Source organism: Sinohyriopsis cumingii, chromosome 9 (genome assembly GCF_028554795.1).
Source record: "Sinohyriopsis cumingii isolate HCF-2022 chromosome 9, ASM2855479v2, whole genome shotgun sequence".
NCBI classification, from domain to species: domain Eukaryota; kingdom Metazoa; phylum Mollusca; class Bivalvia; order Unionida; family Unionidae; genus Sinohyriopsis; species Sinohyriopsis cumingii.
The window spans coordinates 111,529,125-111,601,213 of record NC_142969.1 but is presented as its reverse complement, the minus strand read 5'-3'; the positions used below and the strand labels follow the sequence as shown (position 1 = coordinate 111,601,213).

Here is a 72,089-nt window from a genome sequence, read left to right as displayed (position 1 = left end):
ACAAATGCATTTACAAGCAGAAGAAAAGAGAAAGAAAGACAAATGCAATTACAAAAAGAACAAATGCAAAAGGAAAAAAGAGAGGAAGAGAGAGATGCAATTGCAAAGAGAGAAGGAAGAGATGGAATGAAAGAAATGGAACTGGCATGTGGAAAACATATCCACACATCAAATCCAAATTTCAGTTTTGATCTCGCAAAGAATATTAGATTAGTGCCCCCTTTCAAAGAAAAAGAAGTAGACAAATCATTTCCTTATTTTGAAAAAGTTGCTGAAAATTTGAAATGGCGAAGGTAGCTTTGGACTCATTTATTACAGTGTGTACTCACTGGTAAATCTAGTAATATTTACCGTTCACTGTCAGTTCAACAAAGTGGTGACTATGATACGGTTAAAGAATGCATCTTAAGGGGTTATGAGTTAGTCCCTGAAGCTTATCGCAAAAATTCAGAAACTATAGAAACGAAGCTGTACAAGCTCATGTCGAAATTGCTAGAGAAAAAGAGCAGTTATTTGATAGATGGTGCTAAGCCAAGAAAGTTGAACAAGATTATGAAAGTCTTAAACAACTTATATTACTGGAAGAGTTCAACAGCGGTGTCCATAGTGTCATTAAGTCTTATCTTGACGAGCATTAGACTGAAACCTTTGAAAAGGCTGCTCGTGCTGCTGATGAGTATTCTTTAACTCATAAAGTTTATTTTGTATATGAGACTTCTACTCAACAGTCTTTTGGCAGAAAAGTATTTCAGCCTAATACAAGCCCTTCTAAAACTCAAAATGGCAAAACTTCTAAATATCAAACTTCGGAGAAGCTTGATTCAAGATCCTTGTCTCTTCCTACGTGTACCTATTGCAAGAAAATGGACACGTTATTTTTTATTGCTACAAGATGAAAAATAGGCATCAAAATCAAGACAGACCTATTCCAAATGCTCTTATTTCTACGAGGTCAAGGTCACGGTCATGTATTGAAAGCAATACATTTGTTGGGTCTAACAAACGCCAGTCTGATTTGATTATGGAGAATTATGAACCATTCATGTCAAAGGGTTCTATATCACTCTTGGGTGATTCGGCAAATCCTATCCCTATTAAAATTTTAAGGGATACAGGAGCTTCTCAGTGTCTTTTATTGTCAGGTACTTTGCCTTTTTCTGAGAAGTCTTCTAATGAGAGTGTTCATATTCAGGGAGAAAAGTCCGGCTTTGCGAATGTTCCTCTCGATTGTGTAAATTTGTCATCAGACTTAGTCTCATGACCCGTGACAATCGGAACAGTCTCTGTTTTACCTGTTGAGGGCATTCGTTTATTACTAGATAACGACCTAGCTTGATACAAGGTTATGATTAATCCACTTGTAACTGCCAAGCCTTGCTTGGATTAGAAAGTCGATCCAATTGAAAAAGAATTCCCTGATGTTTCTCCAGCTTGTGCAGTTACCAGAGCTATGGCAAAGAAATCTCTTGAAAATGATGTTGATAAGGAAGTTATTCCTTTAGCTGACACATGTGTTGTTCAGGCTTTTGATGAGGTCATTTTCATTCTTTGTTTGGATCAATCAGAAACTGAAGCTACTGAAGTTCCTGTTTATTATTTCATTAAAAATGGAATTCTTATGAGAAAAAGGAGACATCCTGAGGTACCTGCCGATAACGAATGGTCAGTGAACTATCAGATTGTAGTTCCAAAACCTTGCAGACAGGAAATACTTAGTATGGCCCATGAAACTCCATTGGCTGGTCATTTTGGGATCAATAAAACTGATCACAAGAGCTTGACTAACTTTTATTGGCCAAAAATGAAAAGTGATGTTGGTAAATACTGTTGATCTCTTCATACCTGCCAAATGATAGGAAAACCAAGTCAGAAAATACATAGGTGTCATCTACAAGATAGTCATGCCTTTGTCGAACCATTTAGTACAATTATGATAGATTGTGTTGGTCTCTTACCTAAGACTGAGTCAGGTAACCAATACATGTTGACCATTATGTGTGCGTCAACAAGGATTTTAGAGCAAATTCCTTTGAGGAATATAAAATCTAAACTAATAGTAAATGCTTTGATAAAGTTTTGTACCCAATTTGGCCTTTCTAACTATTCAATCGGGTCAAGGGTCAAATTTTAGGTCTGGAACTTCCCAGCCTATATTGCTTGAACTTGGCATTCAGCAATTCAAATTTTTTTTAATACTCAATTTGGCCTTACCAAGTCTGTCCAGTCTGATGAAGCCTCAGATGTTATGTCTGGAAGATTTCCAGCAAGTTATGTACGAATTAGGCATCCAGCAATTCAAATCTTCTGCCTATCACCCTGTGAGAAAAGAGACATCAGAAAGATTCCATCAGACTTTGAAAAATGTGAATCGATCATATTGTTTTGATACGGGTAAAGATTGGGATGAAGGCGTTCATTTACTATTGTTTACTGTTTGGGAATCAGTTCAAGAATCTTTAGGTTTCAGTCCCTTTGAACTGGGTTTAGGACACACTGTGAGTGGTTCATTGAAGTTATTAAAAGAGAAACTTCTTTCTAATAAAGATTCTGAAATTAATCTTGTTTCTAATTTTAAGTATACGTTGTGAGGTGGCAATAGCAATACTGCACTCTAGTCAATCCACAATGAAGTCAAGATATGATACAAACTTGAAGGAAAGGAGCTTTCAGCCAGGTGACGGAGTCCTGACTCTCTTGCCCATACCAAAAAATCCTCTTCAGGTTAAGTATTATGGTCCCTACACAGTTGAGAGGAACATATCTAATTTAAATTACAACATAAATACTTCTATGAGGCGTAAACAAAAACAAATTTGTCATATTAACATGCTAAAAGAGTATATTGAAAGAGAAAGCCAGGTTAAACACGCAGTTGATTTGGTTGTACATGTCCCACTCAGTGAAGATTTAAGTGAAGGAATATCATCGGATTCTACTGATATTGGAGTGACAAATCTTTGGAATTCAGAAATTATGAAAGATCTGGACCAGAAATTTTCATAGTTGCAAGAACAAGAAAGAAATGAACTTAAACAGCTATTATTTGAATATGAGCACTTATTTCCAGATGTTCCTACAAGAACCAAAAATTGTTTTCATGACGCTCATATTCTAAATTACAAACCTGTGAAACAACATCAGTGCATGATGAAGCCACTCAAATAGGAATATTTGAGAAAAGAAATTCAGTATTTGATGTCATCATCTACAACGACACATGGAAAGAATATTTAGCAGCAATTCGGAAATTATCTGAGAGACTAACTGATGCATATTTGACAATTAATTTATCTAAAACTGAGTTCTGCCGTGCTAATGTAACGTTTCTAGGACATACCGTGGGACATGGATTAGTTAAACCTATAGATGCCAAGGTCACGGCTATCTCTGATTTCATTGTGTCTGTAAATATAAAGCAACTTATGCGATTTTTGGGTATGGCCGGATAACATAGAATAATTTGTTCCAATTGTTCTATAATTGCTGAACCCCTGACAAATTTACTGAATAAGTAAAACAAGTTCCTTTGGACTGAAAATTGTCAGGAGGCTATTGACAAGTTAAAAGCCATACTTAAAAGCGCGTCTTCTGATACAAGTAATGTTGGGGTTGGAGCAGTTTTGATACAAGAAGATGAAAATGGTATTGATCATCCAGTGTGCTATTTTTCTAAGAAATTTAATTAACACCAAAGGAATTATTCAACAATCGAGAAAGAATGTTTGGCTTTGATATTGACATTACAACATTGTTTTGAAGTTTACCTTAATTGATCTTCTTCGATTATTGCGTTTAGTGACCCAATGTCCTTATTCTCATCGGCACGATGAAAAATAAAAATCAAAGACTGTTAAGGTAGAGTTTTGTATTACAGGATTATAATTTTGACATTAGGCACATCAAGATAAAAGATAATTTAATAGCAGACGCACTTTCCTGTGTATAACAATTTATTATTTCATGTACACTGTGTGTAATTTATCTGAGTTTTTTTTTAAACCTCATGTATAATTAGAGTAGTTAAGTGGGATACTATAGGGACAATGGGACTTAGCATTAAAAAGACCCCTGGGACAATATAGGGACAATGGAAATTTAACATGGAGAAAAATCGTGGGTCACTTTAGGGACAATGGGAATTTAACATAGAGTTTGGGACTGTCTAGGGACAATGGGAATTTAACATGGGAATAGAGTTTGGGTTTGTCTAGGGACAAGGGGAATTAAATATGGGATTTTTTTTATTTTTTTTTTTAAAAGTTTTTTTTAAATTTAAATTTAAATTTAAATTTAGAAAAGTGGTAGGCAATGGAAAGGCTATCTCTTTTCGAGAAATATGGTTGGCCCTGAAAAGGGCCTTTGGGTTTTTTCTTCTTTTAACTTCTTAACTTTTTCCACCATCCTCTTATTTTGTCCATCATTCCTTTCTTCTTTTTCTTTTCTGTTTCTGGTATCCAGTCCGGGTGACCCATGACTCGGAACTTGGCCTGTATTTTCATCCAGTTGTTATTCAGTTGGTCGAATTCTAATTTCTTCTTCTTATTCTGTTCTTCCTTTCTTTCTTTAGTCCACCTTTCCTTTATGTTTTCTACTTCTTGGGTCATCACTTGTTTCATTATTTCTTCTCCTTTTTTCAACCTGTTCAGTCCCCTCTTCATATATGACAACTCCGTCCAATACACTATATGTTCTAGGAAGCACCGGACTTGGATGACATAATCCAGTCCTTCCTTCAAACTCCCCACTCTTACATAAGGTGGGTCAATAAATCCTCTTGATTTGTTGACTTCATCTTCTATCATTCCTTCTATTATATGTCTGGCGGCCTTTATACGTTCGACTTGACTGGTTACCAAGTGTTCTTTATCTTCATACTCCCATTCCTTTTGTATCCTTTCTATAGCATATTCTGTTTCTATTATCCAGAAATAGATATGCCTCAATTGATTAAATAAATCAGTCACTTGCGTCATCTTGTCTAGATTATTCTTTGTAGAATGGTTTGAACGACGAATACTGTGGGTTCTTATACGAAAAGCGCGGACGTGAAGGAAAACATCCCCCACTTTTTCATTTCATATAATAAAACCCAAACTATACTCTCCACATACGCTAAGAAACAATAAACAAATCCATAATCTACTATCCACACAATCGTACGTGAGCGGGTACAAACACAAACACATACGCTAAGAAACAATAAACAAATCCATAATCTACTATCCACACAATCGTACGTGAGCGGGTACAAACACAAACACACAAACACATACCCTCACACTATCTTAAAAAAGAGTTAGTGTTTATATTCACACTACTCTACCTACACATTGGCAAATTGATGGTTATTTCTTTTCTAGAGTATTGGGTAGCCTTGAAAAGGGCTGTTTTTTTGGAACTTCATGGACACCTGGTTAATGGTGGCACCTTCCAGGCCTGGCGCCACATACACATCTTATCCCCCAGTTACTTTTTACTTTTTTGGGGGAGAGAGCAGAGGCAGGATATGTCGCTTCAGAATCCCAATTTTCGCTCTCTGGGATTCTGAAATTTATTCTTCTTCTCTTCTTTTCCTTCTCCTCCTCCTCTTCTTTGTTTCTTCTCTCCTCCTCTTTGTATCTTCTTTCCTCTTCTTCTTTATATCTTCTCTCCTCCTCTTCTTTTTTTCTTCTTTCCTCCTCCTCTCTTATCCTTCCCTCCTCCACAATGGCTTCCGCGGCCAGTTCATTCAACAGGCGCCTGGCATATTCCAGATGCACATGAAGTTCCAACAGTTTCTCCAGTCTCGTGTTCATTTTTGGTGTTGATCAATCAACAAGGGTAGCTAGACTGCCCAGCGAGTTTCAATTTATAGTGAAAGCGCGGACGTGAAGGAAAACATCCCCTAAAAAAACATAAAATTGATGTTACCTACATCATGACCAAAAACAACAACGCGCGGACCTAAAAGAAACACTCACTCACTTTTTTATGCTACCTATCACTATTTTAAAATTTTTTATAAATCACTTCATTAGACTATCCACATACGCAAAGCAATCCAATCTAACTCCAAATATACAACTCAAACACCAAAAAAACATGATTTTAATCTACTATTCATACCAACTTACTTAAGCACTTACTAACACACAAACACATACCCTCACATTTTTTAAAAAAGAGTTAGTGTTTATTTTCACACTACTCTACCTACACACATTGGCAAATCGATCGTTATTTCTTTTCTAGAGTATTGGGGTAGCCCTGAAAAGGGCTGTTTTTTTGTTTGCTATGGCATTCTTTTTTAGTTTCTAAGAATGCGATGTCCTCTGAGGATAGACTTTCTGGCGATAGGTCTGCTTCTTCGGAAAGAAAAGAAGAACTCTTTGGTGTCGATACGGCAATCGACAAAGCCTCTGTCAGGTTCAGGTTGCTGCTGCTGCTGCTCTTGTTGTTGTTGTTGCTGCTGTCTCTGAAGTCTGTACTTCTCTGTCCATTCTTCTTTTTCCCTGTTCATTTCTTCTCTGAAGAGCTCTTCTATCAGGTCTTCAGTGATTTTTAACATTCTCACATTCTCTATTTCTTCTGGCTTCGGTATCAGACTGTGTCTGACCCTATGCAAATTCACGTAGGCTTCGTTGAGTTTAGCTAGTTTGGAGCACATCTTCTTAGGAGGATGAGTCGACAATGGATGGTTAGACTGGAAACAACCCGGTTCTTAAAGTTAAAGCGCGGACGTGAAGGAAAACATCCCCCACACGGTTTTTGAGTCGCAACGTTTAGTGAGTGTCATGAGAGGGATAGTAAGAAATGAAAGAGCATCAATTCAACATTCTTATAGCTAAACAAAAGACAAAGGCATTTTTTTTCAAAACACAACATTTTTTATTCAAAAATCACTTAACACTAAACAACAACTCTAACATTTTTAACAATAATCCAACAATATAACATCAAACAATTTTTTTCAAAACACAACATTTTTTTATTCAAAAATCACTTAACACTAAACAACAAGAACTCTAACATTTTTTAACAATAATCCAGCACTAAAAGTTTCTCCACTACGTAAAGAGGGATAACAGTCTTCCATGGTTTCTAGTAATCTAGGATGACTTCTCTCAAACTGTTGATTTCTATGGTATTATCGAATTCTGCATACAGGATGACGTTCACCGTTTCATCAGGGTCTCGGTCTTTAAACTGAATTTCCACACGAATCTGGCCGGATTTTATAGGGTAGAAATGTCCCTCGTCGCTGCCTTGGTCTGGAGTGAAATTGAAAGCCCACAAAGCGTAGCCTCCTGCATAATCCTCGTACGTAATACCGTGACTGGTATTGGTTCCTAACTGTCCGGTGGCTTCGTACAGGGACAAGTACGATCTCAAGTAATTCTTCTTGGTAAAGTCAGGTTCGAAAGGTCGGGTACACAAGGTCTTGCCATCGCGACTGACTTCGATTTTGGACACGCCAAAGTGTTGAAAGTAGAAATGATTTTTTTCGGCAGCTCCGTTGAAGTCTGTATTCTCGACGATACCAACGATCAAACGTTTGGGTAACTGTCCTTGGAACAGATGATCTTCGATCATGGATCGCTGTCCCTTGGGAATGGTGAAGGTTTTCACTTCCACGCGTCGTATGGGATACTTGGCGGTCGTTCTACTCAACGTCTGACTGATGTCGTTTCCCACTTTAGGTAACACTTCCTGGCTTCTAGGATTTTGGTTTTGTAACCGTCACTATCAGCCATCAAATGGAAAGCGGCACTGCTACGATTCAGTCTCAGGCGGACATCCACCCCGTTCAGCAAATACTTTTCTTGCAACCACATGTCCAAATGCAAACGATCCATCAGTTCTAAACTTGTGTCGGCTCCCGTGATTCTCTTTCTTCGTTCTAGACATCCATCATTGTTGTCTTTCTTATCATCAGTTTCCAATATTTCAAACTTGGTAGGTTCGTCAGCTTCCCATACCACACAGGCATTGAGATGAGTGTTCTTGGCATCTATTCCGTACGTCAAGAGATTTTCCAGGTAGGCACGATAAGGGTAAGTATCCATGCTGCTACTGACCAGTTTGTTATTCAAGTACAAGTCCACTCCACTGAACAAGGAATGCATGAAATTGTTGACGGGAGCTACTGCTTCATCGTCTATAGCACCTCCAGTCTTATCTAGAATTTTGACTTTCAGGTACAAGTAACTGCTATTCAGATCGATGTAATCTTCGGGCTGTCCTTTGATTTCAAACTCGATGGGAGCGGAATCGGTCAGTGAGGAGACGGGGTGAAATTCCACCCACTGGGATTCTTGCATGGTCATCATGGTAGGGGGCATGGCAAACAGATCCAGTTCCGTCTTGGAACAAGCGCAAGATTCTCGGTGCATCATTCTTTTTTTGTCTCTTGTCTCAATAATCGAAAACGTCTAAGTCTCGAACGGTTCTTCTTTTCTTGGCCTTTCTCGCTTGAAGTCTGGTGAAAGGATATTTTCTTCGTCGTCTCTTTCTGCCTTGTCCTTGCTGAATGCCTGACTCGTTAGCGTGCAGGGCATTTATAGGTGTTTCTCGTTGGCCTAAAATGTCTTTGCCCGTTTGCAGCAAGACATTTTTGCCTGCCCTCATGAAGGCTTCTTTAGGGTTTTGTTTGTCGATGATGACATTTTGGAGAAATTCTTTGCCTTTCGTCAGTGCCGCATCTTTCAAGGCGTGCAATCCGCGTGTCACCATCGGTTTCAACACCGGCGCCACCGAACGAAAGGCCGATTTTAACATGTCTCCTAAACCGTGTCCTCGCTGTCGAGCAACCCCTCGGTACACTGGATACATGACTTACTTACGAGTCGTGAGAGAACCGTTTTCGAAAATGGAGTTTCACCGTGACTTTTCCTTTGGTGAATGGAATATTTTGTCCCAGATCTCCTTTTATAGCAATGTTGACCGTGTCCAAATACGACTTACTGACAGGCAAATAGTGAGGATGGACAAATTCGCGGTGGACGTGGTAAGTGTTTCCACCTTCCTCGTCAGCGTTCGTGGCAGAATCCACTTTGAAAGGAATGACACGCAGTAACGGTACGGAGGTGTGTCCCACCACGTTGTACTCCACCATATCGGAATACACGAACATCAAATTCAGTCCTTGGTTCAGTTCTATCGGGGCACGAAATAACTTGCTAAAAGACTCGTTGTCGTAAACGATGGGTAATTCGTTTTTCTTGAGCATGGCCTTTCTCATGTCCATGTCTCCGCCCAACATGTCAAACAATTCAGGACAAAATAAAATGGACACGATTTTACTTCGTTCAAATTTCATCAAGAAGCGACGAGCTGCTTTGTGGTACTCCATGGTGACACTTTTGTTGACATGCTCCAAAGCTTTCAGAAACACGACATTAAACCTGGAGGCTATGGTGCTGACCAAATGTTGACCACTAAAATAATAGCCTGGGGGAATGAACAAGTGATAGGTGGTGTACTTTTGTGTACGGGTTTTCTTGTCATATTTGACATTGCTATCCATCCACTGTTGCATTTGCTCGTCATGAACTTCCACATCAAAAAAATTTTGATTGGGAAGGACATTGAGGACTTGGGTCGGGTGAATCATTTCTACTAAAACCACTTCCCAATGGGCTTCGTGATCTAACTGGATAGCCTGAGGTAATTTGGCCGTGTAACAGCACAACGTGTTCTTGGGAAACACCTCCATGGAACTGTCACTGGGTAAAGTTAAGTAAAATTGGCTTTGCTGACTCATAATTCCAGAGTTCTGTGGCTGTCCGAGGGGTTACTGGACGTCAGAGGCGTGTCTCCGTCTAAAATGGGGTTCTGGTTGTGGTTGAAGTGGTGACTGGCACTGGCACTGGACACAAGGTTCCCGGGGTTCCCGTTCGAGGTGAATTTCAGGGAGGGATTAGGAAGCAGGTAACCGATGCAACTGCTCAATAAAATGGTCCACAATTGTTTGTCTCCTTGTTGCAAACTCAAATTGGCGATGGCTGCCCCGATGACACAATACACCACGAAGATTTGGCAGAAAAAGACGATTTGCGTTTTAGGCACACGTTCTCCACACCACACCCACAAGGGTTGTTTTTGTAAATCTTGCACAGAAGAACTAGGGGAAGGAGGAGTGGTCGACGTAGCTGCGTCTGCTGTGTGAAAAGGCATGATGGTCACTTCTTTTTATAGTCGATGACTTGCGAAGCGTCGATCCAAGAATCAAAACTGGGCGGATATCCTTTCCAACGTACTTTGACTTCTTTGACACGTCGTTTGCCCACTTTACGGGTTCTGCGTTCGAGAATGCTTTCGATGTCGTACACGTCGTCTTCTTTTTTGGTCACACGTTGTAACTCGGGCAAATAAAACGTTCCTTTGAGCACTTCTCCGTTCATGTCTTCTAATTTATAGACGGCAGGATGACGGCCATGCACTCGTCCAGTGACGCGAAACAATTCGGTCGTCCAGTTAGGTAGGTAACCTTTGTCGAAAGTGCGTTTGGTTTTGCCAATGCGCACCCAATCTCCTACGGCCAACTCTCCACTTTTCTTGGGGACAGCCCTCGTCGGGGACGTACCAAACAGGCGCTCAAACACCAACACTTCGTTGTCGGGAGTCACGTCTTGCGGGGCACGTCCGATGCTTCGATGGTAAGATTGGTTGTACGCTTGCACCAGGTGCGGTAAGATGTCGATGTACTTCAGAGTGTGGTGATGCGTAAAATATTTCCACATGCGTTCTTTCAAAGTGCGTTGAAAACGTTCCACGATGCTGGCTTTGGTTTCGGGATTCTCGGTGGTAAAAAAAATGAATGTCACGTTTCTTTAATTCTTTTTGGAAAGCTTGGTTCAGAAATTCGGTACCTTTGTCCGTTTGCTATCGAAGAGGGTGACGTCCGCTTTGTTTCAACACCCGTTGCAGGGCTCGCACTAACTCGCTGCTCGATTTGGAAGTCAAGGGCACGACCCAGGCAAATTTGGAAAAGACGTCGATGACACAAAACAAATATTTGTAGCCACGATTGTAGCTGGCCAAATGAGAGACATCGGCTAAATCGGCTTGCCATTGATGATCGATGCCTTCCACTCGGGTGCGACTTCTGGCAAACTTGCGTCGAATGGGTTTGTGTAAAGTGTAGGTAGCTTGTTCTTGTAACCATCGTTGCACTTGAGGTAAACGGAGACTTTTCAGTCGAGTTTTGGCAGCACGATACAATTTTTGAACTCCTGCGTAACCTGCAGGATGCGAGGGATCGTAGTAAATGCTGGCTAAGACTTTTTCCATTTTTTTTTTGTGTTGGTTGGTGTGTTAATAAGACACCCACTCTTGGAGGATGCTGCTCTTTTTCTCTTGGGGTATTTTCTTGGATTGCAATGCTTTGCGTGTGCGGCCAGCAATAGGCGTCGAAGAGGAGAAGGATGTCTGAGCGGGGGATATCGGTTCTTGTTTCACTTCTTTCTTCACTTCTGTCTTCACTTTCTTTTTCTCTTGTGAGGAAGAAGGGGTGGCCATCATCTTTTTAATCCATCCAATTCTGGAGGTAGGTGGTGTTGTTAACTTGCGTACTTTTTCTGGTGGAGTTTGAAACCCTTCCTCTTCTTCTCCTTTTTCTGTCTTGGTCACGGGTACTGGTGGTACTGGTACTGGTACTGGTACTGGTACTGGTGATGGTGCTGGACTTTTCATCAAGGTCTTAAAATCTTTCAGAGTGGGTAGAGCTGTTTCGTCTAAAGCTTTCTGGTGAAAGAGTTGCAGTCGTTGCAAAAGTTGACCGTGCTTTTGCGATTTTTCTGTTTCGGACAAATCTTGGCGATCCATCAAGGACTGCAATTCGTGTTGTAACTGGGACATCTCGCTCAAATGGGGATTGGGAGGTAAATGCGGGGTGCGTTGTTCTTGCCACCGATGGTATTCCATCCATCGTTTGTAAGGCACTAAAGCTAGTTTTCGTCCTTCCATGGGGTTGTCAGGGGTCGATTCTGAGATCTTGGGACTTCCGAAGGCCTTTTTATCTTGCTCCCACCAGTCCTCCCAACATGGTTCCCAAGACTCCTTTCAGTATGGGGCCTAACAAGAGAGGTAAAATACCTCCACGTTGCACTAACATCTTCTTTTTTTGACGAATGGGAATTTTCTTTCGAACCATTTGGCGAAGAACGTGACGATGTTTGCTTAAGCATTGTTTCTGGTGTTTGGACAAAGGGATCGTGCCTTTCAAAACGTTCAAACAACATTCGCACACGGTATCGATGACCTCTTTGGAGGCTGTTTGAATGAGTTTCTTTCGTAGGGGTGGAGAAGCTTTGGACAGGACAGATAACATGTCCCCATGTTTGGCTAAACGTGGCGGCAGTCCTTTCCTTTTCTTTCCTTGGGGTTTTCTGGAGGGTGACATCTTTGAGTCTTCAGGAGCACCGAAAAAACACTGATACCCGACTTGGTCACAGGCCTTTTTTATACTGGAACGCGTCGCCACTGATTGTCTTTACGTCGTATCAGTTTGAGGACAGGCATGACACGTCGTGCAGGGGTACGCAACGGACTAAATCGAGCCAGTTCTTGCTTGGACAAATCCAGTAAACTTTGTAACATGCCCGATCTTTCATGGACTTTGATTTTGGGAGAAGGTACTTTGTGAGCAGCAGCCACTGCCACTAAATTGGAAGGTCCTGCCACTGGGGAAGTTCTTTTGGGGGTCATCAACGGAGAAGTTCTTGGTGTGATCAACGTCTCCAAGTACTCTTCAGTTCTGGGTGTCATTAACGGAGAAGTGGACAAACGTGAAGCTGCCGGAGACGCAGTCACCGCCGTGGCAGGTCGTGGTGTGCGAGTGTAAGGTTGCGTCCTGGGCGAAGTGCCTCTCTTGCGACTAGTTTTCTGTGGACTTTTTCTTTTTCTGGGGGCTTCTTTTCTTTTTCCGGGGTGGTGTCTGGTCAGAGGAGGGTCCTGCCACTGGAGAAGTTCTCCTTGGGGACCTGGTCTTTTTCTTCTTGGGGCTTCGTTGGACTTTTGTCTTCGGTATAACTTTGGAGGCATTAGGATCCCATCTTAAGAGTGAGCGAATGATGACCCTTCCTAGAGTACCGCTCCCTCCAGGTTTCAAAATGATTTGTTTTTTGGTTTGAGTGTCGATGCGGGGATCGGCCAGTTGGCCCAAAGTAACTTTGTTTCGATCGAAAAAGCGTTGGGTTTGATGAGGAATCTGAATGATTCCTTGGAGTAATTGACGTGCCATCACCGTGAACCATCGTAAGACTTCTTTGAGACTAGCTTCTAAGACACGAGCTCGTGTTTGTGGATCTTTTTCTCGACTGATGCCATACAAGGCACGAATCAATTTGACGGGAAGATGCGACTGAAGGGACGTCATGTTCGCACTGAGAGTGAGACAGACGAAAAAGGGTCTGAGGTTTTTATAGATTTTTTTCATGGGGAGTGAAATGAAGTCGAGGACGGAGACGTGTACAGGACAGGCCCTCCGTCTTGGCACCAGTGGTGAAACAAGTGGGTACGAAATCGCAAATCCTCGGGATCGTAGATTTCAAATCGACGAGTAAATAGGCGTGTGGAGTTTGAGTGGCATCGTCGTACGCCTGAGTCAGCCAAGGCGTTCCTAACTGTTTGGCTAAGACTTGCACTTGCGATTTATCTCGAGGGCTTTTAAACAAGACCACGTAATGCGCATTGAGACTGATGGTGCGATGGGCTTTACTTTGATGAAGCAAATTTTGGGTGATGTAAACGACACTGGCATTACGGTGATGCCCTTTGCGCGTGAACCACAGTTTAATTTCTTCTTCGTCTTCTCCTAACATGTCGTCGAAAATGACCAAATGGGTTAGACGGGAGTCAGAGACGATGCCGTCGTCTTCTTTAGGAATGCCTTCCACAAACACGATGGAATCGCCTTGACTTTCTCGCAGGAGGCTGTACGCCGATTGCCACTCTTTGTAACACCACACGATTTGTTGAGGGGGTCGATCGATCAAATGATGTTCATGTTCAATCAAACGTTTGACGAATTCGGTTTTGCCCGAACCACTAGGTCCAGCAATGAGCATGTTAAAGGGATGGCGAAGATACAAAGCCTCCCAACTGGCACGATCTAAGTGTTCGTCGATGACTTTGACAGTAGAGGAAGAGGGAGCAGAGACAGGTAGCCATGGTGTGAGAAATGTCACTTGTGACACGAAAAACAAACAAGACAAGAGTTTATATACTTTTTCAGAACACGTTTATTGAATGTTTCAAACATGAATACGAAAGACAAAAATGCATAAAAGCCAAAGGCTTAAGTACAAGAATAAAAGGCACATGATGACCATGAACGTGGAATAAACACAAGTGTCTGTACAACATGTTTTGGGTAAAGTTCTAACCAGTTCTATAGTAGGGGTAAGGTCACACAAGTGTCCTCCCGAAAGGGTCATTCAGGCCTGTCCACGACAGTCCTGTCCTGGGTGACGGGTTCTTCTGGCACCGTCACTAACACAGGTTGAAAAGTAACTTTTTTCCTTGAATAACTCTCGTGCATACTGGGCCACCTCTTGTGTCCAAGCCTCAAAACCCTGGTCTCGGTGATGTCCAACATTTGACTCCTAACCACTCTGGTTTCTTCTTCGTCAACGACATGGTAAGTTACTTCAATGAACAATGAACTATCGATCTTGCCTAGGGTTCCTTTTCATATACAGACCAATACCAACGTGACCGTACGGTAAGGTGAAGTGATTGGGAAGTCGCACTCGCTTCTGGTATACAATTTGATAGACTTTTTCCAAGGGTCGACTGACGATGTGGTGAGTGGGTAAACGTACAATCTTGTTCGGTTGATAGGTGGTCACTTTAAAGTTTCCATCCTCTCCCGATTGCAAGGCTTCTTTCAATACCCCAAAGTTGACCACTCGACTGGTACGATGATTCAGAGTCAGTCCTTTCACTTTGCACGTCGTGTGCACTTCTCCTTGTTTGTCCCGGTATTCGTAGCCGTAATTTTTGGGACCACCACTGACGAAACTTAGAATCTTGTCGTCGGGATGCTCGTCTGTCCAGTCTCCTAAACGGTCTCCTTCGATGTCAGGGTGCTGTTGAATCGGGTGATGGATGTAAATGCAACTGTCCGTGTCAAAGTACAGGACGCGTTCTTCTAACAGTTCTAAAGCTTCGTACAATTTTAAGCGAGCATGAGCTGTCACGTAAGCCGCAATGATGACGTTTCCAAAAGGGTCGTCTTGTACAAAGTCCAGATCTTCTTCGTAATTGACCAAGATCAAATCCTCTCGAACGACGTCCACGTGTTTCATGTATTTGGTTTTGTCGTGAATCATCTGGAAGTAGCGGGAAGGTTCTGTCAAATATTCCGTCTTGGGTAAACACGGTCGTTGTGCCATTTTACCCCACAAGCAATTTAACATCACTTTGGCAAACGATCGCCTGCCTTCGTTTTTCTCGATGTGGTCTAAAGTGATGCCTTCTTGTTCCCGGTATTTCTCTTTGAATTTTATTTGGTCTTCGGGAGTGTGACACCAGGAAGGATAGCCGCTGGCTTCTTGCTTCAGTTTCAAAAAGGCATCCACGTAGTCGGCGAAAATGCCTTTCTGAGTAGGGTCACCTTTGCAGTACTGTTGTGTCTTGGGAAAGTGGCAAATTTCGTACACTTCTAACAGTTGGTATCCCATGTCCAGAGCTTTGAACAATTCTACGCTGACCCAAGTTCCCGTCAAGGCCCGTTCTTCCTGACTGTGCTGACAAGGTTGGTCTTGGTTGCACGTTTCGGCACAAGTACGGCACAAGGGAAACATCAGTTTGCCTTGACAATGGTGAGGTAAGACGGGGTGGTATAGGTTCGTGGGAGGCAAAACTTTGCACTTGATCAAGCCTTCGTATTGTCGAATGTTGACCAGGTCGATGTGTTCCGTCAGCAATTGCGGGTGCCCTACAGGAAAGCGACAATATTTGCACACGTAGGGATACAGCGAACACACGTCCAAGTATTTGATTTCTTCTCCTTTCTCTTCGTCGGCTTGGTACAGCAAACAGGCGGCATTGGTCCTTCCTCCGTACAAACTATCCCTTGGGTTCAGCGGGTCCATGAACTGGTAACTTTCCACGAGGCGTTTAAACTCGGGATCGGTTTTCAAACGGTGATCGTACTCGTGTTCCCACATTTCCACCACTTGGTATCCTTGCTGTTCTAACTTTAGGCGTCGCTGACAAGTGTCCTGGTACAAGTCTTCCATGGTTCGTTGTAAAAACTGATTTTTAGTGCCACGGTCAGGGTAACAGACGGGACATCCGTGAAATAAGCAACCGTTAAACACGTACACGATCTTGGGGTTTTCTAAGTCCCAGCCATCTACCGAATACGTTCCGATGGTCTTTTCGCCTCCTCCGTTGCGGGCATGCTGAATCCATTTGTCTTCCTTGTCGCACAAGTAATGTAACCAACGTAGGGCTTTGACCGAGTATTGACGCTTGACATAGTGGGTCGTTTGAGGACTGATGACAGCCACGGTGTTTTCAGGCATGAATCGTTGGCGGTACACTAAGGAACACGCTTTGGCAATGGTGCAAGCTTCTTTCAAAGGATCGACCCCTCCGTGTTCCATGAACAGTTCTCGAAATTTTCCACAGCAACGCCGTAAAATGTCCACGTCGGAACGACAATACTTTAACATTTCTTCCTGAAAGTCGAAAGGGTCCGAGGCGTGAGCCTGGTACCAAGCGTAGAAAGCTTCTCGTTGTTCGGTACGCATGTTGTCGGGGTCGTAATAGTGAGCCTCAGGTAAATGGGGTAGAACAGCATGTTGATTGGCTTCCGTATTGAAAAAGTGTGGAAAGTACCCTTTAGCCATTTCTGTCATTCCAAACGTTTTAGGCATTCGGCTCAAAGGCATGGCCAAGTAACTCATCGAATCTTTAAACTGCACTTGTCCCACTTGCACGAAAATGATTTTGGCTCCGTTCAAAATCACTTTAGGACGTTCGGTGCCATGTTCCGTATAGTACCTCAAAAGAAACTGTCCATCGTATCCGGAGAAATTGTGAGCCATCACCGTGGCATGACGATGACAATCTCCGTAACGTTCTATGTCCTCTTGGCTCCACGTCTTGTCGATGGGGTCTAAGACCCATTGGGCAAAATCGGCTAACGTGTTTGGTCCCCGAAAGATTTTTTCACGCCCTCCAGGAATCTTGCTGCAGTGAGGGCAATGACTGAAGATAGGTTCTTGAATGCACTTCTCGCACGCTCGATGAGCCACGCAGAAATTAGGGATGTGAATGCCAGTCTCTTGCATTCATTCGAAATCGAAAAAGATGAAATTGCCTTTCTTCTTGTGACCGTCCTCTTTCTCTGGTGGGGGTTGGTATTTTTGCACGTAGCATTCGTGTTCCAAGTCCACGATGTGGTGACAAATGTGACATTTTTTCTTTCCTCGACATACGTGTGCCTTGGCAGCATTGGTACATATGACTTGTTCACACGTAGGGCACATTCTCAGGAGTTGACAAGCACATTTCTTCTGTGAACCTTGCGTTTTCAGATGTTGTTGGTAACAGGTAGGGCTGACAAACGTGCGCAGACAAGTTGAACAAGGCACTGGTTCTTCGCTCAGACAGGGTGGAGAGGCCAAACATCCTGGGCATTTCAATCCACAATGCTTGTGTTGCTCTCGATTGTTATAACCATAATCACATTTGTCACAATAATAACCGTATCCCAGGAATCCAGTGATACTGATAATGGTATCGAAATGGTCATCGTGATGATAGACATGAATGTATTTTCCGTCCTTAAAGTCTTGGCCTCGAAACAACAGAGACCCGCGCATTTCTTGAGGGTGCACTTTCAAGGTGTAGCGTGGAGCTAGGGCATCTTGCAATTTTTGCATCTCAGGAATGCCACAAGGTGTGTCTTTGGACAGGCCAGCTTGTTGCAACAGGAGTTCTGCTTCGTTTCGTTGTTTGGTTCGGTTCGATTTTCGAATGCTCTCCCAGGTTCTTTTCCATTCTACCGTGTCGTTCTTGTTGGCATAGGTTCGTCCCACCACGATGGCACGGGCTAAGCACATCTGGTCTTGAGGGTTGTTAATTCGGACAAGACTACGCTTAATGTTGCGAAGGTCGTCCACCAATAACATCTTTTTGCGTCCTGTCCCTTGAGGAAGAGAGACGTGAGCCATTTTCAGTGTGGCTTTACCATCGGTGATGTCAAACTGGTCATTAGATTGTTGTACGTGTTGAATCTTGTCCATGACTTTGGAAGGGGTTAGTTCTGCAGGTCTTCTAAACTCGATCCAAACAGGGGATTTCAAATCGTCGTGATCTATGGATAGTGTCAAGCGATCGTCTTCTTTGGGTTGACATTGTCGCTTGAGTGAGGTGAGCAAAGAATCCCACATCTCGGTGATAAACCCTTCTTCTTTCTCCAAGGGTACGTCAGGCTTGAAATCTTTAAACTTCACCGTGTAGGTGTAAGCCATGGTTCTAAATTTTCTAGAGGAGCGCTTTTCCGTCTCTCGAATGGAATAGTAGTTTTCAGGGTTGACTAAGGGTGGTGAACTTGGTTTAGAGGGTTCGGATTCTGGTTCACTCATGTCCTCTTCAAAATCACTGGCATGAATTTGTGCCAAGATTTCAGCCCTGGTACGAGGCGATAGATCACGTTTCTGCCTCTTACTTTCTTCTTCTTCTTTCTTCTCGAATGAATGGGATCGTTTCATCTTGAGTGCAAAACGTCAAATGACTCAAGTTTAAACACCACAGACTAATTTATAGTCTTGGCAAACCAGCGTATATAAAAAGGGTGTGTGTCTTGTCCTTTCTCTATTCATTTCACTCTCAAGCTGAGCACAACGATGGAAGAGACTACCCAGATGGAACGTTTCGTCAGAGCTTTGCGAGGGGTCATTAGAAAATTCTCTTCAGACCAGCCTACGGACTACTCTCCTTCCTTTCGAGATAAAAGTCAAGATACTTGCTATATCTGTCAGAAGAAAGGGCATTGGTCTTCAGAGTGTCCAGACCATCAAAAAAGAACAAAAACGGAGTAAAAGAGACAAAAGTAAAGATACCTGTTATTATTGTAAAGAAAAAGGACATTGGTCTCCAGATTGCCCAAAAAAGAAACAAGAGGAGTCAGAAGAAAAGAAGGATTCTTCAAAAGAAGAGAGGGATTCTTCGGAAGAAGAGAGGGATTCTTCAGAGGAAGAAGAGGAAGAAAGAAGACAATTCTGTTTAAAAGAAGCAAAGAAACAGGAGAAGAAAAGAAGAAGGGAAGAAAATGAGGTAAAAACGGTGAAGAAATTCAAAAAGCAGAGAGACTAAACAAGGAGAAAGAAGAAGTCAATGAACTTTTAATTAAAGTGTTCTGTGGTGAATTGTGAATTGGATTGTAAAAAAATGGATAAAAGAATACATGAATGATATAAGGTACGTGTCTTTGAGTTTTGATTTTAAAATAAGAAGCTACACTCACGCACTCATACACAGACACGTACTATAAGGGTAAAATGGGTGGGGTTTATTTTTGAGTTATTGGCAAATTGAAATTGTATTTCTTTTCGAGAAATGTGGGTGGCCCTGAAAAGGTCCTTTTTATTTTGGTGTAGGAGTGAGTTTAACCAATCAACTTTAACTGCCTTAAGCCTTTGCCACGGCCAAGGCCTACTTCTGATGATTGGGTTGAAATCACTAAGGGTGGTACGACAGGCTTAGTCACAGGGTTGGCGTGTTTAGCTCGGGAAGGTCGTAGTCTCTTCGGTCGTGATAAAGAAGTCTGATACATTTGTTTCAGACTTCTTAACTCCGCTAAAATGTCCAACAGTACCGTAGCCGTTTGATTTTCACCCTCTTGTTTCTTTGCTGCTACTTCTTCTTGCTGTTGTTGCTGTTGTTTTTTTCTTACCTCTTCTTGTTGCTGTTGCTGTTGCTGTAGGAGAAAAGGTTGTTCCGCTTCCTTTTGTCGTTGCATAAATTTCTCCAATTCTTCTTTCTGTCTCTGTCTAAAATTCTCCACTTGCGGTAATGAAGAAGGTAACGAAGGTTCTGGAACAAATTCTTGCGAGGTAAGAAAATCCACAAAATCCCAGTGTACCTCTTCTGAAAGTAAGTCCGGGTTCCCTTGGGCAGTCTCCCCTGCTGGTGCACCCCAATGGATCGTTTTCTGAGTTTCCGTCATGTTGAATCACTGTCGCATAGATTGACTGCACACAAGCGCTAACGAATCTATATAGACCACGTGACGTCACAGACTGCTCTCTTCGGATTGGATGCGAGCTGACTGAATTTTGTAACGCGTGTTCGGATTGGTGAATGAATTCAATCCGTTTCAATCCTTCCTGTACCTATAAATAAGCACAGTTCACTGCATTGATTCACCTATTCTCGTCGCTTCAAGATGTGGACCACAGTTGAGTCATCCACCCTTGTGTCTTCCATGATGTTTAGGACGGACATGCTCATGTATGTCAGGTCCAAGTGGACTGTTGTTGATAGGACAGATACTAGTCAATGGATGAGGAGAGTTTACATAGAAAGACAAGGATGTCTCAAGAGGATACTTGTGTATGGACCGGTAGTTAGAAGGAGTTTAAGAAGAAGAAGAAGAAGAAGATGTGACAGATGCCATCTATGTTAATATTAATATTTACATAAACCCAAAGGCCCTTTTCAGGGCCAGCCATATTTCTCGAAAAGAGATAGCCTTTCCATTGCCTACCCCTTTTCTAAATTTAAATTTAAATTTAAATTTAAAAAAAACTTTTTAAAAAAAGAAAAAAAAAAAAAATCCCATATTCAATTCCCCTTGTCCCTAGACAAACCCAAACTCTATTCCCATGTTAAATTCCCATTGTCCCTAGACAGTCCCAAACTCTATGTTAAATTCCCATTGTCCCTAAAGTGACCCACGATTTTTCTCCATGTTAAATTTCCATTGTCCCTATCTTGTCCCAGGGGTCTTTTTAATGCTAAGTCCCATTGTCCCTATAGTATCCCACTTAACTACTAATTAGTCTGTGATAAAAAAAAAGCTTTATCAGATAAATCGTTCTTTTCCTTCACTGGGGGGAAGTGTTACGTATATTTAATTTTTTTATATTTAATTTGTGTTTGATTTAATTTGATTGTTTTGGGGTTTTAGAATCGTTTTATTTTCTTTACATATCAAAGTAAAGTAATTTTGTTTACAAGGATTTAGAAATTTTCGAGAAAATTCAGTTTGACCTAAATCTTTCCGTAAATACCTAATAACAGAAACACTTCCCTTGTCTGAGACTTAGTTCCTGGTCTTGATTGAGGGTCAAGTATACAACTTTTTCTTGGTTTAAAATTGTTGGGTCTTATCAAGGACATACAGGGGCTACGTAATTTTGTTATGTAAACACGATCAAGGGATTCTCCATTTCGCAAATAGGCATTTCTAAAATTGCGAAATACTTAGTATTAATGGTGATGATTAGAGAGAGATCTCAGAGTATTCAGGCTTTTAAACACTTGATCTCAAGTTGCTTTCTTCTGTTGAGAGTTTTTTTAATTTTATTTCAATTTTCGGAATCTAAAAGATTAATTCATTTCTCTGGAAATATTTTGCGCTCATATAGAATTCTTGAACAAAGACTTTTCTTATAAATTTTAATTGGATTTCCAAAACCGGAGAATTAATCATTGTGTTTCTACAAGGAACAGTAGATTTCAGCACAGTACAGGATATAGCATACGTCATCGCCTTCCGTCTTTGACTCTTCGTCAGGACTCGAAATTGGAATCGTTAGAACATTTCAATATTAGGACTTAGGTTAGAACTTTACATGATTACATCACCAGTACCTGACTTAGGTTAGACCAATACATGATTACATCATCAGCAGCTGACATGTGTTAGACCTTTACGTGATTACATAATCAGCAGCTGACCTGAGTTAGACCTTTACATGATTACATCATCAGCAGCTGATTTGGGTTAGACCTTTACATGATTACATCATCAGCAGCTGACATGTGTTAGACCTTTACGTGATTACATAATCAGCAGCTGACCTGAATTAGACCTTTACATGATTACATCATCAGCAGCTGATTTGGGTTAGACCTTTACATGATTACATCATCAGCAGCTGATATGTGTTAGACCTGTACATGATTACATCACCAGGAGCTGACTTGGGTTAGACTTTAACATGATTACATCACCAGGAGCTGACATGAGTTAGACCTTTACATGATTACATCATCAGTAACTGACATGGGTTAGACCTTTACATGATTACATCACCAGGAGATATCGATACGTATAAGAACCTTGAGACCGTCTTAAGGGTATATTCAAGGAGGTACCTATAATTGTCTGCCACAGACCGACGTTCATTCTAGAAACCACACTGAAAATGTGAGAGACGTCGGCCAGTGAAACAGTGGACTGCATAAAATTCGTCATTCTTTGTAACCTTGTTATGGTAGCGAATTATGCACGTTCAACGCGTATTGCACTTACTTAACATATGCCAAAAGTAAATTCCCTTTCTTGAAAACAGTGTCATGTCTACAGTACCAAATATCAACAGATAATGATTGGAGAAAGTAGATCCTAAAAATTATTAGGTGACTTTTTAATAGACAAGTAAATGTCCTTACGTTACCTAATTCCGATTACAGTTAGACTCAAAGAAACTGATGTTTTTCTTTCCTTTAAACTAAAGATTCGATTAGAAAAACTACATCTGATAAAGAGTCAAGTATCGTTGCTCAGTGAAATGAGATGCTTTCCATTCTAGTAATTAGTGGTGTCTATTATGGCCATTGTTGATGACGCTGTCGTAAAATCAGACAAGAAGTGTTCTTCTTTCTTGTAATCTATATCTATTACTTTCTCAATTTATAACTTATTTCAGCCTGCATGCATTTGATATCTTTATATTTTCTATACATCTGCGTTAGAAAAGCGCGCAAACTATCATTTTCTTTATAAAATGGAACTTGATTTTGATTAACAATATACGTGTTCACGTTATGTCCTACTACCACCCCTCACCACCCCTCAGAGATTGTTATACTACCTAGAAAGTTCTATTTATAGTTAAAACCGTAATAATCAATCGTCGCTTTTACGTCATATTGTAGGCAGTAAACGTTTAGTTCATCGTACCTCTAGTTTCCGCTATTTTACAATTATCTTTCGCACTCGCTAGGTATCGTTTCCATCTTCATCACTTAGCGACCTTTCGTTTAAATTGTAAAGACTGACATCACTTTTAACAGATAAACACGTGTAGTGCTTTTATTACTTGGTGTATATTTGTGCCTTCTCATTCTTTGCTTCCTCTGATGTTTAGAATAGATCTCTTGTGAACCTTATCATGTATATACTTTATATAGAGGAATTATGACTCTTGGAAATCTTATCATGTGGAGACGTTTTCTGAATTCTGTGTTAAGTGTCTGTTTTGTTCTTGTAATTGCCTTCATTGCGCCCCCCGCCCTCACCCGGCCCCACCCCCATTGACATCCTCTGTCTGACATATTGGAATACATTATGAATTATCGCCCTGTTGCCAGCTTGTGTGTGTAGCACAAATTAAGAAACGTCCCCAGTGATTGCAGATAACACAGAACTGGGTAACCCACGTTGGGGAATGTTAAATAACATCTCTCTATGGCCAAATAGATCATATAGCCAATTTACAAATTTAATATAGCTATGAAAATGTTATTTTTCTGAAAACCACGAAATTCGACTCCCTCGAAAAACATGAATTCACAGAATATGTCTGGGATCCTGCTGTTATTCCTAGATGCGTAATGTGCATACATTTTATATTTTAAAAAATGGACCAATTAAACGATTCGCAAAGGCGTCATTATCATAAGAGGAACTCATATTTTATATCTTAGATGCTGAAAATGGTCATCTGATAACCTTTGTAGTTTGCAGGATGCTGACTGCCTATGGGGTATACCTTCACTAATTGGTAAATAATTATTTAGCATCATTCACATGAAAAAATATAGTTTTTATATCTGACCAACGTCACGCCAACCCACGAACACAAATTTAAAGTGAACATAAAGTTTACACATGTTTCGTGTGAAGTAAGTTCGTTGATCATTTGACATAACCACCATCTGTCTATTATCATCCATCAGCAAAAAACAGGCTGATGAATAATTCACATGGCAAAAGGTCAAGTCAACCACATTTTTTCTAGCCGATCATGTTTTTACGTGTTTATGGTAATGAATATAGTTCGCTATGCATAAAATGTGTACCGTACACATCCGATAAGAATAAACGTGTTATACAAAAGACACCGATTATACGGATGGAATTAGGTAGCTCAAGAAGAGAAGAAAACGCAAAGGTTTGTTTCGGTTTAGAAAATTAACTGAGCTTTTTGTACCTGAGAAGTCTGAGCAAAGAAAAACGCAAAAAGTAAGATTTTAAGGAAAAAACGTTGATGATTACCAATTTAGCCCTTACACCCACACATAATTCATGCGGTACTATTTCATAACTATAAAAAGAATAACTACGTCCTATAACCATATATTGATAAATGGCCCGCGTCCATCATTGAGTCTGTGATTCGGATCAGTCTTATTATCCACATTAAACTGATTTTTCTTCACATTTTTTTTCTGACACTTTGTCTTAAACTAAGTAACAGAAAGAAGCGAAACCGACAAGCTTAGTAAAATCAACAAACAACTGTATTTCTCTAAGCTACAATGTAAACGTTGATGGAGATCTTACAGTATTGTGAATTAAATCCAAAATAATCCTAAAAGTTCTGTTACAATTCCAATAAAATATAGTGTTTCAAACGAATTCCAATATTGAATATGCTAATGTACCAATAGTATTGAATATGTTTGATGTACAAACAGTCTTCATATATCACAATGAGTAAAAACCAGGGGTTATTGATTAATTTTAATTAGTGAATTGGCAATATATTATTTTAGAAATGCCAGCCTCAAGAGCAATTGTTGACCCTTCTGTAGAAAAGAGTTGACCGTTGCTATGGATACAAGATAAATAATAATTGCAAGAATGGTTTCAAACCATACAAAAAGATTTATTGCATATTTTAAAAGTTCCATCAATAAACGTTGCCCAAAATGTGCGGACACATACATTTTTGTATACAGTTATGTTGATAATGAAAACTGTATTTGCGCATAGGAAAGGGTAATTCAATGTGAAGATATATAATTCAAACACAGTTAGAGGTGAAAAATCAATTCTTATTCCATACATAATGATGCATCTGAAGAGGTGTCCCAGTATATAAATTTATGGGGTTTTAACATATAAAACCTATATACTTGGGTGCTTAATTATATTTGTTTTAAGACCTTATAGAATTCGTTGGAGAGAGAGAGAGAGAGAGAGAGAGAGAGAGAGAGAGAGAGAGAGAGAGAGAGAGAGAGAGATTTGTTTTAAGATGGTTATGGTAAAAGGCCGCAGGAAAAATGCCAACTTTATAAAAAATTAAAAAGAAACAAACAAACTCCAAAGCATTTTTTTGATAAATATTGTCAAAAACAGTAAAAGAAACAAAGAAAAAAAAAATAAAAAATACAAAATCAAAGTGTACTTTGATAGTGATGCTAAAGTGCTATAGAATAAAATAAAAAAGAAAATCAGTCCGCAGTTTCAGCTGTGAAGCAACAGATATTTTTAATATCACAAGCCTCAAGAGAGTTCAATGACCATCAAACTACTGTGGATGAACATGTTAAGGGGAAAGTTCCCGAAATGGCTTCTGGACTATCTTTCTCGATCACAGCAAAATAATCTAAGAACAATCCACGAATTAAATTGCAAAAGTCCTAGTAATAAATGTTCTAATAATTTCAAGTTTGAATCCTGATGGAAAATCCAAGATGGATGACGATGACGTATGCTGTAGTCAATACTGTGTTATCTACAATTCCTTGTAGAAATATAAATAATGGCACTCCGTTGTTGGAAATCCAAATTAAATTTGAAAGCAATGTCTTTCCAAAATTTTTGTGTGAGCACTCCTCACAATATTTCCAGAAGAAAAAGAATTAATCCTTTTGAAATCCAATTGATCTGAAGAAAATTATAACTCAAAATCTGGCTACAAGAAAATAACTTGACATTATTGTAAAAAGCCCAAAACATGAGAAATCTCTCTCTAAGCATCTCTATTAAAACTAACAAATGCTTAGTAATGGAAAAACCGGAATTGCGAAATCAAAAGGGGGGGGGGGGAGGGGTGAGTGACGTGTTTACGAAGGTTGCTACAAGTTCTGAAGCAAGGTCAAGATTTATATCAAAACCTGGTCTTTACGAAAGAATGATTCAGGTCAGCTAATTTTCTGGAAAAAATATCATCTACGGTGAATACATTTGCATAAAATAGCATATAATGGAATAACAAATTTAAAACTGACAAACAATTAAATTAAAATAAATATGAATTAAATCAGATATATGAACAGCAGTGTCCACAATAAACCTGATATTTGCAGTGTCCACAAAAAAGCTGATATTCGCAGTATCCACAACAAACCTGATATTAGCAGTCTCCACAACAAACCTGCTATTTACAGTGTCCACAACAACCCTGATATTCGCAGTGTCCACAACAACCCTGAAACAATTAGTATTTAAGTGCTTATTTGTGAGAAATGTTCATGACTAATACCAAATTGAATGGTTCAGACCATGAGCTATGGTTTATGCAAATAGCACAGAAATTCATTTTAAGGCCAATAGCTATCTCGTATCCCTCGTACAGGTCCTATTTTGCAACTCTGTCCTAACACTAAATTCGAAACGAAAAGATGCAACTCAAGAAAGCGAGTTTTAGCAGAACAGCACGAGCTTTAGAGTCACCAAGTTAAGACGACGAAGGCGCTTTATTTCCGCTTGTGAAATTGGCTATTTCATCCCAGCTGGTTCGCAGTTTTCCCAGGTTTCTATTTTTCGAGAAAATATTTGGATTTATTGTAGCGATACAAGTATTACAGATTATGCAAATAGTTCGGCACCATCCAACTGACATGCAAAAACGTATGCCATCTACAGTTGGCAAGAGTCATAGCAATAAACATATTTACCTGTTTGCATCTTAAATTACCTCAAAATGTAATTTCTTAGTTACTCCTGGTAATCAGAATTACATGGATTCCAAAAACTGATAAGCGGCGAGAAATTGTGCTGAAATTTAGACTACATTTCCAACACAAACTACATTCGAAAGGTGAATTTATAAAACGAAATTAATTTGATATTCCCTAATAAACAGTATTTAATTAAGCGTCTTCTTGAGGTTATGGTTCAAAACTGTCAATGACAGGACATAAACACATGTACAACTGCATTATAACCACATATACATCGTACGGATTCGGACCAACTAATAAATCCATTCCATCCCAAGTGGAAAAGCAGAATTTAGTTGGATAGAAGAAAAAAAAAAAAAAAAAAAAAAAAAAACCAAAAAAACAAAAAAACAAAATGCTTCAATTCCAGACCAACCGGAAATGTTGTTTCAAGACACAGTCATTCACATCATGACTAAATTTCAATTTTAAATAGACCAAGACGAGATATCTTTCTGAATCAAATGACTAAGTGCGCGATACGCTATCAAGTTGAAAGGTCGCCGATCAGTACTATGTGCGCATGCATAGTTTTACTGTGCATTTGTTGAACAATAGTTGTGTATTTACTTTGGAATTCAGCAGAAATTAAATTACTTTGTTTCTTGCAATGTGTTCTTCTTCCTATTATTCAGTTTAAAATAAAAAGCGAAATGCGTATATAATAAAAATATTGCTACATTGATATAGGAAAATATGAAATCGATTTTCCGACACAATTGCAGTAATATATGAACGCTGGTACAGTTTGGCAGAGTGTTTTAACAATAGTTATGAAGTGCGAATATTTAACAACTCTAGTATTTGTAGAGTTGGCACAGTGCGATATATGGCAACACCAGTATTTTGTGAAGTGGGCACATTGTGACAAACATCAACGCTGGATACATCTAATGTACGAACGATTCTGAGAGAGCAATTGTTGCCTGAATTCATGGCAACAATTTAATATGACAAAATTTAATCCTGTGATATTTAATATGGGCATTTAGTGCCATGATTTGAACTTTTACATGTTAAATTACTGATGTCACTTAATAATCAGTGAATAATTTAATTTGATATATGTTTTAAATAGTATTAAGATTCTCTCTCTCTCTCTCTCTCTCTCTCTCATGTTGCCTACAATGACCCACATATTGTATTCATGCAAAATTATTTTAAATATTCATTAAAATTGTTTGCATCAAATTTTCCACTATTGTGTTCTCTTTACCTCTCAGTCATAAATTACTTGCTTAACTACAATGCAAGATTTATGCATTCTTATATCGAACGAAAACCGAGCGTACACTCCCACGCATAGAATATTAATCAGCATCAAACATAACTCCACGCAATATAAATTGCTATAGAAAGATTTATATTGTAATCAGATTTGAAAATTCAAATGGTGATTCGACTTTAGGTAAGAAATAGAAGGATAAATACATAGTTTGCAACAAATGTATTAGTAGAAACATTAAATATATTTACAAAATATATTCAGACCACGTTTATTTATTCTTAACATTATTTCCGTAAATAACGAACCGACAGGTAAATTTCATTTCACAAATCACAGTAAAAATTACATTAAAATAATGAATACGCTTAAAAGTGATTGATTTAATAATCCAGGAAGACAATAAACAATCAATTTCTATATTTTGTCTAATTGGCACATTCCAGTTTTACTCTTGGTGGTTTTTAATATTAGAGACACAACGCATGGAAATAAATAAACTTCCACACGCTCGGAAAAGCTATAATGTGTAAAATTATTAAAAGGGTCGAATAAATTATGCAGACAACCTTCACTAGTGATTTAAATAATTTCTTCCAATATTCAAATGTAGACGTTAAATTTTATGTCAAAGACACTAACCGTGGCATGTCGAGGACATCAAACCCATCGTATTGTTGTTAATATTGTCAGACAAATTTTCTAAATATATAGCTTGTTCCTTATAGACTGATCATTTAATTCACGAGGGGTGGTTGCGGGGGCTTGACAAACACTTCTTGCCCTCAAACAGCTTAATTATAATTATTGCTAGTACTTTAGAAGAAAAAATTGTATCCATTATATTAATTGCAAAAATCCCGTTTTAAAGAAAACTTCTGGAAACCTCCTGCCTAATGATACGAAAAGATGTAAATAATGGTTGGTTCCTAAACCTTTTTGATATAATGATTTTCATCCATTCATGACCATGACATATTTTAAGTCCTGTTTGCCCTTGAGGCACCTGCGTTATGACCTTAACAAGATGATGTTTGTTTTACAAAAAATATTTTTCCTCTGTTATTGTCCTTGAATATAGGACAGGAATATCAGATATCAATAACTTTCGGTGGCTAGTGGGGGGGGGGGGGCGGGGGAGATTTGATTTTGTTTCTAACCAGCATAATATTTTTTTTTCACTTCCAGATAATTTATTTTTACAACTAGTATAATGATAATACATGTTTTTCTTTTCTACATATCAAATAAAGAATATTTTTTATACTCTTCGGGACCAGAATTTAAACAAAAATCAAACCTTAGGCATCACCAGAAAATTAAATGGTTGCTCCCTAAGGGTTTCGTTGGTCTCCAAACAATGAACTTGTCAGCATGTTACTCAAAGATGGTATCATGACAACATTTGACTTATTATTTAACGGCGGATTATTCCCTTGCATGTGAGTACCAATACCCAATGATGTAACAAAGCATGCGTACTTGTATCTAGTTACATGGTGGATGCACACACAACAAGTGGATTCAGAGGAGTAAAATAAATTTTTAATGAACAAAATAAACAAATTATAGAGTTTTGACTAAATGCTTTAATTACTTTCTTTGTGAAAGTAGCGAAATTTAAGAACAAGTTGAATGCTGTAGAACATTTCTTTTAATGTATACAAGAACTGTAATACAAACCGGATACATTATATAAAATATCAGTGTATCACTAAGGACAAAATAGAGAACACTGGTGCATCGCACCTGCGTGTCCCTATTAGGGATTTATCGATATACAAGGGTTTCCTATAAAGAAACTACTAAATATACTATAGGCTAAAATGTAATTTTTCTCCATCTTTTCAAATCCAAGATAATGATGGTATATATCCTTGTCTGCACATATTACAATATCTGAGTTCATTTTTTAATTTTGTTTCTCAAGGAATAATTCGCACTGTACAACGTCGATAATTTACCATGGCGTTTAAACTTGTGATAAATGAAAATGACGATGCCGAATCATCGTGATGACTGAAACAATGCGCTAATATTCGTCATGGACTGACTTTTAACACGATATTAATTGGAACCAATGAGATCCCAGTGGGCCTTTCTCTGATGCTTGCTTGAAGACAAAGAGAAGTTTTTTCTAAAGAAATCAAGAGGAAAGAAGATGTTCCGAATGAGACGAAACTTCCGTTAGACTTTGCCTTTCGGTGAAACAAACGTACAAACTGAAGGTACCGTTTAACATCTTCGCATATAAACAAACGTACATACAATTAGTGTTTTTCTTTCTATTACATTTTACGTTTCTTCCTCTGTTTTTCTTCCTGTTCTTCTTCTTGCGGCTCTTCCTTCTCCGTTCCTTCATGTTCAACCACTTTTTCTGCTAATCGTTGTCTTTTTAAACTCGTTTGTTTACTTTTTCTGTTTACCGACTTTGCTTTTATCTGGCCCTTTGAATTGCTTCTTTTTTTTGTTGAAGTAGTTACTATGCTGGCAGTCTGATTTACTTGTTTTGGAACTCCTTCAGCCGCTTGTAATTTTGTGGCTCCTTGTTTAAGCAACATGTCCATCGGTCCATTTGCTACAATGTATTACAAAACGACCACAGTTTAGACCATGATTGTACTATTCGATTCATTTATTGATAGTTGTATTATATATAAGTTACCATTTGAATCTGATATTTGATATCTCATCTAATTTTATAAGTTAGATTTCATGAAATGTTATAAACTTTGTACGATCTCATCAAACAGTTCATTCGTTTGCCACATTCCTTTTTAATTTCTTATAAGTTACGTCAAATATGTTACAAATCTTATAGGACACCTTAAACGTTCTGTAGATATATAACTGTACGTTCTTGCTTAATATATTGTTTTGCTACGTAAAGTTTAGAAATAAAGTATGTTTTAAAATACAATTTTTCTCAGATATCTTAAAATATTTCCTAAGAAAGCTTAAAAATTTCATAAAATATAGCATGAACAATTATCTGAAATGTTACTTAATAATTAAAATCATAAATAAAAATTTTAAATAGCATAAAATATAAATTTAAACAAGTAGATTCAAATTTAGATTTTTTAAAATACAAATACTATATAATTAAACAAAATCTCTACCAGCAGTGTTTTTCATAGACATTGCATATTTTATAACAATAAAAAAAATAAGTTTATGAGAACTCTTAGATTTAATTTATTCGATAAGATAAGAAATTTAAAATAGGTACAAAAAGAACTTTTTAGGTGTGCGAGATATCTCTGAGTCTTCAGCTTATCAAAAATTATCGATAACGTATTTTAAAAACTTTAACAGACACACAAACAGACATACGTACAGACAGACATACACACTCATATAAGAATACAAATCATATGAGTCATATGGCGAATAATAGTCCATCCAAGTGCACAGGATATAGCAAGGAATCGCATATAAAAGAGACTGTAATAAAACATGACAGCGAACAGTGCAACAATTAGTTGATTTTTTTAACTATCCTAAGAGCTTTCAATTTTCACTGAGTCTAGGTCAAAGACAAAAGCCCAATTGCGAGACAGAGTCAAAAATAAACACCAATTAAAAACGTTGCATTTACAAAACATTACATGGCTATGAATTTGATGGAAGTATTATTTTAAAATTGTAGATATTGTGCTTGCCATAGTCCTTAGCAAATGTCTATGTCATTATATAAATTTGCCTTGAATTCGATGTCTCGATGATAAATGATGGAATTCGAAGTCTCAATGATAAATGATGGAATTCGATGTCTCAGTGATAAATGATGGAATTCGATGTATTAATAATAAATGATGCAATTCGATGTCTAAATGATAAATGATGGGATTTGATGTCTCAATGATAAATCATGGAATTTGATGTCCCAATGATAAATGACGGAATTCAGTGTCTCAATGATAAATGATGGAATTCGATGCCGCAATGATAAATGATGGAATTCGATGTCTCAGTGATAAATGATGGAATTCGATGTCTCAATGATAAATGATGGAATTCGATGTCCCAATGATAAATGACGGAATTCGATGTCTCAGTGATAAATGATGCTAGGGTAGTCAGATAAGTACATGTATGTCAATGTCATTGTATAAATTTGCATTGAATTCGATGTCTTAGTGATAAATGATGGAATTCGATGTATCAATAATAAATGATGGAATTCGATGTCTCAGTGATAAATGATGGAATTCGATGTATTAATAATAAATGATGGAATTCGACGTCTCAATGATAAATGATGGAATTCGATGTCTCAATGATAAATCATGGAATTTGATGTCCCAATGATAAATGACGGAATTCAGTGTCTCAATGATAAATGATGGAATTCGATGCCGCAATGATAAATGATGGAATTCGATGTCTCAGTGATAAATGATGGAATTCGATGTCTCAATGATAAATGATGGAATTCGATGTCCCAATGATAAATGACGGAATTCGATGTCTCAGTGATAAATGATGCTAGGGTAGTCAGATAAGTACATGTATGTCAATGTCATTGTATAAATTTGCATTGAATTCGATGTCTTAGTGATAAATGATGGAATTCGATGTATCAATAATAAATGATGGAATTCGACGTCTCAGTGATAAATGATGGAATTCGATGCCTCAGTGATAAATCATGGAATTTGATGTCCCAATGATAAATGACGGAATTCAGTGTCTCAATGATAAATGATGGAATTCGATGCCGCAATGATAAATGATGGAATTCGATGTCTCAATGATAAATGACGGAATTCGATGTCTCAGTGATAAATGATGCTAGGGTAGTCAGATAAGTACATGTATGTCTATGTCATTGTATAAATTTGCATTGAATTCGATGTCTCAATGATAAATGATGGAATTCGATGTCTCGATGATAAATGATGGAATTCGATGTCTCAGTGATAAATGGTGGAATTTGCTGTCTCAATGATAAATGTTGGAATTCGATGTCTCAATGATAAATGATGGAATTCGATGTCTCAATGATAAATGATGCTAGGGTAGACAGATAAGCACATTTACACACGAAATTCATCCAGTACAAAAAAATATGAGTACGCTGTGAAATTCAACAAATTGTTTCCATTGATACCGTAAACTGTATCGAATTTTTAAAAGAAAAAATAATCACTCATATTTAACACCATTGTTGAACTTAGTAAAGTTTGATTTTCAAAGCGCGTATTCAATTCGGTTTCAGCATTACACAGCGTAAATATAATTTTGGAATATACTTAAGTGGTGAAGTTTCATACATCCGGGACCCGTACTGTGTAATAAAATAGTGAAGTCTTTTCTCGCCTACGGGCCCTGCTGTCTCGAGGCTTTGCGAATTCATCTTTAGATGTATTAAGTGATATCATCTTGCTGTCTGAAGTGTCTCAGAAGTAGAATCGGTAATAAAACTTTGAACCTTAAAACATCGTCTTCAGAATGCCTCTACCTTTTACAAAAACTATATAACTCGTGCACAAAGCGTGGTTAGAATGCCTGGTCATAACTTTAAAGGGAAATAAGTATGGATTCTAAGACGTGAGGTAAATATTTTCGGATCCAACTTGTATAATGTAACTAGCGTAGCAACACCATTTAGCTCCACGTGAAATTGCGTTAGGATACATACATTTTGCATGCCAAGTTAGCAAATCAGGGTTTCAACTTTAAAGAATACCATAGCAACATTTTTATAAATATAGTCAATCTTAGTCTAAAAAAATCAATGCTCCAATATTAGTAGATGCTAGATTTTTGTTCTGAAAAATGTATCAATGAATTTCTTTGTTTTATGCAGAAAAGTCTTTGTCTCGTTCAAATACAGATAATTCGCATAGCAGTGATTGTCTCGTTCAAGTACAGATAATATGCACAGCAGTGATTGTCTCACTCAGATACAGACAATTCGCAGAACCGTGATTGTCTCGTTCAAGTACAGATAATTTGCAGATTCGTGATTGTCTCGTTCGAGTACAGATAATTTGCACAGCAGTGATTGTCTCACTCAGATACAGATAATTCGCATAGCAGTGATTGTCTCGTTCAAGTACAGATAATATGCACAGCAGTGATTGTCTCACTCAAATACAGATAATTCGCATAGCAGTGATTGTCTCGTTCAAGTACAGATAATCTGCACAGCAGTGACTGTCTCGTTCAATTACAGATAATTCGCAGACCCGTGATTGTCTTGTTCAAGTATTGCATAGCAGTGTTTGTCTCGTTCAAAAATAGATAATTCGCAGAGCCTTGATTGTCTCGTTCAAGTACACATAATCTGCAAAGCAGTGATTGTCTCGTTCAAATACAGATAATTCGCAGACCCGTGATTGCCTCGTTCAAGTACAGATAATTTGCATAGCAGTGATAGTCTCTTTCAAATATAGATAATTCGCAGAGCCGAGCAATAATTGTCTCATTCACACTAATTACACAGAAAATCATCTGATCTCCATCCAATCACATTTGCAACAGTATAACAAATTTATTAAATTTACTTTTAGTTCCAGAAAGAAAACAAATTCCGATAACTTAGAAAACTAATAATTTGATTTTGACCAAAAACAAAATCAAATTATTAGTTTCTAAGATATTGCAGCCCATCCACGCTTCACCCTTACTCCGATCGTCTTTTTGACTGTAAGTAATGCAGTACGGGGTACTTAATAGTGTGGTTGATTGACATGTAGGTATTATCTAATAACTTTCAAGGACGACGGCACGACCATACATCTCAAATACTGTGGCCAAAATTGTCATCGATTAGTCTCAGATAGGACCTGAAAAAACAATGAAATAAAACATGAATTCACGGTTGGCACTTCAGGTTATATTTGACTCCAGGCAAATTTTAAACATAAATTAAATAAAATTTGTACAGTTTATATAGTATACAAGTGCACACTTTTCTAACCAATGTATAAAAAACATTTTCCAGGATTCACTTACCTGATCTCAAGGTATCATTGTGCATTTCCTGTCCAGGTACTGGCTTATTTATAACTACTCCTTTCCAGTTTGTTACCGGCTCAAACTCCTCTGGAACGTCAGTTGTGTTGACTCTGTCAAAGACGCCAAGACGAGGCTCTGCTGTCGTCCGGTGTTGAGTCTGAGGCTTGTTCCAGGACTTTTGACTACCCTCACCATGACTGACACCAGTATGTCCTTAGATAAATACAACATTGGTGGTCAAACATACCATTTTGGTACAACATGGATATTTTTTATTCTAAATTTAGATTGTCCTGAAGTAATAAAACTGGGCATACAAAAGACGATCTTAATTAATTCCTCCTACATCCTTTAGCATATTCCTTATTATATTTGTTAAAATGTGTTGATGAAATGTTCAAGCATGATGGTGCTTTAAAAGATGGAGTTTAAGGTATAGATTTTATAAAATTTGACACAGTTCGTTCCTTACGTATTTTTAGATATGATGTTTGAAATTACTGCGCGAATCAACTAAACTACTGTTAGTGTGAAAGTGTTTGAGATGTGTACTGACAAGAAAGTCTGATCAGCAAACAATACTGACATGTTATTTGTCAACTATTAGGTGTGGCAGACAGATGGGTTGAACTGGCATGACGAATGGGTCAGTTAGTATCGACATTAGGTAAGCATTTATGTTGACAAGGTTGTTATTTCCAGTAAATATATACAGATAAATAAACCAGAGTTGTCTCTTTAAACCAAACATAACTAGCTTCCTTATGCGCATGCTATGAATAACTGATTAGATGTTTTACGATATAATTTTTTTATTTGTGCCGATATTACATATTTCCCCGGCTTGCATATAAAATTTGTACACCCCCACCCCTCAGGTTGCTATAGTTTTAGTACATCGCATGATACGTTCTTAAGTTACAGTTGTTTTAAGAATGGTTTTTATGGTAAGGACATTCGAATAAACATAAGGGCAGAATTTGGCGGAAATCGTTGCTTCAGGGCCAGAAGTCTTACCTCCGAGTTACTTTATTCTTTATTTCCGAACTGGCTTTAATGGTATTTAATCCTTTATTGAGCAGGGCTATTGCTGAAGGGGCATAGTCAGGCCGGATACCCGTTGGTGCGCTAAGAAGGTGTGAATGAACCTGGACCCAGGCGGGAAGAAATCAAACGATGGGCATGTCAACCAATTGGGAATGAAAGAAGCTAAATATTCCAGTGCGATAAGCTTATGTTTTAGGCGGGAAAATGTGTAATGATTAGTTGTAAGTACACAGAGAGACTTTAGTGGTCTGTTAGCTCCAGAAGAGTAGAGACGTATTATCGGAAGATGAGCGGAAAGCCTGTGTTGAACAGGGAGTTTTAGCCGAAACCCACTCCGAGGTTTGACTCGTAAAAAGAAGGGAATTCGAACTGTTTTAAACAAGCTTCTAAATAGAGTTTTCAGGCTGCTAGTAAGAGACGGCACCGAAATTCCCAAGGTGCTCGTGAGAGACGGCACTGAGATTCGCAAGGTGCTCGTGAGAGTCGGCACTGAGAGATTCCAGGGTGTATGCAGTGACGACGTGTGATAAATGGGAAGTAGTTGAGAGAATAATACGGAAGGAGGGAAAGAAGGAGTTAAGAAGAGAAATCATTAGCAGATGAGTACCAAAGCCAACTTATTGAACAGACACTCTCCTCATAAAAAATAGGACATTAACTTTTATGTGATGAATTATAAATGTAAAGAGGCATTTGGTTAACCAGGCCATTATTGTGTCAAAATAGTATTGAACAGAAGCTTGGCGTTTGAATTGTTTTTGAAATTGAAATTGAAGATTTATGTCCTTGAAATTATATGAATTGGACGTTCATATTTGATAAAGTTGTTAGCTATTCAGCCGTGCGTTGTTCTATGCATCTAGAAAGTCAGCAGTACTGACCGGGGGGCTAGGAGTCATTACATTTTATGCACACCTTCTGTAGTATTATTTATAATACCGTAGCGGGGTTGTGACAGGCAGGATACATTTCCTTTGACTCCAGGGTACTATAAATTACATGGATAAATTACACACATTTCAGCGGGGACTATATAGAGAATATCAAATGTGTAATGATTTGATCTTGAAATTATCTAACGAGTTGAATAATGTCTAACGACCCTTGGTGTGCAAAAGCTAGATATTATTGAAAGAGTTTCATAAAATTAGCATTAAATCGTTACTCATTTTAGATTTTGTTATCACATAGTTTTTATTTTTATGGAAATATTTTGAGAGAAAGAAGAAGGAATAATTTTATTTATTCTGCCTGAGACTCTATAACGTTAATTTATTGCGTGTAAAAAATAGTCCTAAACGCAGTTCAAATGATTAACATTTAAAAGTAGATTTATTCACAAATTATAAATCAAAGAGCAAATGTCCTTTGGAATAAATAAAACATATCAGAATGACAAAAATTGTTATTTAACACATAATGTCCAATGCGTCTGATGTAAATTTATTTAATACCGGTCAGAGTAGACGATCCACGTTTACACTAAAGTGTCATTTTTTCGACTGAACCTGCCATTGTAGAGATAATCTGATGAGGGAATCATTACTGGGTTCAGAAGTTCCAGATTTACTGCAATTTATTTGTGAACGGATATTTGCATTATTTGATTTGAAGTTCAAAATACAGTACACATAACCAAGTTTCGTTTGGAGTCGAAATAGCAACACAAAAAATCATTCGCTTGTTTGAGCTAATTAACGAGTAAAAATGTGTGTTTGGATACAGTTCTTTCAGCTGGGAGACTGGTTTATGTCAACAAAAAACATTTCTGTGAACAGAGTTGAGTTTATTTACGTCTCTAAGTTAACATTTCAATACCCACGCTTGTATATAGGGTGGATTCCATATTGCAGGTATACCGTTTACTTCTCCCATCATACCCACTATCATATGACCAAAATCCTTAACTTTTTATTTGTTGTTCTTGTCTTGTTTTTCACTCCATTTTTAAAGCATTATGACGTAACGAGCCCATGCGGTATAAATTGTCCACATTCAGCTAGACATGGCTAATTTTTCCTATTCCGTTTCGGAAATCAGTTCGGAAAATGGACCTCAAAATGTTGATAGTAACAGTAAAAACAAAAAGGTCCAGACACAGTTATGAAAATTTTCTTACGATCGCAGCCAATCAGTCAAGATAATAGTGCTCAAGAATTTCATGGGTTTGTTTGGACCAATCAGAATCACATAAAGTGATATGTTAACATGATGTAATATCAAAAATATTAAACTACTCATACTTTTGGTAAAGTCTACAGACTATGTAAAAAACAAACAAATCTACATGTTTGTTTTGTTCTGAGTAGGCGAAAAGAACGAGCTTGATACGACGTAGGGATGTGACGACATACTTGGGTGAAAACTTAATTGTGTAGTATTATTATTCATATTTGACAACGTTTTAACTTTTCAATCACACAGTATAGAGAAAACTAACCTGAAGTTTTCATCCTCACACTGAGGTCTTTATCAGCAGACTACCGCTCCGGTGGCCTAGTGGTTAGAGCGTCCGCCTCGGATGCGGGAGGTCGTGGGTTCGATCCCCGGCCGAGTCATACCAAAGACTTAAACAAATTGGTACTAACAGCTGCCTCGCTTGGCGCTCAGCATCAAGAGGTTAGTGTTAGGACTGGTCGGCCTGGTGTAGGATAATGTGACTGGGTGGACATGATGCTACATGTCTGCGGCATGATGCCCCAGTGCTAGACATCACTATAAACTGCCACATTGCAGACATCGTAGCGATATGACTGAAAAAATTGTTAAAACTACGTTAAAAATCCAAATCACATCACAACACATAGCAGACTAATTTAATCTCTACTGACTGTAAACATCACTCGACGAAATAGTGAGCGATGTTAACAGAATGTCCCAGATATGCTGTAGGTCGTAACAGCCCCCGTCACTGTTCAGCTTCAGTTTGTGCGCTCTAGCTGGGAAAGATATCAACGGGTGAACGATTCGAAAGTTTTTATACTCCGTTTTCTTGTACCTTTTTTGGTCAAGGTCGTTGTATGTAGAATTGGGCACTTAGGGGCAATCATGAAACACATTTGAAGATCAAATGTTGTAGCCGGAGTTACTGTCCCTGAATAATCTGACTTTTGTACAGTTGTGTGTAAGCATGAAGAGTATCTGGTTTATTATACAAACTATCCGGTTTCATTAATATCCGTTGGGGCATTTCTAACCATGCCTTGAATATTGACTCGATTCAATAAGCATGTTTCATAATTTGCAGGATTTATTTCAAAACAAGATTTTATCGGCAAAGTACTTATTCACTGTCCCTCTCTGTCATGTTTGCTGTCACCTTTCACATCTTCATTTGAGAACTCATTGTCAACCATCTTGTACAAAATAGTGTTGTCACATCTTGTACCAAATAGTGTTGTCACATCTTGTACCAAATAGTGCTGTCACATCTTGTACCAAATAGTGTTGTCACATCTTGTACAAAATAGTGTTGTCACATCTTGTACAAAATATTGTTGTAAACCTCAGATAAATCTAATTTCGTGTCGGTAGTTACCTTGAAAATACCCATACACACCTCGTCGCTACACAATGTTCTCCCCAGCGGCGACGGAAGGTGACATTTTCATTGACATTTATGACTGAATCTCTTAAAATTACAAACATGTGTTGACATCTTTTAATAGTCTAGTATGTATATCAATAAATCATTCCAGAAACTGTGTAAGTGGACCACTATTGAATATTTTAAGTTGCAAAAGTAGTTCCAGGTTGCGTGTGTGGAATTTTAGTTGTGTGATACGGAATTACAGAATGAACATACGAATCGAACACCCTTTAAGATTAAATGTGTATGTAATAAAGCAAGGCACCAACGACATATTTCGCCGCCTAACGTCATGTCATCTTCAAAATCTTCATTTGCCTGCTCCATTAGAACTGTCTTCTTACAGTTTGGTCTGGTGCCAAATACAGCCATCGCTTTCGTCCAAAACATAATATACCACAAAACAACACTTTAAGAGAAAGTTTTTCCTATGAGAAGTCCAGAATAGACAAGTAATATCCCATGAGAAGTCCAGAATAGACAAGTAGTATCCTAAGAGACGTCAAGAATAGACAAGCAGTATCCTAAGAGAAGTCCAGAATAGACAAGTAGTATCCTATGAGAAGTCCAGAATAGACAAGTAGTATCCTATGAGAAGTCCAGAATAGACAAGTAGTATCCTATGAGAGTCCAGAATAGACAAGTAATATCCTATGAGACGTCCATAATAGGCAAGTAGTATCCTTTGAGAAGTCCAGAATAGACAAGTAGTATCCTATGAGAAGTCCAGAACAGACAAGTAGTATCATATGAGAAGTCCAGAATAGACAAGTAGTATCCTATGAGAAGTCCAGAATAGACAAGTAGTATCCTATGAGAAGTCCAGACTAGACAAGTAGTATCCTATGAGAAGTCCAGAAAAGGCAAGCAGTATCCTATGAGAAGTCCAGAATAGACAAGTAATATCCTAAGAGAAGTCCAGAATAGACAAGTAATATCCTATGAGACGTCCAGAATAGACAAGTAGTATCCTATGAGAAGTCCAGAATAGACAAGTATTATCCTATGAGACGTCCAGAATAGACAAGTAGTATCCTATGAGAAGTCCAGAACAGACAAGTAGTATCATATGAGAAGTCCAGAATAGACAAGTATTATCCTATTAGAAGTCCAGAATAGACAAGTAGTATCCTATGAGAAGTCCAGAATAGATAAGTAGTATCTATATATTTTGATTTTAATCTGATTTGGGCTAATAACATATATCGTATACATTTCTTTGTTACTGTCATGTATTTGCCTCAAGGAAGTTTTGAGAGGATCGTTAAGTTTTTATCTACGTTTAGTTTTCTGCTAATTATAAGTAATGTGAGTAGTGAAGGGGGGCACCCTACGTACAATGGGAATTAGCATTACAGGGACCCCTGGGTCAATCTACGTACAATGGAAATTTAACATGGCGAAAAATCGTGGGTCAATCTACGTACAAGGGGAATTTAACATGGGAATAAATCGTGGGTCACTCTACGTACAAGGGGAATTTAACATGGGATTTTTTTTAAATTTTTAAAAAATTTTTTTTAAAAAAGGGGTAGGCAATGGAAAGGCTATCTCTTTTCGAGAAATATGGCTGGCCCTGAAAAGGGCCTTTGGGTTTTATGTTAATGTATTCATTAACATAAATGGCACCGCATTGGTCTTCTTCTTGTCCTTAGGCTGCGTCTTACTGTTGGTCCGTACATCAGCACTCTTTTCAGGCATCCTTGTCTTTCGACGTAGATCCTACGTATCCACAGGCTGGTGTTTGTCCTGTGGACAACGGTCCACTTCGATCGGACATACATGAGCAAGTCTGTCCGAAACATCATGGAAGACACAAGGGTGGATGACTCAACTGTAGTCCACATCTTGAAGCGACGAGAACAGGTGAATCAATGCATTGAACGGCGCTTATTTATAGGCGGAGGAAGGATTGAAACGGATTGAGTTCATTTACCAATCCGAACACGCGTTACAGAATTCAGTCAGCTCGCATCCAATCCGAAGAGAGCAGTCTGTGACGTCACGTAGTCAATATAGATTCGCTAGCGCTTGTGTGCAGTCAATCTATGCGACAGTGATTCAACATGACGGAAACTCAGAAAACGATCCAGTGGGGTGCACCAGCAGGGGAGACTGCCCAAGGGAACCCGGACTTACTTTCAGAAGAGGTGAATTGGGATTTTGTGGATTTTCTCTCCTCGCAAGAATTTGTTCCGGAACCTTCGTTACTTTCTTCATTACCGCAAGTGGAGAATTTTAGACAGAGACAGAAAGAAGAATTGGAGAAATTTATACAACGACAAAAGGAAGCGGAACAGACTTTTCTCCTACAGCAACAGCAACAAGAAGAAGAGGTAAGAAAAAAACAACAGCAACAACAGCAAGAAGAAGTAGCAGCAAAGAAACAAGAGGGTGAAAATCAAACGGTCACGGTACTGTTGGACATTTTAGCGGAGTTAAGAAGTCTGAAACAAATGTATCAGACTTCTTTATCACGACCGAAGAGAATACGACCTTCCCGAGCCAAACACGTTAACCCTGTGACTAAGCCTACCGTACCACCCTTAGTGATTTCAACCCAATCATTATCATCATCAACATTACGCAGTCCAGAAGTAGGCCTTGGCCGTGGCAAAGGCTTAAGGCAGTTAAAATTGATTGCTTAAACTCACCCCTACACCATGAATAAAAAGGCCCTTTTCAGGGCCACCCACATTTCTCGAAAAGAAATACAATTTCAATTTGCCAATAACTCAAAAAAAACTCACCCATGTTACCCTTTTAATACGTGTCTGTGTATGAGTGCGTGAGTGTAGCTTCTTATTTTAAAATCACAACTCAAAGACACTTACCTTATATCATTCATTTATTCTTTTCTCCATTTTTTACAATCCAATTCACAATTTATAACTCAACACTTTAATAAAAAGTTCATTAATTTCTTCTTTTCTCCTTGTTTAGTCTCTCTGTTTTTTGAATTTCTTCACCGTCACACTCTTTTCCTCTTCTTCCTCCTCGCTTTCTTCCCTTCTTCTTTTTTTCTCCTGTTTCTTTTTCTTCACCTGTCTTCTTTCTTCCTCAGAAGAATCCCTCTCTTCCTCTGAAGAATCCCTCTCTTCTTCTGAAGAATTCCTCTCTTCTTCTGACTCCTCTTGTTTCTTTTTGGGGCAATCTGGAGACCAATGTCCTTTTTCTTTACAATAATAACAGGTATCTTGACTTTTGTCTTTTTTATCCCCTGTTTTTTTTTCTTTTTTGACGGTCTGGACACTCTGAAGACCAATGCCCTTTCTTCTGACAGATATAGCAAGTATCTTGACTTTTATCTCTAAAGGAAGGAGAGTAGTCCGTAGGCTGGTCTGAAGAGAATTTTCTAATGACCCCTCGCAAAGCTCTGACGAAACGTTCCATCTGGTCAGTCTCTTCCATCGTTGTGCTCGGCTCGAGAGTGAAATGAATAGTGAAAGGACAAGACACACACCCTTTTATATACGCTGGTCTGCTATGACTATAAAGTAGTTTATGGTGTTTGAACTTGAGTCATTTGACTTTTTGCTTTCAAGATGAAACGATCCCATTCATTCGAGAAGAAAGAAGAAAAAAGTAAGAGGCAGAAACGTGATCTATCGCCTCGTACCAGGGCTGAGATCTTGGCACAAATTCATGCCAGTGATTTTGAAGAGGACATGAGTGAACCAGAATCCGAACCCTCTGAACCAAGTTCATCACCCTTAGTTAACCCTGAAAAGTACTATTCCATTCGAGAGACGGAAAAGCGCTCCTCTAGAAAATTTAGAACCACGGCTTACAAATACACGGTGAAGTTTAAAGATTTCAAGGCTGAAGTGCCGTTAGAGAAAGCAGAAGGGTTCATCACTGAGGTGTGGGATTCTTTGCTCACTGCACTCAAGCGACAATGTCAACCCAAAGAAGACGATCGCTTGAGACTTTCCATACAACACGACGGTTTGAAATCCCCTGTTTGGATCGAGTTTAGCACCCCTGCAGAATTAACTGCTTCCAAAGTCATGGACAAGATTCAACACGTACAACAATCTAATGATCAGTTTGACATCACCGATGGTAAAGCCACACTGGACATGACCCACGTCTCTCCTCCTCAAGGGACTGGACGCAAAAAGATGTTATTGGTGGACGACCTTCGCAACACCAAAACGAGTCTCGTCCGAATTAACAACCCTCATGACCAGATGTGTTTAGCCCGTGCCATCGTGGTGGGACGAACCTATGCCAACAAGAACGACACGGTAGAATGGAAAAGAACCTGGAACACTATTCAACGTTCCGACCGAGCCAAACAACGAAACGAAGCAGAACTCCTGTTACAACAAGCCGGACTGCCCAAAGACACACCCTGTGGCATTCCTGAGATGCAAAAATTGCAAGATGCCCTAGCTCCACGCTACACCTTGAAAGTGCACCCTCAAGAAGTGCGCGGACCTCTGTTGTTTCGAGGCCAAGACTTTAAGGACGGAAAATACATTCACCTTTATCATCACGATGACCATTTCGATACCATTACCAGTATCACTGGATTCCTGGGATATGTTTATTATTGTGAGAAATGTGACCATGGTTATAACAATCGAGAGCAACACAAACATTGTGGATCGAAATGCACAGGATGTTTGGCCTCTTCACCCTGTCTGAGCGAAGAACCAGTGCCTTGTTCCACTTGTCTGCGCACGTTTGTCAGCCCTACCTGTTACCAACAACATTTGAAGACGCAAGGTTCACAGAAGAAATGCGCTTGTCAACTGCTGAGATTGTGCCCTACGTGTGAACAAGTCATACGTACCAATAATACCAAGGCACACGTATGTTCAGGAAAGAAAAAATGTCACATTTGTCACCACATCGTGGACTTGGAACACCAATGTTACGTGCAAAAATACCAACCCTCACCAGAGAAAGAGGACGGTCACAAGAAGAAAGGCAATTTCATCTTTTTCGATTTCGAATGCATGCAAGAGACCGGCATTCACATTCCTAATTTTTGCGTGGCTCATCGAGCGTGCGAGAAGTGCATTCAAGAACCTATCTTCAGTCATTGCCCTCACTGCAGCAAGATACCCGGAGGACGTGAAAAAATCTTTCGGGGACCGAACACGTTAGCCGATTTTGCCCAATGGGTCTTAGACCCCGTCGACAAGACGTGGTGCCAAGAGGACATCGAACGTTACGGAGATTGTCATCGTCATGCCACGGTGATGGCTCACAATTTTTCCGGATACGATGGACAGTTTCTTTTGAGGTACTATACGGAACAAGGCACCGAGCGTCCTAAAGTGACTTTGAACGGAGCCAAAATCATTTTCATGCAAGTGGGACAAGTGCAGTTTAAAGATTCGATGAGCTATTTGGCCATGCCTTTGAGTCGAATGCCTAAAACGTTTGGAATGACAGAAATGGCTAAAGGGTACTTTCCACACTTTTTCAATACGGAAGCCAATCAACACACCGTTCTACCCCATTTACCTGAGGCTCACTATTACGACCCCGACAACATGCGTACCGAACAACGAGAAGCTTTCTACGCTTGGTACCAGGCTCACGTTTCGGACCCTTTCGACTTTCAGGAAGAAATGCTAAAGTATTGTCGTTCCGACGTGGACATTTTACGGCGTTGCTGTGGAAAATTTCGAGAACTGTTCATGGAACACGGAGGGGTGGATCCTTTGAAAGAAGCTTGCACCATTGCCAAAGCGTGTTCCCTAGTGTATCGACAACGATTCATGCCTGAAAACACCGTGGCTGTCATCAGCCCTCAAACGACCCACTTTGTCAAACGTCAATACTCGGTCAAAGCCCTACGTTGGTTACATTACTTGTGCGACAAGGAAGACAAGTGGATTCAGCATGCCCGCAACGGAGGGGGCGAAAAGACCATCGGAACGTATTCGGTCGATGGCTGGGACTTAGAAAACCCCAAGATCGTGTACGAGTTTAACGGTTGCTTATTTCACGGATGTCCCGTTTGTTACCCTGACCGTGGCACTAAAAATCAGTTTTTGCAACGAACCATGGAAGACTTGTACCAGGACACTTGTCAGCGACGCCTAAAGTTAGAACAGGAAGGATACCAAGTGGTGGAAATGTGGGAACACGAGTACGATCACCGTATGAAAACCGATCCCGAGTTTAAACGCCTCGTGGAAAGTTACCAGTTCATGGACCCGCTGAACCCAAGGGATAGTTTGTACGGAGGAAGGACCAATGCCGCCTGTTTGCTGTACCAAGCCGACGAAGAGAAAGGAGAAGAAATCAAATACTTGGACGTGTGTTCGCTGTATCCCTACGTGTGCAAATATTGTCGCTTTCCTGTAGGGCACCCGCAATTGCTGACGGAACACATCGACCTGGTCAACATTCGACAATACGAAGGCTTGATCAAGTGCAAAGTTTTGCCTCCCACGAACCTATACCACCCCGTCTTACCTCACCATTGTCAAGGCAAACTGATGTTTCCCTTGTGCCGTACTTGTGCCGAAACGTGCAACCAAGACCAACCTTGTCAGCACAGTCAGGAAGAACGGGCCTTGACGGGAACTTGGGTCAGCGTAGAATTGTTCAAAGCTCTGGACATGGGATACCAACTGTTAGAAGTGTACGAAATTTGCCACTTTCCCAAGACACAACAGTACTGCAAAGGTGACCCTACTCAGAAAGGCATTTTCGCCGACTACGTGGATGCCTTTTTGAAACTGAAGCAAGAAGCCAGCGGCTATCCTTCCTGGTGTCACACTCCCGAAGACCAAATAAAATTCAAAGAGAAATACCGGGAACAAGAAGGCATCACTTTAGACCACATCGAGAAAAACGAAGGCAGGCGATCGTTTGCCAAAGTGATGTTAAATTGCTTGTGGGGTAAAATGGCACAACGACCGTGTTTACCCAAGACGGAATATTTGACAGAACCTTCCCGCTACTTCCAGATGATTCACGACAAAACCAAATACATGAAACACGTGGACGTCGTTCGAGAGAATTTAATCTTGGTCAATTACGAAGAAGATCTGGACTTTGTACAAGACGACCCTTTTGGAAATGTCATCATTGCGGCTTACGTGACAGCTCATGCTCGCTTAAAATTGTACGAAGCTTTAGAACTGTTAGAAGAACGCGTCCTGTACTTTGACACGGACAGTTGCATTTACATCCATCACCCGATTCAACATCACCCTAACATCGAAGGAGACCGTTTAGGAGCCTGGACAGACGAGCATCCCGACGACAAGATTCTAAGTTTCGTCAGTGGCGGTCCCAAAAATTACGGCTACGAATACCGGGACAAACAAGGAGAAGTGCACACGACGTGCAAAGTGAAAGGACTGACTCTGAATTATCGTACCAGTCGAGTGGTCAACTTTGGGGTATTGAAAGAAGCCTTGCAATCGGGAGAGGATGGAAACTTTAAAGTGACCACCTACCAGCCGAACAAGATTGTACGTTTACCCACTCACCACATCGTCAGTCGACCCCTGGAAAAAGTCTATCAAATCGTGTACCAGAAGCGAGTTCGACTTCCCAATCATTTCACCTTACCGTATGGACACGTTGGTATAAAACATTGGTTGTAAGAGGATAGCCACCCACCAGAAAGATGACTTCGCCACAGCAAGAATCGAGTGAGAAACCCGATGAGAACTCCAAGTTCAAACCCTACCATTTTCCAGTCTTCTTACCTGACTATTGTGATTGTGCCCGTCGATTGGACACGTTTCAGAAATGGCCTACGGATAGGGAAGGATTACCTTCTTCGCATGTTTTAGCTAGAACAGGATTTGTCTACTTGGGACCTGAGTCAGGATTGGGATACGAGGTACAGTGTTTCGCTTGCGGACTGAAGTTACGAATGGATCTATGTATCTATAAAGATTCAGCTATTCTGGAACATACTCGATGGTCTCCGCACTGCCCTTACCTTTCTATGGCCTTTCCACTCATTACACTACGGTACAATGTTGACGGTACCTTAGAGACGGTACCTTCCGAAACAAGACATAAAAAACGTAAAAAAGGAAAGATGTACAAGTTGGAGACTGCATTGAGACTAGTATAAAAAGGGGGCTATGGTCAAGATCGATAGTTCATTGTGACTACCAAGACCGAGCGAACAAGATGAATACTTTGAAAAAGACATCGTTCCAGTTTGGGGATTGTAAAAAAGCTGTATCTTTCTCTAGTGCGACTAATACTGGATGGATAAGACCCATGCATTGCGACGGAAAATGTCCGGAAGGAAACTGCGATTGTCCATGTGGTTACCATTGTAATTGCGTAACGGAGTTTGCAGACGAGTGCGATTGTGAGCCTTGCGATGGGACCGATGCTGTACGTTGTGACCTGAGCGATGCCGTAAAGCATTATGGGAACTTTAGTGCCCCTACCCCTATCATGGAAAGTGATGCTGTGCGTGTCAAACCTGTGGGGTGCGAAAGCGATGCTGCTCGTCCTCTTGGACATTTTACTGGGTTTCGTTTTAAAGGGGAATGTTCACCTTCACGTCTACCCCCCTACGGATGTCATCCAGCCCTGAGCAAACTCCTGTTCATGTCACCCAACCCTCATCGAAACGAACCTGTGAAAGACGAATATTCGTTTCCTGTGCGTTTGTCGGAATACTGCGACTTTGAAAATCGTCTTCAATCGTTCAAAGGAAAATGGCCAAAGTATCTGGGAGGACCGACCCCCGAAGAATTAGCCAGAGCCGGATTTTTCTACTTGGGCGAAGGAGATAAAGTCAAGTGCTTCAGTTGCGGTGTGTCACTTCACCACTGGGAACCGCAAGATTCGGCCTACGTTGAACATGCTCGATGGTCACCGAATTGTCATTACTTACCCTTAGTGGGACCGAGACATTGAAGTAACTTCTTACCATAATAATTTGTTCATGGATACTTTACAAGAGAACATTCGTGCTTTGCCTGTGGAGTTGAGAGAACGCATTTACCGAGAGCTGGTCAAAATACAAGTGAAACGTAAAGAACAATTGCATCCGTTACGTCACCGGTGTTTGAACCACTGGTACCTGAAGGCTATACAAGGATTGATTCAATTGAAAGTGTTCCATCGGACAGACATTGATCAACGATCCTCTAGTTTTAAAAAGGATTGGTTTGGTATGGACGATTGTAGTTACATCATTGTAAACGTACTGCATCGAATTCCAGAGGAAGAGTTAACGAATTACCAACATCTTGAACACAATGTCAACTTGGTGAAAGAGGAAACTTCTGAACGAATTGTAATGTGTAGATTAGTGACTCAACGATTTAAATTCGACACTGAAGTGAAACCATGTTTGTGCAAAGAGTACCTTTCTTGTGTCAGACCAAAGAGGATTTAGTATGACCTATTCATGGATACTTTGCTAGAGAACATTCGTGCTTTGCCTGTGGAGTTGAGAGAACGCATTTACCGAGAACTGATCAAAATACAAGTGAAACGCAAACTCAAAGTGATTCATCCGTTTTTAAATTATGCTCTGTTCCAAAGTACAAGAAGACTGATTATGAGTGGATATTACATTAGGCACAAAGTTAAACGAGGCTATTGGCTACCACCCAGCGATTCCAAAAACAGTGTATATACTTATGGATACTTTACAAGAGTACATTTTGGGCTTGCCTGAGGAGTTGAGAGAAAGGATTTATCGAGAGTTGGTGAAAATACAAGTGAAACGTAAAGAACAATTGCATCCGTTACGTCACCAGATCTTTAACCACTGGTACCTGAATGGTATAAGAGGACTGATTCGTCAGAAATTTTTTCACTGGTCAGACCTTGTTGAATACTTTCAGTATATGAATGATGATGATGGGCTAGACGTTCGTAATTTTGGTTACTTGGAGATTCACTTACTGCAACGTATTGAGGAAGACGAGTTAAAGGATTACCAACATTTGTTACATGGAATCTGCTTAGAAAAAGACGAAACGTCTAGACAAACTCTGGCGTTTCAGTTACAGTATGTAACATTTAAATTCCCTACTGGAGAACGAACGTGTTTGGTTAGAAATTACCTTTATTGCTTCCGAAACAAAGACACTATAAAATCAAGTTGCCATGCCACGGATTATGTCACATATCATTCAACAGATTCCGTGGAAGGAACTCAATGACCATATTCAAACCGTGGATCATTACCATCAATTATTACAAGAACTATATCCATTCAATTTGGGACGACAAGTGGTGTGTGTCTTAGTGACTTGTTTTCTGGGATTTCGTTTACCAGCCGATTCCTTGTGGACTCTTTACGATCAGTACTTACCACCTCCATGGCCTTAAATGGTCACGAAAAACTCCTTTTGCTCAAAGCCTTGCGTTTTCATCTGGATACTTCTCGACCTCAACAGGAAAAAAAGATTCGTCAACTTTTAGCTACCCAAGACGTGTATGACGATGTGTGTGTAGCTTGTGACTTACATCCCCATTGGACAGATGTTCGTGATTGGAAAAAGGGGGGTTTTGAGGCTTGGACCCAAGAAGTGGCCCAGTATGCACAAGAGTTGTTCAAGGAAAAAAGTTACTTTTCAACCCGTGTTAGTGACGGTGCCAGAAGAACCCGTCACCGAGAACAACCACTCGCTTCAGGACAGGACTGTCATGGACATGCCTGAAAGGTCATTCCGGGAGGACACTTGTGTGACAATACCTCATGTAGAGACTGTAAGAACATTACACACTGTCCCTAGGACATCTTGGTTAACCAAAACATGTTGTACAGACACTTGTTTATATTCCACTTTGATCGCTTTGCTGTGTTTTATATTCCTGTACATCACTATTTGGGTTGTATGTATTTTTGTCTTTCGTGTTCATATTTGAAACATTCAATAAACGTGTTCTGAAAAAGTATATAAACTCTTGTCTTGTTTGTTTTTTCGTGTCACAAGTGACATTTCTCATACCATGGCTACCTCTGCTGTCTCTGCTCCCTCTTCCTCTACTGTCAAAGTCATCGACGAACACTTAGATCGTGCCAGTTGGGAGGCTTTGTATCTTCGCCATCCCTTTAACATGCTCATTGCTGGACCTAGCGGTTCAGGCAAAACCGAATTCGTCAAACGTTTGATCGAACATAAACATCATTTGATCGATCGGCCCCCTCAACGGATCGTGTGGTGTTACAAAGAGTGGCAATCGGCGTACAACCTCTTGCGAGAAAGTCAAGGCGATTCCATCGTGTTTGTGGAAGGCATTCCTAAAGAAGACGATGGCATCGTCTCTGACTCCCGTCTAACCCATTTGGTCATTTTCGACGACATGTTAGGAGAAGACGAAGAAGAAATTAAATTGTGGTTCACGCGCAAAGGGCATCACCGTAATGCCAGTGTCGTTTACATCACCCAAAATTTGTTTCAACAAAGTAAAGCCCATCGCACCATCAGTCTCAATGCGCATTACGTGGTCTTGTTTAAAAGCCCTCGAGATAAATCGCAAGTGCAAGTCTTAGCCAAACAGTTAGGAACGCCTTGGCTGACTCAGGCGTACGACGATGCCACTCAAACTCCACACGCCTATTTACTCGTCGATTTGAAACCTACGACCCCCGAGGATTTGCGATTTCGTACCCACTTGTTTCACCACTGGTGCCAAGACGGAGGGCCTGTCCTGTACACGTCTCCGTCCTCGACTTCATTTCACTCCACCCATGAAAAAAATCTATAAAAACCTCAGACCCTTTTTCGTCTGTCTCACACAGTGTGAACATGACGTCCCTTCAGTCGCATCTTCCCGTCAAATTGATTCGTGCCTTGTATGGCATCAGCCGAGAAAAAGATCCACAAACACGAGCCCGTGTCTTAGAAGCTAGTCTCAAAGAAGTCTTACGATGGTTCACGGTGACGGCACGTCAATTACTCCAAGGAATCATTCAGATTCCTCATCAAACCAAACGCTTTTTCGATCGAAACAAAGTCGCTTTGGTCCAACTGGCCGATCCCCGCATCGACACTCAAACCAAAAAACAAATCATTTTGAAACCTGGAGGGAGCGGTACTCTAGGAGGGGTCATCATTCGCTCACTCTTAAGATGGGATCCTAATGCCCCCAAAGTTATCCCCAAGACAAAAGTCCAACGAAGCCCCAAGAAGAAAAAGAAAAAGACCAGGTCCCCAAGAAGAATAACTTCTCCAGTGGCAGGACCCTCCTCTTACCAGACACCACCACCATCACCCCGGAAAAAGAAAAGAAGCCCCCAGAAAAAGAAACAGAGAAAAAGTCCCCAGAAAAAGAAAAGTCCACAGAAGAAGAAAACTAGTCGCAAGAGAGGCACTTCGGCCAGGACGCAACCTTACACTCGCAAGCCACGACCTGCCACAGCGGTGACTGCGTCTCCGGCAGCCTCACGTTTGTCCACTTCTCCGTTGATGTCACCAGGAACTGAAGAGTACTTGGAGACGTTGATCACACCAAGAACTTCTCCGTTGATGACCCCCAAAAGAACTTCCCCAGTGGCAGGACCTTCCAATTTAGCGGCAGTGGCTGCTGCTCACAAAGTACCTTCTCCCAAAATCAAAGTCCATGAAAGATCGGGCATGTTACAAAGTTTACTGGATTTGTCCAAGCAAGAACTGGCTCGATTTAGTCCGTTACGTACCCCTGCACGACGTGTCATGCCTGTCCTCAAACTGATAAAACGTAAAGACAATCAGTGGCGACGAGTTCCAGTATAAAAAGACCTGTGACCAAGTCGGGGGTATCAGTGAACTTGTAAAAGATGTCACCTCCAAGAAGCCACAAAAGAAAGAGACAAAGGCAGACGCGTCATCCGACAAAGCGCTTAGCCAAGCATCGACGTTACCCTAAAAAAAGACACAGTCGTTCCAAGAAAAAGAGGCGTCAACAAAGGGGAGGATTCCTTGGCGATTTTCGGAAAAACATTGTCACCTTTATGACAAAGCGATAGTCCCAGAAAAAAAAGATAAAAGGGTGTGCGTTAAGTCATCGACGTTAGTGTCTGTTCGGTGAATGTCCCGGAACCCACAAGCAAAAAATGTCACCCTCCAGAAAACCCCAAGGAAAAAAAAGGAAAGGACTGCCACCACGTTTAGCCAAACATGGGGACCTGTTATCTGTCCTGTCCAAAGCTTCTCCACCCCTACGAAAAAAACTCATTCAAACGGCCTCCAAAGAGGTCATCGATACCGTGTGCGAATGTTGTTTGAACGTTTTGAAAGGCACGATCCCTTTGTCCAAACACCAGAAACAATGCTTAGGCAAACATCGTCACGTTCTTCGGAAAATGGTTCAAAAGAAAATTCCCATTCGTCAAAAAAAGAAGATGTTGGTCCAACGTGGAGGCATTTTACCTCTCTTGTTAGGCCCCATACTAAAAGGAGTCTTGGGAACCATGTTGGGAGGACTGATGGGAGCAAGATAAAAAGGCCTTCGGAAGTCCCAAGATCTCAGAATTCATCCCTGACAACCCCATGGAAGGACGAAAACTAGCTTTAGTGCCTTACAAACGATGGATGGAATACCATCGGTGGCAAGAACAACGCACCCCGCATTTACCTCCCAATCCCAATTTGAGCGAAATGTCCCAGTTACAACACGAATTGCAGTCCTTGATGGATCGCCAAGATTTGTCCGAAACAGAAAAATCGCAAAAGTACGGTCAACTCTTGCAACGATTGCAACTCTTTCACCAGAAAGCTTTAGACGAAACAGCTCTACCCACTCTGAAAGATTTTAAGACCTTGATGAAAAGTCCAGCACCATCACCAGTACCAGTACCAGTACCAGTGGTCAAGACAGAAAAAGGAGAAGAAGAAGAGGAAGGGTTTCTAACTCCACCAGAAAAAGTACGCAAGTTAACAACACCACCTACCTCCAGAATTGGATGGATTAAAAAGATGATGGCCACCCCTTCTTCCTCACAAGAGAAAAAGAAAGTGAAGACAGAAGTGAAGACAGAAGTGAAACAAGAACCGATATCCCCTGCTCAGACATCCTCCTCTTCGACACCTATTGCTGGCCGCACACGCAAAGCCTTGCAATCCAAGAAAATACCCCAAGAGAAAAAGAGTAGCCTCTTCCAAGAGTGGGTGCCTTATTAAGACACCAATCCACACAAAAAAATGGAAAAAGTCTTAGCTAGCATTTACTACGATCCCTCGCATCCTGCAGGTTACGCAGGAGTTCAAAAATTGTATCGTGCTGCCAAAACTCGACTGAAAAGTCTCCGTTTACCTCAAGTGCAACGATGGTTACAAGAACAAGCTACCTACACTTTACACAAACCCATTCGACGCAAGTTTGCCAGAAGTCGCACCCGAGTGGAAGGCATCGATCATCAATGGCAAGCCGATTTAGCCGATGTCTCTCATTTGGCCAGCTACAATCGCGGCTACAAATATTTGTTTTGTGTCATCGACGTCTTTTCCAAATTTGCCTGGGTCGTGCCCTTGACTTCCAAATCGAGCAGCGAGTTAGTGCGAGCCCTGCAACGGGTGTTGAAACAAAGCGGTCGTCGCCCTCTTCGATGGCAAACGGACAAAGGCACCGAATTTCTGAACCAAGCTTTCCAAAAAGAATTAAAGAAACGTGACATTCATTTTTTTACCACCGAGAATCCCGAAACCAAAGCCAGTATCGTGGAACGTTTTCAACGTACTTTGAAAGAACGCATGTGGAAATATTTTACGCATCACCACACTCTGAAGTACATCGACATCTTACCGCACCTGGTGCAAGCGTACAACCAATCTTACCATCGAAGCATCGGACGTGCCCCGCAAGACGTGACTCCCGACAACGAAGTGCTGGTGTTCGAGCGCCTGTTCGGTACGTCCCCGACGAGGGCTGTCCCCAAGAAAAGTGGAGAGTTGACCGTGGGAGATTGGGTGCGCATTGGCAAAACCAAACGCACTTTCGACAAAGGTTACTTACCTAACTGGACGACCGAACTGTTTCGCGTCACTGGACGAGTACATGGCCGTCATCCTGCCGTCTATAAATTGGAAGACATGAACGGAGAAGTACTCAAAGGAACGTTTTATTTGCCCGAGTTACAACGTGTCACCAAAAAAGAAGACGACGTGTACGACATCGAAAGCATTCTCGAACGCAGAACCCGTAAAGTGGGCAAACGACGTGTCAAAGAAGTCAAAGTACGTTGGAAAGGATATCCACCCAGTTTCGATTCTTGGATCGACGCTTCGCAAGTCATCGACTATAAAAAGAAGAAGTGACCATCATGCCCTTTCACACAGCAGCAGACGCAGCTACGTCGACCAGTCCTTCTTCCCCTAGTTCTTCTGTGCAAGATTTACAAAAACAACCCTTGTGGGTGTGGTGTGGAGAACGTGTGCCTAAAACGCAAATCGTCTTTTTCTGCCAAATCTTCGTGGTGTATTGTGTCATCGGGGCAGCCATCGCCAATTTGAGTTTGCAACAAGGAGACAAACAATTGTGGACCATTTTATTGAGCAGTTGCATCGGTTACCTGCTTCCCAATCCCTCCCTGAAATTCTCCTCAAACGGGAACGTTGTGTCCAGTGCCAGTGCCAGTCACCACTCCAACAACCACAACCAGAACCCCATTTTGGGCGGAGACACACCTCTGACATCCACTAATATTCCCTCGGACAGCCACAGAACTCTGGAATTATGAGTCACCAAAACCAATTTTACTTAACCTTACCCAGTGACAGTTCCATGGAGGTGTTTCCCCACAACACGTTGTGCTGTTACACGGCCAAATTACCTCAGGCCATCCCCTTAGATCACGAAGCCCATTGGGAAGTGGCTTTAGTGGAAATCATTCACCCGACCCAAGTCCTCAATGTCATTCCCAATCAAAATTTTTTTAATGTGGAAGTTCATGACGAGTCATTGCAACAGGAGTTGAATAAGAAAGTCACGTATGACAATAAAATCTATAATGAGAAAACTCAAAAATGGACCTACCACTTTTTAATTCCCCCAGGTTATTATTTCAGTGGTCAACATTTGGTCAACGTCATAGCTGCCAAGTTTAATGGCGTGTTTGGGAAAGCTTTGGAGCATGCCAAAATAAGTGTCACCATGGAGTACCACAAAGTAGCTCGTCGCTTCTCGATGAGATTTGAGCGGAGTAAAATCATGTCCATTTTATTTTGTCCTGAATTGTTTGACATGTTGGGCGGAGACATGAACCTGAGAATGAGCATACTCAAGAACAACGAATTACCCATCGTTTACGACAACGAGTCTTTTAGCAAGTTATTTCGTACCCCAGTAGAACTGAACCAAGGACTGAATTTGATGTTCGTGTACTCCGATGTGGTGGAATACAACGTGGTGGGACACACCTCCGTGCCGTTACTGCGTGTCATTCCTTTCAAAGTGGATTCTGCCGCAAACGCTGACGAGGAAGGTGGAAACACTTACCACGTTCACCGCGAATTTGTCCATCCTCATTATTTGCCGGTCAGCAAGTCGTATTTGGACACGGTCAACATTACTATAAAAGGAGATTTGGGACAAAATATTCCATTCACCAAAGGAAAAGTCACGGTGAAACTCCATTTTCGAAAACGGTTCTCTCACGATTCGTAAGCAAGTCATGTATCCAGTGTACCAAGGGGTTGCACGACAGCGAGGACACGGTTTAGGAGATATGTTAAAATCGGCCTTTCGTTCGGTGGCCCCGGTGTTGAAACCGATGGTGACACGCGGATTGCACGCCTTGAAAGATGCGGCACTGACGCAAGGCAAAGAATTTCTCCAAAATGTCATCATCGACAAACAAAACCCTAAAGAAGCCTTCATGAGGGCAGGCAAAAATGTCCTGCTGCAAACGGGTAAAGACATTTTAGGCCGACGAGACACACCTATAAATGCCCTGCACGCTACCGAGTCAGGCATTCAGCAAGGACAAGGCAGAAAGAGACGACGAAGAAAACACCCTTTCACCAGACTTCAAGCTAGAAAAGCCAAGAAAAGAAGAACCGTTCGAGACTTAGACGTTTTCGATTATTGAGACACAGAAAAATGATGCACCGAGAGTCATGTGCTTGTTCCAAGACGGAACTGGATATGTTTGCCATGCCCCCCACCATGATGACGATGCAAGAATCCCAGTGGGTGGAATTTCATCCCGTCTCCTCTTTGACGGATTCCGCTCCCATCGAGTTCGAAATCAAAGGACAACCCGAAGATTACATCGATCTGAATAGCAGTTACCTGTATTTGAAAGTCAAAGTGATCAAAACTGACAACACCAATCCTGGAGCCAATGATAGGGTAGCGCCCGTCAACAATTTCATGCATTCCTTGTTCAGCGAAGTGGACTTGTACTTGAATAACAAACTGGTCAGCAGCAGCATGGATACTTACCCGTATCGTGCCTACTTGGAAAATCTCTTGACGTACGGAAAAGAAGCCAAGAATACTCATCTGGATGCTTGCGTGGTATGGAAACCTGACACGGCAGGTGCAGGCACGTTTAGCGACACAGCCCTGACAGAAGATGACAATCCTCACAATGTGGGGTTTAACACACGTAGAACTAAAATTTTGCAAGGACGTAGTTTAGAACTGATGGATCGTTTGCATTTGGACATGTGGTTACAAGAAAAGTATTTACTGAACGGAGTTGATATTCGCCTGAGACTGAATCGTAGCACTGCCGCTTTCCATTTGATGGCCCATGCCAACGAATACAAAACTGTTATCCAAGAAGCCAGACTTTACGTACGCCGTGTGGAAGTGTTACCTAAAGTGGGAAACGACATCAGTCAGACGTTGAGCAGAACGACCGCCAAGTATCCCATAAGACGTGTGGAAGTGAAAACGTTCACCATTCCTGTTGGACAGCGATCCATGATCGAAGATCATCTGTTCCAAGGACAGTTACCCAAGCGTTTGATCGTTGGTATCGTCAGGAATTCAGCTTTCAATGGACTTCACAACGAAAATCCTTTTGAGTTTCGACACTCTAGCGTGTCCAAAATCGAAGTCAGTCGTGACGGCAAGACCTTGTGTACACGACCCTTTGAGCCTAACTTTGCCCAGAACAATTACTTGAGATCGTACTTGTCCCTGTACGAAGCCACCGGACAGTTAGGAACCAATACCAGTCACGGTATTACGTACGAAGATTATGCAGGAGGCTACGCTTTGTGGGCTTTCGATTTCACTCCAGACCAAGGCAGCGACGAGGGACATTTCCACCCTATAAAATCTGGCCAGATTCGTGTGGAAATTCAGTTTGCAAATCGAGACCCTGTTGATCCAACGTTGAACGTGATCCTGTATGCAGAATTTGACAATACGATAGAAATCAACAGTTTGAGAGAAGTCATTCTAGATTACTAGAAGCCATGGAAGACTGTTATCCCTCTTTACCTAGTGAAGAAACTTTGGACATGAAATGTGAGGAGACCGTGGAAGGAGAATCCCAAGACAAAGACGAAGAAATTGTCATGATGAAGTCGAGATGGCCAGAACAAGAAGCCCATTTAGTCTCCTGTTTTGCCAAACACTTGGTCGACAAAATGACGGAATTGATCAAGAAAAATTGTTATGGATGTCAAAACGATCATCCCAGTCAAATTCAACACGATAAATGCCTGATGTTGAGTCAAGAAGAAAAATTGGACGAGTATCTGGACGAAGCTTGGAGTCTCATCTCGAACAAAGACGTGTTGCACCAGTGGTATAAAGACTTGCGTGAACATTCTTGTCCACCATTAACCACTCAAGAGATCCATCGTATCGAAGCTCTCCTGAATCAGAGTGAGGAAACAGAACGAATAACCGTTTATTCGTCAGACATTTTCAAGCAAAAAGTCAGGATCGAATTGACGACTTATTATTACCTGTGAAGAAGAAAAAAACACAAATCAATGGATACCTGGGAACTTTATTACCTTTTGAACCATAGTTCGTATACGGCTTCTTGGAATCCTGTCGTCTGTGCTAAAGATGAACTCCCTCATCGCAAACCTAAAGACCATCAAGCTTACGTGATCAACACGGACGAAAGTCATCTCCCAGGAACCCACTGGGTAGCCGTCTACTTTCCTCAAGAAGGATGTGTGGAATATTTCGATTCGTACGGATTGCCCCCTTTGGAAGACGATATCATCGACTTTATGAGAAGAAATGCTCAAACCACCCGATTCAATAACGTGAAATTACAAGGCACAGATTCCTTGGTGTGTGGACAGTACTGTGTGTATTTTCTGCATCATCGCAGCCTGGGCTATTCCTTAGAACATTTAGTGACTCATTTCGATCCTCGTTCTTCTGCTAGAAACGATGTGAAAGTAGATCGATGGTTTTGTGACCATTATGCTTATCTTTTGTCTCAAGCTAGGAAACGTAGTGTCCATCAATGGCCTAATGATTTCCAACAGTGGAAATCACAATTTCATTCACAACGTTGTCAGCCTTGTTCAAAGTAGTTAGTATTTGAAGAAAAAAATGTTTCTGATTTGAAAAAAATTGTTTGATGTTATAGTGTTGGATTATTGTTAAAAATGTTAGAAATGTTGTTGTTTAGTGTTAAGTGATTTTTGAATAAAAAATGTTGTGTTTTGAAAAAAAATGCCTTTGTGGTTTGTTTAGCTATAAGAATATTGGATTGATGCTCTTTCATTTCTTACTATCCCTCTCATGAACGTTGCGGCTCGAAAACCGTGTGGGGGATGTTTTCCTTCACGTCCGCGCTTTAACTTTAAGAACCGGGTTGTTCCCAGTCTAGCCATCCATTGTCGACTCATCCTCCTAAAAAGATGTGCTCCAAACTAGCTAAGCTCAACGAAGCCTACGTGAATTTGCATAGGGTCAGACACAGTCTGATACCGAAGCCAGAAGAAATAGAGAATGTGAGAATGTTAAAAATCACTGAAGACCTGATAGAAGAGCTCTTCAGAGAAGAAATGAACAAGGAGAAAGAAGAATGGACAGAGAAGTACAGACTTCAGAGACAGCAGCAACAGCAGCAACAACAACAGCAGCAGCAACAACCTGAAGCTGACAGAGGCTTTGTCGATTGTCGTATCGACACCAAAGAATTCTTCTTCTCTTTCCGAAGAAGCAGACCTATTGCCAGAAAGTCTATCCTCAGAGGACATCGCATTCTTAGAAACTAAAAAAGAATGCCATAGCAAAAAAAACACAACAAAAAACAGCCCTTTTCAGGGCTACCCCAATACTCTAGAAAAGAAGTAATGATCCATTTGCCAATGTGTGTAGGTAGAGTAGTGTGAAAATAAACACTAACTCTTTCTTAAAAATTTTGAGGGTATGTGTTGGTGTGTTTGTGTTTGTAAGTGATAAAGTAGGTTGGTGTGGATAGTAGATTAAAATGATGTTAGTTTGTTTTTTTGGGCTGCTTGAGGTGTATATTTGGGATTAGATTGGATTGCTTTGAGTATGTGGATAGTCTATTGAAGTGATGGGTAGCATAAAAAAGTGAGCGAGTGTTTCTTTTAGGTCAGCGCGTTGTTCTGGTTAATGATCTAGGTAAGATGAATTTTATGTTTTTAGGGGGATGTTTTCCTTCACGTTCGCGCTTTCAGTATAAATTGAAACTCGTTCGGCAGTCCAGCTACCCTTGTTGATTGATCAACACAGCCAGAAGAATGACTAGCAGAATAGTGAAACTGTTAGAACTCCAGATGCACCTGGAATATGCCAGGCGGATAGTAAATGAACTATCAGCGGAGGCTATCGTAGAAGAAGCAAGAATAAAGAAGGAAGAAGAGGAGAGAAGACAGAGGGAAGAGGAGGAAAAGAAAAGAGAAGAGAGGATGTCGTTTAATATTCCTGAAACAGAGGATTGGGGTGCTGAAGCGAATCATCCTCCCTCTGCGCTCCCCAGAAGAAAGGTGAAAGAAGACTGGGGAAGAAGATGCGTGTGCGGCGCCAGGCCAGGAAGGTGCAACCATTAGATAGGTGCATCTGGAGTTTAAAAAAACAGCCCTTTTCAGGGCTACCCAATACTCTAGAAAAGAAATAACTATTAATTTGCCAATGTGTGTAGGTAGAGTAGTGTAAAAATAAACACTAACTCTTTTTTATGATAGTGTGAGGGTATGAGTTTGTGTGTTGGTGTGTTAGTAAGAGCTAAGGTATGTTTGTGTGAATAGTAGATTATGGGTTTTTTAGCAAATGTGGAGAGTATAGTTAGGGTTATATTATATGAAATGAGAAAGTAGGGGGATGTTTTCCTTCACGTACGCGCGATGTTGGGTCATAATCTAGGTAAGATCCATTTTATGTTTCAGGGGGATGTTTTCCTTCACGTTCGCGCTTTTCGTATAAGAACCCACAGTATTAGTTGTTCAAACCATTCTGCAAAGAATACAAATAAGATGGCGTCAAACCACCTTAACAAAATGGAAAAATTGCAAAACGTAATGGACAATTTAGGAATGTTTGAGCAAATGTTGGTTAACCTAAACGAGGATCACTACTCATATAGTCCCCATAGAGTGAAGATGGAGATAAACAATTTACGAAAAATGAAGGTAATCATTAGTGATCTGTTGAAAGAAATAAAGGAGGAAAAGGAGGATGAAGAGGAAAGGATAAGGATGAGAGAATGGAATGAAAAAATTGAAAAAGAAGAAGAAAATGAAAAGAGGAAGAAAGAAGAGGAGGAAGAGAAGAAGAAAGAAGAGGAGAAGAAAAAAAAGAAAGAGAAGAAGAGTGTAGGAGATAAAATAAGAACTTGGTGGAGGAAAAGAAGAAATTAGAAGAAGAAGAAAACCCAAAGGCCCTTTTCAGGGCCAGCCATATTTCTCGAAAAGAGATAGCCTTTCCATTGCCTACCCCTTTTTTAAAAAATTTTTTTTTAAAAATTTAAAAAAAATCCCATGTTAAATTCCCCTTGTACGTAGAGTGACCCACGATTTATTCCCATGTTAAATTCCCCTTGTACGTAGATTGACCCACGATTTTTCGCCATGTTAAATTTCCATTGTACGTAGATTGACCCAGGGGTCCCTGTAATGCTAATTCCCATTGTACGTAGGGTGCCCCCCTTCACTACTAATGTGATTTGGTGGAAATCATTATTATCATTAATGTGGAGTTTAAGTTTGTGTCATTTTTAGGTTTTGCTAACAAATAAAATTTCATTTTTAAACCTTTTCTTTCTTAGCCGTGAACCTTGAGTGAAAACATTCGTACACTTTACTAAAATAAACACCAAATTTACTGAACCTGGAGCCATGGTGTCATTGTACATCTCTTGCCCATGTACCGGCTTGTTGATGATAACACCTTTATAGTTTGTTACGGGCTCGAACTCCTCCGGTACGTCAGTTGTATTAATTCTGTCAAATTTCCCCAAGCGAGGCTCAGGTGTTGTCCTCTTTTGTGGCTGATTCTGAGGCAAATGAACTTTATTCATTCCTCTTCCATTAGTGGCGACATGTCCTAGAAGTTAAAAAAGGAACAGATGTGAATCAGATACTATAGACATGTTTGGAAATGCTAGGGTGAATTGTGACATCTGCAATTTCCATTCTGATCGGATGCGGATAAAATGCAATTGGCATTTTATTGTATATTTCGCAATAATAATAATAATCATAATAATGAGGACTTTGTATAGCGCCTAATCTTTAGAAGCTCTAAGCGCTTTACAACATTAGACAACACCTATAGGATAAGAAACATAATCATATTATTACAAAAACAAACACCATGAAATTAGAAAAACATTAAAAAATAAAAAAACATGCTGAGAATATTTCAGGTAGGAAACATTATTAGGTCTTTAATTTTGTTCTTGCAGTCGAAATGAGTGAGTTTTCAGAGCCCTTTGAATGTGATCACTGTGTCTTTGTGTCTAAGTTCAGTGGGCAATTCATTCCACGTTGCTGGGCCTTGGTATGCAAAAGAACGCTGTCCATATGACTTTGTTTTCATAGTGGGAATAATGAGTATACGATTGTCAGAAGAGGAGCTTAAGTATCTTGCTGGTGTGTACACATCGGTGAGATGGGATAGGTATGTTGGACTAGAGTCCGACAGTGAAACGTAGCACAGAGAACAAATTTTGTGTTTGAGTCTGGATCGAATGGATAGCCAGTGTAGAGTACTGAGTAGCGGAGAGTTGTGCTCTGATCGTAGTACTCTACGTATGATCCGAGCAGCTGTGTTTTGAACTTTTTGAAGTTTCTGGAGTAGATATTGAGATGAACCAGACAGAACTGAGTTACAATAGTCCAGTCTTGAAAGTACTAATGAACACACAAGTGTTTTAGTGGCATCAACTGAAAGATATTTGCGAATTGAACTGATGCGTCTTAGCTCAAGATATGCAGCCTTGCATATGTTCATGACATGTTGGTGCAATGTGAAAGTACTGTCCAAAGTAACACCTAGGTTTCGTACTGATTGTGTGAATTTAATGTTGGCGTTGCTGATATTTATTGTTTGAGGTAAAGGATGTGAATGAGAAAGTCTTTGTGTTGTGATCAGAATGGCCTCAGTTTTATCATCATTCATCTGCACCTTGTTACATGTCATCCATGATTTCACATCAGAAATGCACCTCTCTACACCTTGGATGGTAGCATCAATAACGTGTTTTGTATCTCCTAAATGTCTGTTTAACTTTTGTCCATGATTGTAGATTGTACGGGTACTTGTAAGTACCATTGTTCAAATTAGTTTTCCAAAGGAATCTTGCAAATTGTTTGTGAATGAACTTGACACTATATTTCTAATGACACTCAAGTAGTCTCGTATGGATGTTATACTTCAAGGCACACGGTACAAGGTTTTAGGGTAGAAAGAAAAAAAAAACCCGCTTGATTTAATATAGCAATAAAATTGTTTTTGTAAGGATATTAATTCTCATGTCAAATACAACAATATATTTATATAGAAGAAACGAGGGGCAAATCGGGAATATATGAGTGAAAGGAAATTAGATGACACTGAAAGTTTGAGTGCAGCATGTATTACTGAACTAGACTGCAAGCTTTCCCATGGTCATTCAATTCGCTTTTGAACGTAGAAATAAAGAAGATAAAACTCCCTATAGGTACACTCACACACACTTCACTTTAAAGAAGTTACACTCTGAACTCTGTCGGATAAGACTACACTGTTCTTGCAGTAGCTTACTTTGAACCCAACAATGTTCACTGTATTAATCTGCGGAAGAAACGTGTTAACAAATATATTTTAAAAAATCTTTTCATTTTACGTTTAAATCATTATACATAGGAACTAAATTTGTAACTTGTCGCAGTTAAAAAATATTTTTTTTTTATTGAGGTAGCACTAGCCATTCAGCGCATTGTAAAAGAATGAAGAAATGAATTCAATGAAAATTAACACCATTTGCCTTAAAATATACAATAAAAAATCTTTGTCTTATGAAAAAGCAAAAGAAACATTTCACTCGTGCAGCAGAAACATTTTGAATGTCATTCATGACGTCGCTATTCGGGACAATGCAAGTTTTCCACTTCATTCGTGAAATATTTCTTTATATCTACTCATGAAAATGAATCCTCTATATATCTGAATTTACTAACCTCAAACACAATTTTTTTTATCCTGGTGCATTAAGCTACGAGACTTCTATAACCGAGATTTAAAATATTGAGACTTCTAAAACCGGGCTACATCAAAGTAATGGTACGTTCGAGCTTTTCAATTAAACATTCAATTGTGACATTTACTCAGTAAAACAATGTCATACTTACTAAGCTGTGACATGATAGATTAACTGCCTTTGAATAGTTTTACCTTTGCAATATTATAGTGACTATTTTGTATTTGCTGGGGACACCTTTTGTAGTGTGCATTTAGGACTCTTAGATTTGTATTTGCTGGGGACACCTTTTGTAATGTGCGTTTAGAACTCTTATCTGTATTTGCTGGGGATACCTTTTGTAGTGTGCATTTAGGACTCTTAGATTTGAATTAGCTGGGGTTACCTTTTGTGGTGTGATTTTAGGACTCTTAGATTTGTATATGCTGGGGACCCCTTTTGTAATGTGCAGTTAGAACTCTTAGATATGTATTTGCTTGGGATACCTTTTGTAGTGTGATTTTAGGACTCTTAGATTTGTATTTGCTGGGGACACCTTTTGTAATGTGGTTAGGACTCTTAGATCTGTATTTGCTGGGGATACCTTTTGTAGTGTGCATTTAGGACTCTTAGATTTGTATATGCTGGGGACCCCTTTTGTAATGTGCAGTTAGAACTCTTAGATATGTATTTGCTGGGGATACCTTTTGTAGTGTGATTTTAGGACTCTTAGATTTGTATTTGCTGGGGACACCTTTTGTAATGTGGTTAGGACTCTTAGATCTGTATTTGCTGGGGATACCTTTTGTAGTGTGCATTTAGGACTCTTAGATTTGTATTTGCTGGGGATACCTTTTGTAATGTGGTTAGGACTCTTAGATATGTATTTGCTGGGGATACCTTTTGTAGTGTGCATTTAGGACTCTTAGATTTGTATTTGCTGGGGATACCTTTTGTAGTGTGATTTTAGGACTCTTAGATTTGTATTAGCTGGAGACACCTTTTGTAGTGTGATTTTAGGACTCTTAGATTTGTATTTACTGGGGACACCTTTTGCAATGTGCATTTAGGACTCTTAGATATGTATTTGCTGGGGACACCTTTTGTAGTGTGATTTTAGGACTCTTAGATTTGTATTTGCTGGGTAAATCTTTCTTGTAATGTGATTTTAGAACTCTTAGATTTGAATTTGCTGGGGACACGTTTTGTAATTTTATTTTAGGACTCAGATTTAATCGGTAAAATTTAGTTGCTTTATAAACATTACACGTCCTTCAAAATCGTCGGCAATCTCATTAATGCTTCATTAAATTAATTTTGTGAATAATGAAAATTTTCAAATTAGAATGAAATTTGATCTACCCAAATTCTAAAAATTCTCAAGCTAAAAAGTCCGCATAATTTTGCTGTTTTTTTTTAATTAACTTTTCTTTTTAAAATACAGATTAAAAAGCCACTGAAATGCTTTTCCAATATTTAATACGTACTTCCAACCTGTTGTTGTATCAATACAACGTTTAAAATTTAGAACTGATTGAGAACATAGACAATATTCCAGCTATGACCAGTGTTTTCATATCGTATAAGATCACTATGTACACTTGCCCCACAAAAATGTTTTCAGTGACCACAGTTTTCGTACCTGGATTCAAGACATCATTGAACATTTCCTGCCCAGGCACTGGCTTATTTATGATAACACCTCTAACGTTAGTAACCGGCTCAAACTCCTCGGGGACATCTGTAGTGTTCACTCGATCAAAAGCTCCCAGGCGAGGCTCGCTCGTTGTTCGGTGTTTATGTTTACTTTGATTCCATTTCGAGGTGCCATACTTTGCTTTTTGACCTACAACTAATGGGGAAAGGCTGATATGATATAAGCAAGAGCATTACCAAAGCAATGCTATAATACATTTGCAATATAAATATCAACAGGGTAACTGAAGACAGACCTAAAAAAAAGATAAGTTATGTTTAATATATAATAATTCATATAAATCAATCCGTATTGTAATAAACTATAGTGACTATATGAACACAATTTCATTAAAGTCATATTTTGATCATTTTTGATGTTTTTTACTCCATATATTATATGCATAAACTGTAAAATATGAGAAATATATTTCTCTTTTCTGCTTTAGCGTGCTTCTTTTCGAACATTTGTATAAAATGTTTAGATAAGACGTCCCGTGACTAACATCACGTGATATCGATACTACTAGAATAGTATTCAACATATTTAGATCCACCAAAGTGACTTTGTCATTTTGGATTTCAGTATTTCAGGGTGTGTCAACTTTTAAAATATCTTAACATATGTGATTATGTGCCTACTGCCTATTGTGTTTGCATACAACTTACTGTTTTGTTCACTCTAAAATAGATATTGTTATGCTTACAGTCTACGTAATCGTTATGGACGAGTCATTTTATGCATACAGTCTAAAAATTGTTATCGACGAGTCATGCTATGTTTACAGTCTACGTAATCGTTATAAACGAGTCATTTTATGCGTACAGTCTAAATAATTGTTATGGACGAGTCATGGTATGATTATAGTCTACGCAATCGTTACGTACGAGTCATTTTATGCATACTGTCTACATAATTGTCATGGACGAGTCATGCTATGCTTACAGTCTAAATAATCGTTATGGACAAGTCATTTTATGCATATAGTCTAAATAATTGTTATGAACTAGTCATGTTATGTTTACAGTCTACGAAATTGTCATGGACGAGTCATGTTATGCATACAGTCTAAATAATTGTTATGGACGAGTCATGATATGTTTACAGTCTACGTAATCGTTACGGACAAGTCATTTTATGCATGCAGTCTAAATAATTGTTATGAACTAGTCATGTTATGTTTACAGTCTACGAAATTGTCATGGACGAGTCATGTTATGCATACAGTCTAAATAATTGTTATGGACGAGTCATGATTTGTTTACAGTCTACGTGGTCGTTATGGACCAGTTATTTTATGCACACAATCTAAATAATTGTTACGGACGAGTGATGTTATGCTTACAGTCTACCTAATCGTTATGGACGAATCATCTTGGTCATATCGAGCAAGCGAAATAAGCTCACTGCTTCCATATATAGTTTAACCTCTAGAATGGACGAATGCAACACATACCGATATCACTTTGGTCGAGTAATAATAGTTACAAATTACACGTATTTGTGCATAGTCAATTATAAACAGACCAGTGCATACGGCAATACAAGATAAAACATTCAAGATCTGTTTTCGTTTGCAGTAGGAAATTGAAGAACATTTAATCTTATATCTTTTGTTGTTCTGGTTGTTCTTTGTCTATTTTTAATGAACAAAAAAATTTCTGCACACACACACACACACACACACACACACACACACACACACACACACACATGTGTGTGTGTTTGTACACACTTAAAATGGTTTACGTTTATGTTGAGCAGAGCAAAATATTTCCGTAGTGTCCAAGATCATAAAACGCCTAGATGTGATATTCAGCACAAAATATTGCGAGTGTTATAAATGTACGATAATAGATTGAAAGAACAACTACTTGATGGCAGCGTGGAGCTATCAATCTCAAGGGCATCAAGACACAACAGGATATTAATGTATTACAATGTAACCGTAACATTTTGAAGTAAACTATTTACATTTGTTTTTAACAAGTGTTTATATCAGCAAATGACAGTAAAGTTATAACCACAATATATTATTTTAATAAATCTATCAATTCACCATTAAGGAAAACCACAAAGTCAAGGAAAATGTCCTGAAATATTGGTTTGCAGAAACAAACTACACGGTATATAAAATTACACAAATTACAAACAAAAAAAAAAATACCGTATCGACGTAAGTAGGATTCATAAAATAATTATTTCGTATTCGTGAGTACGAAAAATTGTTTGATGTTTAAATTCGTTTTTAATTTGCTACTCGATTTCTTATACTTTATCGACATACAAACATTTGGAACAATGTGACATCACTATTATTCGTGTTTTATCGATTACGGTGGATTTTGTGTTTGCTTCAAGCTAAGAATTTAATTCAATTGGATAAAAATTAATCGTTGAAGACAACAGAGATCACTTCCTAAACGCAATATGTTAATCAAAGACAAAAATGTAATTATCCATAAAAATTCGAAAACTAATATCCATAAACAAATTCATAATCTTCTTCACGTCAGAGCTAAGGCTATTCCGAATACATTAGTGCCAACACTCAATAGAAAATCAGAAATATATCTATACTTTATTTCTTCGAGTGCGTTTTCATCGTTGTCCATCGTACTGATACTTTCACCTTTTTTTGGTAAGTCGCCTCTTAATATAGAAAGAGTTACAAAACTATAATCAGAAATATGAAATATTCATCAGCGGATACTCAAGTCTGGAAGAATCTTTGTTTCTTCTTTCTTTTAGGTTCCTAATTTGTCCGAATTATGATACAGTTACTTTAACCGCTGCATGTTTGGTCACAATTGTGGAGTTGGGTCCGAGAGAACTAGATACCAAGAATAGAGAGAACTAGATACCAATACTACAGTGAACTAGATACTTAGACTAAAGAGAACACTTGATACTAAGGCTAGAGATAACTAGATACCAAGGCTAGAGAGAACTAGATACCAAGACTAGAGTGAAGCAGATACCAAGGCTAGAGAGAAATATATACCAAGACTAGAGCGAACTAGATATCAATGCTAGAAAGAATCAGATACGAAGACTAAAGAGAACTAGATACCAAGGCTAGAGAGAAGTACATGCCAAGACTAGAGGGAAATATATACCAAGACTAGAGAACTAGATACCAAGGCTAGAGAGAACTAGACACCAAGAGTAGAGAGAACTAGGTACAAAGGCTAGAGAGAACTAAATACCGAGGCTAGAGAGAACTAGATACAGAGACTAGAGAGAAGTAGATGTCAAGGCTAGATATACCTAGATACCAAGGCATGAGAGAATTAGATACCAAGACTAGACAGAACTTAATACCAAGACTAGAGAGAACTGGATACCCCCCCTAGCTAAATACCTAGATACCAAGGCATGAGAGAATTAGATACCAAGACTAGATAGAACTTAATACCAAGACTAGAGAGAACTGGATACCCCCCTAGCTAAAGAGAAATTTATTTTAAACTGACCCCTTCTTTTTATTATTCCTGCATGATAGCGCGCGCTGCACGGCGTATAGAGGGGGGTTGGAGTACATTGATAAGGATAACGCTAATTCGCAATTATTGAAAATGAACAAATTTCAACAACTATAATGTACACAGACCATATGTATTAATCAACCTTTGAGGTGAACGTACGGCTTTGTTAAATCCAATACTTGCAATCTAAAGCACTTTAACACATCATAGCAGGAATTACGTTTATGCTGTAGGTTTTCATAAATTTAGTACCTTTAGTCTTGATTTTATTTTTCTGTTAAATATTGCTTTTGTGTCTTTGCTTGACGAAGAGGCATTAACATTTATCTGGATATTGTTTTTATTAAAAGCAATGAAATATCATAATTTTGGACAAACGCGTTAAGTTAAAATCGATAAAATATAAAAATTCTAAACACAACACTATCTTTTACAATTATTTTGCTCAAATGTGATGGAATATTTTCTACACTAGCCATAGCGTTGAAAACAAACATTCCGCAATTAATTAAGTTACTTTTATGAAATATCATATTCCTTGCCGCAAATCACCAAGTTAAGTTTTCATTTGAGATTGTATTGCATTATTAATTAAGAAGTGTACAGATTATGTTAAAAAATGTAATGATATACCAACCTGTGGAAGCATCAAGCAATAATCCATAGACGAGACAAGACAAAAGCCATATTTCTTTAACTGCCATATTTTCATCACTCGTGTAGTCCACGCTCTTATTGCACAACCGTCAGTACCAACTGAACTCAGGCGTAAAGTAAGGTTTCGCTTAATACTGGCCAAACAAATAGATGTCATTCTATGTTGACTTCACGCACGTGATTGATGGGTTTACTTTTGGAAGTAAACATATTTTACATGGCCACATATGTTTCTATCAAAATACCCAGTGTATGTCATATTTGCATAGCTAGGTTACTTCGTTATTTGTTGTAAGAGATTTATAAAAGAACATCAAAATGTAGATCCATTTCAGTTTGTATAACGTTAGTCCATATAAAATGGTTACAATTTTAAACAGGCTTTAGTTTGGAAGTTCTTTTAGCATTCAGCGACAATTTTTATTTTAAACGTTGTGGACAGAACTTTAGTTTTCTTGCTTAGGTATTACTTGTCAAGACATGAAAAATGCTTCAAATTACAAAACTTATCACTCAGTTATAGTGAATCCATTACAGGAATGGTTTCTCATAATGGTAGTAAAGAAGAATCACGTTGCACCCTGTGACCATCTTACCATAATTAACACGTCAATTGTTTTCTTTATTTTCGCTTCCAAGAGTGTCCAAAGTATCTATGTTTAACAGCGTAAAAATACATTAAAGGAAAACAAATTCTAAGCATGCTTATTAAAAGACAATGGGTGTTATGTGCCGGACGTCTATCAGCGTATTAGTGTAGGCATTATCCACTCTCAACAACTTCAATCGTGTCCTGCGCATTTATAGTCATGGGGTATGCAGTGTCAATTATGTGAAGTGGTTACAAATAAAAGTATTCCAACATTGGAGCGCATAAGGATTATTGTAAACGCATACAGAAGCAAATGAATAAATGTTGACATAAAATTGTGCCTTTAGGCGGATGACTGTGACCGAAGGACAGATTGACTCGTCCCCAAAAGCTTGATGGAACCTAGGAAGCAATCTGCTGCACCATATTTAAACTGCAAGTTCTTGTACTATGCCAAGTGTGAAACGAAACATGGGTTTCCATTGTTGATGACACTTGAATTTTCTGAGATTCCCATTAGCACTCGTTGTTTAGTTGGAATTATGTAACTGAAAAACTTAAAGAAATCATAGCTGCGGGTACTATGTGAAAAAATGTCAGTCTCTCTTAGGTTGCAACTGCGTTCTCCACCACCAACTATGACATCGACATGTATGCATGTTTGAATTTTTTCCAGTAAATAAATAAATGATGAATTCAGACAAATCTAATAAATTGTACACCGAATATTACTGAGTTTTTTTTCTGTTGATGGCTACATATTTATAACAAGTTTTGGATTAATTAAATTTAGGCAAACGTTCTTCATTGATGTTCGGTGAATTTATCTTTATTTCCATGGCATGTTCATGCCTTTTATTGTCTGTCTTTGTTTGTTTATGATATAATTTCTACCATAGCTGAATATGACATCTTCATATATTTATTGTGACTCTAATGTTCACAAAGTATTTTTAAAATTCCGGAAAAATTTAATAAATATAAGTCTGATTCATTCATGGAGACACCTTAAAGTATCTGATGTATATAAATTGATCACTTTGGACATAGTAGCATACTTCATTCAACCATCGCATTACAAACCGCCTTGAAACGCTGACAAATATAATGGGTGTAGCCAAAGATCCTCGTCTGAAACTAGATGGCGCCAGTGGTTTGACAAATCTAGGTGGGGTAGGTGACTGAAAAATGGCTCCTG

General features: G+C 39.4%; 1 protein-coding gene across 1 annotated transcript; it reads right to left on the bottom strand.

The window, feature by feature from the left end:
• Positions 1-29,871: 29,871 nt before the first annotated feature.
• Positions 29,872-70,425, bottom strand: LOC149792482 (uncharacterized). The gene is made up of 5 exons (XM_089971073.1): positions 70,280-70,425; positions 66,101-66,310; positions 62,127-62,342; positions 35,315-35,530; positions 29,872-30,926 (listed from the first exon to the last, which is right to left on the bottom strand). The coding sequence occupies exons 1-5, from the start codon at positions 70,344-70,346 to the stop codon at positions 30,637-30,639; spliced, it is 999 nt and encodes a 332-aa protein (XP_089827199.1). The 5' UTR covers positions 70,347-70,425; the 3' UTR covers positions 29,872-30,636.
• Between the last annotated feature and the right edge of the window lie 1,664 nt (positions 70,426-72,089).

Bases quoted from the DNA above. Each gene is read 5' to 3' on its own strand.
- LOC149792482 (XM_089971073.1), bottom strand. From the start codon at position 70,346: ATGGCAGTTAAAGAAATATGGCTTTTGTCTTGTCTCGTCTATGGATTA. The intron at 66,311-70,279 runs GTTGGTATATCA...TTTCCCCATTAG, and splicing joins ATTGCTTGATGCTTCCACAG to TTGTAGGTCAAAAAGCAAAG. The intron at 62,343-66,100 runs GTACGAAAACTG...TTTAACTTCTAG, and splicing joins CAATGATGTCTTGAATCCAG to GACATGTCGCCACTAATGGA.